Source organism: Cupressus sempervirens, chromosome 5 (assembly GCF_028749045.1).
Source record: "Cupressus sempervirens isolate cs-2001-9-10 chromosome 5, ASM2874904v1, whole genome shotgun sequence".
NCBI lineage: Eukaryota > Viridiplantae > Streptophyta > Pinopsida > Cupressales > Cupressaceae > Cupressus > Cupressus sempervirens.
Genome location: NC_143122.1, coordinates 844,407,885 through 844,479,973, shown reverse-complemented (window position 1 = coordinate 844,479,973; position 72,089 = coordinate 844,407,885). Strand labels below are relative to the sequence as shown.

Genomic DNA, 72,089 nt, shown 5'->3' with positions numbered 1-72,089 from the left:
AAAAATTATCTCCAATATTATCTTAAAACCCCCCTTCATGTTGTAGTGATCACCCAATGTCCTAATCCTTAAAAAAAAGATTCATCTTCCATTTTGATCAAAAGAGAGGGACCTCAGCTCCTTTAAGTGCTTTTGTTTTCTAGGAAATTTCGGATCATAATATTAGAGAAAACAAACTTACGATGTTATACGGAAAATTGGACATTTATGATATCCGCCATTTTGTGGGCCATGCCTATTCGCCTTGAAAAGACTAAACTTGCGAAACGTTGCAACAAGAACCGCCGAGAATTTCAACGTATTCGATGTGTTTCTTTAGTAATGCCCAAAGGCATTCCACAACAAACTCTGTAGCAGATGACATCGAAAATATTTCTCCTGCAAGCTCTTCATGATATGTCAACGTCAACGAAGACCTCGATGTGTTTCGTCGAAGTTTCATCGTGACTAGCAATTTCCCAGGGCTTATCCGTCACAAAATAATAATGAAATTTAACGCAACACGGAGAGGCCTATCTGTTCATTGGTAGACCAAAATGGAATCACCCGACCAACTGCAAGAATTGCTTAACTTCTATGTGTTTTCTAGGAAATGTCGAATCATAAAATCAGTTAGTTATCTAAAGAGAACAAACTAACGAGGCATTTAACATTTTGTAGAAAAACCTCCACTTATATGCTATCCACCGTCTTGTGCACCATGCCCGCCTACCTTCATAAAGACTGAAATGGAATATCAAACGAGAAGGCCATGTATTTCACAATTAGTTTATACTTTGTTAGAATATCCACAAGGATTTCCACCAAGAATTATACGTTGCTTGATATCAAAAAGAGTTTTCTTGGGCTCTGATCCCTACGTCCATGAAGAGCTCGATGAAACCTGCGGGCCATCGAAGGTCCATCCCAACTAACGAATTGGTAGGTCCTAATCCTGTAAGATAATAATGAAGAGAGAAGCCTATGTGTTCATTCCTATCTCGAAATGGAATCGGCTGAACAATTGCAATAGCCTTCTTCCTATGAAAGGCACTACAAAATATAATTGCTAACAAATTACCCTCAGAGACCCTCTAAATCACATATTAGGATGGCTAAATTTACTCAACCTACACGGGCCTTCCTTTTCTTAACTTGTGTTGCTCTTTTCCTATTATCATCGCATGCAGGAAACGTTACTTTTAGCTTCCCTCCTCTAACAGGTATAGAAAGGAAAAATGATGCCACATATCAAGAGAGTAATCAAGGAGCCCTGCAGCTTACACGAAATGAAGCATCAGGGAACCTTAAGAATAGTTCTGGCTGGGCGTATTATAATGACCATATTCTGCTATGGAATAGGTCTACTGGGGCTCTGGCCAATTTTTCAACTTACTTTCAATTCAATATTGATCTCAACAACGAAATATATGATAATCATGGAGATGGACTTGCGCTCTTCATGGCACCATTCGAGCTGGAACCACCAGAGGATGCTTATGGTGGATTTTTTGGCTTGTTTAATGAGGAAAGCTTTAAACAATCATCTTATCAGATGATTGCTATGGAGTTTGATACATACAACAACGATTGCGATCTTGATGACAATCATGTTGAGATGGACATCAATAGCATTTTCTCGAAGTTCATTTTTTCGCTCAATACATCCAATCTATTTAATCGCTCTACACACCAAAATCTCACAAACGCGACAAGTTTAAGTTCCATCTAATTTGTTTCAACATCTATGTGATGAGCATGCAATCTTGAGTGCAAGATGTAAAGCTACCAAAGCCTATCACCATCTATCCACATGCAAGTCTCAAGTCATCATCAATGTTCCTACTCATTCAATCAGTCTGCCTTCCTCCCTTCTTGTATCTCTTATTTGTAAAACCTTAGACTATTATTTTTCCTTATTTTAAAAGGTGCTAGCTCAATGGATGAGCCCCTGCATTACAAGCAAGGGATGGTGGTTCCAATCCATCATGCCTTAACATGAATTAATTAATTACATTGCAATCTATATATATATATATATATATATATATAGAACTTATTATTTTCATACCATCTTTTCTCTAACTATTTTCAAGAAGAAAATAAGCGAGATTAAAGACGTTTCTATAAAGAAAATACTAAAATCATCTCTAAGACACAATAATAGTGTTGTTCCTTACTGTCTTTCTAAGACAATAGTCTAAGACACTCACTTAAAGACAATGCTTAAGACATTACACAACTTTTTTTTTTGTCTCCATTTACAACAATTTACTCAAAAATTATATCCAATATTATCTTAAAACCCCCCTTCATGTTGTAGTGATCACCCAATGTCCTAATCTTTAAAAAAAAGATTCATCTTCTATTTTGATCAAAAGAGAGGGACCTCAGCTCCTTTAAGTGCGCTTGTTTTCTAGGAAATTCTAGATCATAATATTAGAGAAAACAAACTCACGATGTTATACAGAAAATTGGACGTTTATGATATCCGACATTATGTGGGCCATGCCTATTCGCCTTGAAAAGACTAAACTTGCAGAAAATTGCAACAAAAGCTGCCGAGAATTTCAATGTATTCAATGTGTTTCTTTAGTAATGCCCAAAGGCATTCCACAAAAAATTTCATCGCGGATGGCATCAAAAATATTTCTCTTGCACGCTCTTCATGATATGCCAGCGTCAACGAAGACCTCGATGCGTTTCGTCGAAGTTTCATCGTGACTAGCAATTTCCCAGGGCTTATCCATCACAAAACAATAATGAAATTTAACTCAACACGGAGAGGCCTATCTGTTCGTTGGTAGGCCAAAATGGAATCATCCGACCAACTGCAAGAAATGCTTAACTTCTATGTGTTTTCTAGGAAGTGCCGAACCATAAAATTAGTTAGTTATCTAGAGAGAACAAACTAACGAGGCATTTAATGTTTTTGCCAGCCTATGAATATGTTTTTGCTACTATTCTTGATTTCCTCGTCATGCCCTCTCGACTCCACATGTCATATACACGCTTGTTTCTCTTCACAAGAGTGCACATATAATTACAAGTCAAGCATGTTAAATACTCCTATTGTCTGAGACTGTAAAGCTTAACACATAGAAAATAATATATATTTACAATATGTGTAATTATAGTTTCTATGATATTAAAATTTCCATCAGAAGTCCTACTGATTCCATTTGTCCTTCCTCATTAATACAACTAAATTGGTATGCCCCTAAGCTTCCATTAACATTTGCAAGAACCATGCGATCTTGAACAACACTATAGCCATGATTATTGCCAAGTCTTCCCTCATTTTACATGTTATCACAAGTACCTACAAGTAAAATTTCATCCCATTTAAAGTTCAATGTCGTATGCATTATCTTCAATTCCATTCCTAGACTTCTTAAGATGTCCTTATGATGCACCTGCATCATAACTTCATGAATCATTTCTACATTTGATGTTTTCTCCATGCTTAATGTCCAATTTTTTTAATAATTTGAATCATTGTGCTAAGATGGGAGCTCTAATTTTGTAAAAAAGTAGGCTCCATCAAGATCAAAAAAAGCTTTTAAAGTAATAGCATAGAAGAAACTAAAGAAAAGAAAAGAATTCTTGTAAGTAAAAGGATCCTAGCAACCTGTGCAAAGGAGAAGAAAATACATGTCAATTGAATTACAAGAACTTAATCATTGATAATGAGGACAATTTTTCCATAGAAAGTCAAATTATGATATTGCTAAGAGGGTTTTACAATATAATCATTTGTTAATAAAGAAGGCAAATTTTAAATTCTAGAAAAACTGAGAAAGATTTAAGTTAGAGGCCTTTCCTTATAGATGATCATATTATGATTTATGATGAATCCATAAAGGCTAGATTTCTTTTCTTCTCTTAATATATATCGATAGAGAAATCTAGAAACCCCTTGGATCCATGTATTTGGGGTCCCATTATTGGAAAAAATAGGAGATAGAATAGTAGCCCATATGGTTGCTCCATATGCTGGAAAGATCATGCTCTTTCGTAGGAAACTTGTGTCCAAAGGTTTCAAAAAAATTTGTAAAACATTTAATGTTCTTTTACATAAAAAAATGCATTTTATGGTCCTAAAACAACTTAATAGGTCATTTTTGATATGTACTTATGTTCTTTTTGCTTATTTGTATGACAGTTAAACACAGTAGGCTGATTGTATGTTATCATTGGCTGGCCCATCTTGTCCATAGTTAGAGAAGCTTATTTTCTTGTTGTGAATCCACTGCATGTTGTGTAGGGGGAATGATAATGTCAAAATTGTTGATAGGCCAAAATGGAATCATCCGACCAACTGCAAGAAATGCTTAACTTCTATGTGTTTTCTAGGAAATGCCGAATCATAAAATTACTTAGTTATCTAGAGAGAACAAACTAACGAGGCATTTAACAATTTGTAGAAACAACTCGACTTATATGCTATCCACCGTCTTGTGCACCATGCCCGCCTGCCTTCATAAAGACTGAAACGGAATATCAAACGAGAAGCCCATGTATTTTACAATTAGTTTGTACTTCGTTAGAATATCCAAGGTCCATCCCGACTAACCAATCGGCAGGTCCTAATCCTGTAAGATAATAATGAAGACAGAGGCCTATGTGTTCGTTCCTATCTCGAAATGGAATCGGCTGAACAATTGCAATAGCCTTCTTCTTATGAAAGGCACTACAAAATATAATTGCTCACAAATTACCCTCAGAGACCCTCTAAATCACATATTAGGATGGCTAAATTCACTCACCCTACACGGGCCTTCCTTTTCTTAACCTGTGTTGCTCTTTTCCTATTATCATCGCATGCAGGAAACGTTACTTTTAGCTTCCCTCCTCTAACAGGTATAGAAAGGAAAAATGATGCCACATATCAAGAGAGTAATCAAGGAGCCCTGCAGCTTACATGAAATGAAGCATCAGGGAACCTTAAGAACAGTTCCGGCTGGGCATATTATACTGACCGTATTCCGCTATGGAATAGGTCTACTGGGGCTCTGGCCAATTTTTCAACTTACTTTCAATTCAATATTGATCTGAACAAGGAAATATACGATTGGGATGTTGATGACAATCATGTTGGGATCAACGTCAATAGCATTTTTTCGAAGTTGATTTTTCCGCTCAATACATCTAGTCTATTCAATCGGTCTACAGACCAAAATCTCACAAACGCGACATGGGATGCCTGGGTGGATTATGACGGTGTAGAAAAGGTTCTGCACTTCTTTCTCTGGTATAATTCTTCTAAACCCAAAATCCCTCTATTTAACCACACAATAGATCTGAGCAACTGTCTACCAGAGTACATCAAGATTGGCTTCTCGGCTGCCATTGGAGAGTACACAGAGACGCACACCATAAAAGTTTGGAATTTTACTTCTAAATATTTGTGGGAAGTCGGACCTCCTGGTGAATTACTTAGAAATGCCAATGCAAACAGATTTTCTGTGAAAGTTTATTTGATATGCGTGGTCTTCGTTGTTGTGGTCCTATGTGGCTTCATAGTTGTGCGCTCTTGGCAGTATTTCAGAAAAAGGGGGAGAGAAGGTAAGGCTAGGGAAGACAGCGATCCAGAGCTCGACGAATGCTGTTCTCATGGCCCCCGAAGCTTTTCCTACGCCGAGCTCAGTGCCGCGACAAGAAATTTCTACGAGAAAGAAAAGCTTGGACAAGGTGGCTTCGGTAGCGTTTACAAAGGAATCCTGCCCGGCACAGGGGACGCGCTGGCTGTGAAAAGAATAGCTCAAGGATCGAGACAAGGAAGAAAGGAGTATGTCTCCGAAGTTCAAACAATCAGCAGGTTGAGACACCGTAATCTTGTGCGGCTTTTAGGATGGTGCCACGAAAAGGGAGAGTTACTTCTGGTCTACGAGTACTCTCCAAATGGGAATCGGGATAAACACATTTTTGGGGAACAGGAGGATACGCTTGATTGGAGCCGAAGATATAGTATCGCCTGTGACATTGCCTCTGCTCTTGTTTATCTCCAGGAAGAGTGGGACCAGCGTGTCGTTCATCGAGACGTGAAGGCAAGCATGGTAATGTTGGATTTTGATTTCAATGCCAAGTTGGGTGATTTTGGTTTGGCGAGACTGATGGAATGTGACTAGGAGGATTCCCATACGACCATGGTGGCGGGCACGTGGGGGTATGTTGCTCTAGAGTGCTACATAATAGGGAAAACCAGTCCAGAAGCTGACATGTACAACTTTTGGGCGGTTACACTAGAAATTGCCTGCGGAAGGCGGCCGATTGATCACAGCCTTGAAGAAAACAATTGTTTCCCTTTTCTTGTCAACATCTATTGCATACTGGACATTCTCATGTACAGACCACTTTCATTCGTAGATAGCATTCCTGACAAATATAACACATCTGTGGCATTTTCAAGCTATCCAGTTGTTGTCGAAACTTCATTTGAGATCTATAGAAATTATCCTTAAGAAATATAGTTGGGTTTTGTATATTTTCTCTGTTGCCTTATCCTCCTAAATTTATCCTATTTTGGCTTGTAGGATGAGGTGTTTCAGGAACACGCTCTGTTGTTCTTGAATTTTCATTCTGGTGACTCATTTCCACAAATACATGTAATGCTTGATTGTACCTCTCACTTGATTCAAAATCAACTTCATGTCTCCCTTGTGTTTCAAAATGAGATACTTCATCGGATGTTCGTTGACGAGTAATTCTATCCCTATTTTGTAATTCCAATTCTTGTATTAGCAATCCTACCCTTCTTCTAGCATAATTTAGTCGTCGGACTTCATTTTTCCTTCTTCTTTCTTCTTCTCTTTCAGCTTGTGCCATTTGTTCTTGTCGTCATCTACGATAGTCTCTCTGGTATTCTCTCTGGTATGCTCTTTGTTGCTCCATTTGGTATTGTCTTCTTTCTTGATCCGATTGGAAATTCATACTTGATTTATAAATTTGTAACCAAACATTAAAAAAATAGTAGATTTAGTAAATTATTTTTTATAAAATTGGTTTAAAATATCACATTAATTTAGTGGCATTGTACTTTAGATAAGATAGAAATTTATTCATTTCTAATTAATAGTTTAACAATTCACAAATACATATAGGAGGAACTTTTTTGTGTAGATAAGATCTACAAATATACTAAATACCAAATAGTCTTGTATGTATAATACTAAATTTATTTAAGACAAAGGAAAAATAACATACGTTCATCAAAATTGATAAGTCGAACAAACAAATTAATTTAAAAAAAATGATAATGTAAAATAATATGACTCCTAGATTCCATTATAGTGATGCAAAAACATGTGGAATTCATCAGTGAGGAAAAGGTTATTTTCGCCATCCATGTGCTCTTCATCATAGCAGATGTCTTTCATAAATTCAAAGAACCCAAATGATTTCTTCCATGCGTCATGAATTTCCTTTGTATATTGTCCCATGTAAAAGATTTGAGAATCTTGGACACCTCGAACATGAAAGCTCGCATTATGAATTTCATCTGTAATTTTTTTACAAGACTCAGAAATGATTGTTCACAATCTATCCAAATAAGTTTGAACAATTTGGCTTGATTGCACCAAGTCGTTTGGAAGAAGTGAGCTTGTGATAGTGTTCTCAGAATTATTTTGTTGAGCATCCATAGTTAATTTTTTTCTGATATCTATAATGTAAGGATAAAAAATGGTCAGTATCAAAATGACAAGAATTAAGCTATGCATATATAGCAATAAATTGGTATTTGAAAGAGAAGAAGATTTGTTTGATTCTTTCTTATTGACATAATTCTACGCATTTAATTTCTTTTAACAAAAAACTTATATCTTCTTAATATTACATATATAATTTTCTAATCTTTGATTTAAAAATTTAATAGTAAAACCTAACTTCAAATATTAAGGAGAAAATAGATAACATTTCATGAAATTTTGTTTTTTATTTTCTTCATATTTTGATAAACGTTAAAATTGAGATTTATAAGTAGAATAAAATTTATAAAAATTAAAAGACATTCTTAAATATAAAATTTAAATTTCCTGATGTATCATTTCATTTAAATGTGTATTAATCTTTCAGACTTAGTTGATAGATCTAATTGAACTTTTCTAATCTATTTTAATATAAGATTGAAATTTATAAATTTGAGAAAATTTGAACAAAATATTAGAGATTATATCAAGGCCTAAGACCTACTTCTTACATACATCACAAGACAAGGTAGAGACCATGTAGTTTCTTACCTGCATCATGAACTTCATGAATCATTTCTACATTTGATGTTTTCTCCATGCTTAATGTCCAATTTTTGTTATAATTTGAATCATTGTGCTAAGATGGGAGCTCTAATTTTGTAAAAGTGTAGGCTCCATCAAGATCAACAAAAGCTTTTAAAGTAATAGCATAGAAGAAACTAAAGAAAAGAAATGAATTCTTGTAAATAAAAGGATCCTAGCAACCTGTGCAAAGGAGAAGAAAATAGATGTCAATTGAATTACAAGAATGTAATCATTGATAATGAGGACAATTTTTCCATAGAAATTCAAATTATGATATTGCTAAGAGGGTTTTACAATATAATCATTTGTTAATAAAGAAGGTAAATTTTAAATTCTAGAAAAACTAAGAAAGATTTAAGTTAGAGGCCTTTCCTTATAGATGATCATATTATAATTTATGATGAATCCATAAAGGCTAGATTTCTTTTCTTCTCTTAATATATATCGATAGAGAAATCTAGAAACCCCTTGGATCCATGTATTTGGGGTCCCATTAGAGGAAAAAATAGGAGATAGAATACTAGCCCATATGGTTGCTCCATATGCTAGAAAAACCATGCTCTTTCGTAGGAAACTCGTGTCCAAAGGTTTCAAAAGAATGTGTAACAGATTTAATGTTCTTTTACATTAAAAAATGCATTTTATGGCCTAAAACAACTTAATAGGTCATTTTTGATATGTACTTATGTTCTTCTTGCTTATTTGTATGACAGTTAAACATAGTAGGCTAATTGTATGTTATCATTGGCTGGCCCATCTTGTCCATAGTTGGAGAAGCTTATTTTATTGTTGTGAATCCACTGCGTTTTGTGTAGGGGGAATCATAACAAAACCAAGTAGAAAGAAAGATCTACTTTATATTATGCTATTAGTCAAATATCTATTTTAAAAATTGGCATAGATATGCTATTTTATAAGTTTGGACATCTTAAAGTGACACAAAATTTTTTGAAGATGAGGTAGAAAAGACATCAATTGCTAAGAAAGATTTGGAGAATCAGCATAGAATGCTTGGATCAATGTATTGCTCAAAAAAGCATGACACAAGAGATTATATCAAGACCTAGGACCTACTTCTTATATACATCACAAGACAAGGTAGAGACCATGTAGTTTCTATTCTAACAAAGTTTTTAAGAATTGTTTTTTCATAAATTTTGTTCTTTAAAAATACATAGCTAAATGATACCTATAATTTTAAACTTTCTTTTATTATCAAGCAATAAAAAATTATTTTTCCTTATGTCTATTCTCAAAAGATGCATAACAACAATACAATAATATTGATGAATCAATATAACATGAAAAATAGTATAATCTAAAATTTTATATATTAAAAATGATCTATCTATTAAAAAGATTACTACTCATTAATAAAAATTAATGTATCATGCATTATAAATATATAAATTAATTATAATTGTACATGTGTATCTATGTTTATTTATCTAAACATGGATGTGTGATAAACTATATAATGGATTGGTTTCAAATCAATTTTCTATTTCTTAAAAAAACAACTCTTATTTTTATTAAAGAGTTTCCTTAAAGTATAAGATTTAAATTGCTTCATGATGTATAATGAGCTTATCTAAATTATTCTACTACTATTTAATATCATGATATTAGTTGATAAAACCTATAATAGTACAATTAGCTAATCTCAAATCCATCTACTTTTATTTAGTAGTACAATAATAGTTCATAGGACCTATAGCATATAATTAGTTGATTCAAAATTCTTCTACTTTTGTTGAAAAACTTAATAATAGTTTTTAGGAGCTATAATTGATATAAATCTCATCTACTTTTATTTAACATCATGATAATAGTTCACATGACCCATACGATATAATTAGCTGATCTAAAATCTATCTACTACTCTTCAACATGATGATGATAGTTCATAGATTGCAACACTTATATAAAGATTTAAAATCTTACAAGATCAAATCTAAAAACAACGTTGAACCCATCTACTACTACATGTTTTATTCTTGTTAAAATATTTTGAATATTAATTTTACTAAATCATAATTTTATACTAATATATTTCTCGAGAACAAATTATTTATTTAAATAAATTTTAAAAATTGTAAAACATATAATTTTACATAGATCCTTGATTATTGATTTTGCCTTCCAACGGCTTCCATTAATCATTTTGATTAAGATAGTCTTCCATTTGCATCTTCCATAACTGAAAGTTCTACCCTTAAACCTATCAACCCTTAGCTTACCCTTGTCTTCCATCACTCCCACTCAATCGTGAGACTTTCCTACATAGGATAAGTGAAAAACAACCTAACTTTGATACCACTTGTTAGGATTAAACCTTAGATAGAAATAACAATTACATGCAAATATAACCAATAATAGAAAATAATAGATCACATAGAAAAGAACACAAGACAACAAGATTTAAAGTGGTGCACTCAATCCCTAGGCTATGTCCACCAAATAGAAATTTTGATATTATTACAATCTAGTGATTAAAACTTGATTATAATCTGTAATCCCTTACAACTCAATACTACCACAAGAACCAATTTTGCATCACCACAATGAAATAATCCCTAACCCTAGGCCCTTTTATACAATTATTTTTATGCCACTTTAAGGTTACAATATGTCCACCATATGTTAGCCATACATCAACCACAACGTCTGCCACAACCCAATTTGTTTTTTCTAGGTGCTACCCCAAACCCCAAAGAATTTATTAAGTATGTCTAGTACTTCCTTGATCATTCACCACAAACTAACAATATCAACCCTTACAAAGATTACAAAATTTTCCTTTATAGTTCGGGCATAACTAAGATATTTCTAATCAAGTTACTCCACAACTACTATCTTAAATACTCAGAGAATAATCATAGAGTTCTACAAAAAATTTGATCTTGACATAGATTAAAATATAATGAAATCTAATATTTTTCCAAAACAAAGCCTTGAGAAGATAGAACAACACCATTAATTCACTCTAACCAAGTAGATGGATAAAACTAGAGGTGGTGGAGTGTTTTCCTTCATTCACTAGGCATGACATTCATTGGAGAGTGGTTGGAATCGATTATGAAGATTGGATCATGCAAGAAAACATTTCTTCCTCATAGTTGGCTCGATAAACTAGAACAGTCAATAGGTCAACTGAATCTTGCAACCAAGATGGGCCACGTGGGCCAATAGTCTTATTTCTTTTTGCCACCCCACAAATTCTCCACTCATTTGAGCATATCACTTTTATCTAACCGCACCACCCTCAAACTTAACCATGGTATTCAATGAAAAGTTCCAACCCAATTGCCAATGTTAACTGCAATGGTACCTCCTCCAACCCACAAAGACATGTAACCTTCAGGCACTTCCCTGCAATGTCTAAAGTTTTACCAATTCCATGATGAAAGAAAGCACTAATCATTGATCTATGAAAGATCGATGATCGATGAAATTTTTTGTCATTACTACGCCTACACCATTAATACTTTTAGGCCCACAATCTACTCAACATCCACCTTAGGAAAACCTGGCATCCAATTGGCCCCACTTTTAGTGCTAGCAGCCAACAAAGAAGGACAGACCCACCAATCCATATGTCACAATATCACTTGCTTGCATTGTCAAAAAGTCTAACAAAAGATAGAATGTGGGAAAGTGATTGCCAATAGAAACTTAGCCGTATTCCAACTCATATTAGCATATAATCATGGTAAAAAAGGTGACCTACAAGAAATGAGACCTATATAGCACATGGTAGCGAGGTACATTCTTGCTTTATGTAAAGGTCATTCACATTGAAGAAGCAGGAAAGTGCCCGCTATAGATCTGTGCAAGATTTGATGGTGTGCAAAATTGTAGGAGCCCCGAAAGAAAACTAAACAAGATATGAAAATATTAAAAGCCCCCAATTTAATTATTTCATATTTCCATGGTATTCAAATATTTAAAAAGAATGGAAAGTAGTTGTTTATCATTTAAATTCAAATAGGGTGATTTTGGTAGAAAGGAAAATTTGGCCAATAGTTAATTTAGAATTTGGATTCATACTGATAAAAAAGACAAACTAATAATATAGAATTAAAAATTGGAAAGTGTGTGATATCGAGAGCATTGGGGAACACATTTGGCTTGCATAAAAGATTGTTTTAGATAAAGGTAAAAATAGGTTTTGAAGGGGACCTAAAACCCTTAACAAGAAAACAAAAGATAAACCATTAAGTTCCACCAAGTTTTACAAGGACTTGAAACATACCATTTTAAAAGATTCAAATTCAATTTTTACAAGGACCTAAAATCACAAGATAAAATCAAAAAACAAGACCAAGTTTTAAAAGGACCTAGAACCTAGTTTTAAAATAACAAAACTAGATTAAAAACCTAAAAAATTGACTAGAAACTAGAACAACTACCAAGATAGAGACCAAAAACCAGAAACATAGAAAAACTGCTATTATAGTTCTTTGATCATTTGGACCACCTCTTTTCTAGCCTCCATAGTACTTTGGATGGTATTAACTATAGATCCCACGATGCCCTCAGCTACTTTTTTCCTAGAGCTCTATCTGGTTCATTTACAAGGACCACCCAGAGATATGATTTCTTCATTAGTTCTCTTCCCTAAGCTAGCAGCAGCTACAAAAATGCCAGAATTAACCTACTCCATATTATTACAACTTTCTTTGATCGATAACTAGAGCTTGTTTTCATATTCATTTAGTTTGTCTGGTATATTACCAACCTGAATTGCTAACTGGATGGTCTTTATGCATTTAGTTTCTAGGTTCTGCTCCATTGTTGTGACTTTTCTTTTCAAGTTCATTAATTTGTTATACACCTAGGAGTTAGTTTGAAGGGAAGAGTCTACCTTTAAGTTTGTAGTATGTAGGAAAGAAAGCCTTGTATCTCTACTAGCATAATCATCCTTATCATCCCCCATATCTTCCTTACCCATAGACTCATTCTTGTCATTCCTTATGTCTTCCTTCACATTTTCAGCATTCTTATTAAAGAGTTCCTCCTTTCCCTTCTCCATTACTTCTTCTTCATCCCTCACTCCTAGGGATTGTTCACTCTGATTGGTATCCTCTTCACTAGCATTACTCGACACAGTATTTTTATCATTGCTTTCATCTATCTCCTCCTTACCAGATTCACCCTTGCCACCAGGGTAACCTTCCAAATTCAAGCTAAAATCTCCCACATCTCTATTCTCCTCCTCATCCACTAACCCCTTCCTCTCCTTTACTATTCCTAGAGTAGGTTTCACTCATAGAGCCCTTCTTTTTCTCAGAAGGAGGGGAAGACACAATAGCCTTGTTCTTACAATAATTCTCAATCAGTAAAATTAATCCTTCATGAAAAATCAAGTGGGTTTCTTCTTTTCTATGAGCTTGGAGACTATGGAGCAAAGAAAATCTCAAATAAAAAGGAAATGAGATTCTATCTTTGTGCCTAAAATGGTTTAGAAACACAAAATGAAATTTATGAACATGTTTAGCTCTACCATCTAAGATAAAGTACTCACGAATGCATGAAAGCACATCCCGCTAGATAACCTTAATTTGGTCCAGTTTGTAAAAATCACCATTCTTTTCCTCCTCATCCATTTTCAAGAACTTCTTAAACGTTGCATTTGTTTATCCATCTAAGAAGATAGAAATGCAACGTCACATGAAATATTGTATCAAAATGTTACATCTTGTATGGGTTTTGGTGGTATTTTCAAATGGAAAAATATTTGAAATAATTTTTGTTTTAATGTTTGTGCTCTTCACACATTGATGATGACCTCGATGTGACCTAATTTCCATCAAAGGCCCTTCAAAACTAACAAATCCCACAGTCGAAGACACTGTAAAATAGGCCATCAGCCTATACCTACTCTACTTTTATTTTGCTTCATTGTTTCATTTATTTTATTCACACATTCAACAAGTGTTAGCTTTAACTTCCCTCCTATGATAGCTATTGAAAGAGAACACGATGTTGAATACAAAGAGAATAATCAAGGAGGCATGCAACAGCTATTAGAGATATGAAGCTCAACCATTTTTCATTATTCCCTCCAAGAGACTCTATCTCTTCAATTCTTCTACTGACATTCAAGAGTCTCCCTTGGAGCTCTTTTATATATTGTATTCGCTGTAACTTGTGGATGTATTTCTAGATTAGATAATATATTCTCCTGCTTAGTGTGGACATAGGCTTTATTGTTTGAACCATAATAAATTTGTGTACTCTACTTTTGCATTATCGTTTATGCATTTTATTACTTTTCTAACTTTTACAATTGGTATCAGAGCAAGGTATTGCTATTTAGAATTTAGGGTTGAAATTCTAGGATCTTGGAGGAGGTCAAAGTGTAGAAATTTATAGGAAAAAGGTTTAGCCTATGGAAGGTGCAAATGGAGTCACTATTAATTAAGCAAGATCTGGCACTTGCTTTAGAGGGGAAATGGAAGCAACTAGACATGATGTCTAATGAGGATTCGGAAAAAATGGACAAGAAGGCAAGAGCAACAATTCTTCTTTCACTATTTGAAAATGTGCTCCTTAATGTTGCAACAAAAACAACAACAAAGGTAGTTTGGGACAAGCTAAGAACTACTTATGTAATGGTGTTTATTGCAAAGAAGGTTTTCATCATGAAGAAACTCTATAGTCTCAAAATGAAGGATGGTGGTAATATAGAAAATCATCTCAATGGGTTTAATACTCTAATCAGTTAAGAAAATTTGGTGGGCATGCCATGAAGTGATGAGAACAAAGCTATCTTATTGTTATGTTCTCTTCCATCCAGTTGGGATGGAGTTGTAACAGCCATAAGCACATCGCTTCCCAATAAGAAAAAGTTATTTTTTGATGAAGTTGCAGCTACTCTTCTCGGTGAAGACTTGAGAAGAAAGAGTGATGTTCCCTCATCCGATGAAGCCTCAACAACAGTAAGAATTGACAATAGAGGAAGGAGTCATAAAAGATGTAGAAACTCCAACAATAGAGGAAGATTGAAGTTTGCAAAAGGGACAGATTCGAAAGAAAGCAAATGGGATTGTTGGTTTTGTGGCAAACCAGGCCACTCAAAGAAAAATTGTCATGCTTTAAAAAGGGCACAAGATAAGGTGTGGGATAGTCAAGCTAACACTACTTATGAGAAGTATGAACCAAGGATTTTAGTTCTTGCTGCAAGTGATACTATTTCAGAATCATGGGTACTTGATTCCAGGGAATCCTTTCATGCTTTCTTATGCACGAAGTTGTTCACAAATTATAATGAAGGTGAATTTGAGAAAGTTTATTTCGGTGACAATAATGCTTGTGACATTATTGAGAAAAGTGATATTTTATTACCATCACATGGAGGAGGGTAATGGCTTTTAAAAGATTTTCAAAATGTTCCAAAATTGAAGAGAAATCTAATTTCCATTTCTCAACTTCATACTCAAGGCTATCATACATTCTTCAATTCTAATACATGGAAGATAACAAAGGGATCTTTGATAGTTGCAAAAGGAGATAAAGTTGGGAGTTTATATATTCTAGAAAGTAACAGTGAAGTGAGAGCTACTATGACAATGGTGGACATAACTCAGAGCTTTGGCATCAAAGGCTTGGGCACATCAGTCAGAAAGGACTCAATGTAATGTTAAAAAGAAATCAACTGCTAGGGCTGAAATCTATTGATATAGAATTCTATGAACATTGTCTCTATGGCAAACAGAGGTGAGTCAACTTCTTGCAGACTAGTAGTGAGAAGAAGGGCACACCCTTGGAGCTTGTTCACACAGATGTCTTTGGACCCATTGAGGTAACCTCTTTTGGTAGAGCTAATTATTTCATTACTTTTCTAGATGATTGTACAAGGAAATTTTGGATTTATACGCTCTCTAGGAAATTAGAATTTTTCTCTAAATTTCAAGTTTTTAAAGGCCTTGTTGGAAAGTAAAGTAGACACAAGATTAAGTGTCTAAAAAGTAATAATGAAGGAGAATTTTTCTCCTCATAATTTGATTCTTTTTATGCAAATAATGGTATCCATCAAATCAAGGTTGCTCCATTTACTCCACAAGAAAATGGAGCATCGAAAAGGTTAAATAGAACAATTCTTGAGAGAGCTCAATGTATGCTCTCTAATGCCAGCTTGAGTAAGGAATTTTGGGCTAAGGCATGCAACCTAGTGGTGTATCTCATTAATCAGAGTCCCTCATCATGATTGGACTTTGGAATTCCAAAGGAGGAATGGTTAGGCAAAAGAATTTCATATTCTCACATCCGGGTGTGAAGTATTTTTCCATGTGCCAAAAGAAAAAAGAACCAAGTTGGATTTTAAATCATAGCGGGGTATCTTCATGGGCTATGGTGAGGATCAATATGGGTTTCATATTTGGGATCACAAAGAGAAGGAAATCATCAGGAGCAGAGATTTTGTCTTCAATGGGAAGACATTTCTAGGATGGCAGCTATAATCAACATGAGAGGAAGAATTTGTGCCCACAATTATTTTGAAAAACAATGACTCAAAGACATATACTAGTGGAAGTCAATAGTTCATTTCTCCTGCGACTCTATTTTCACCAATCTCTGTTACATCTAATTCAAGTGAAAAATATATTAGAGATGGCACTGAACATCTATTTTTCCTAATAAACATGATGACTACACACCAAATGTGGTGTTTCCAAGCACTTCAAACTCTTCATATGCTGGTCTAACAATAGATACTGCTGTAATAAATAATAACAGAAGTTGAGGGGGTTATGTCCCCCCTTCACGTGTGGACTTTTCTTCCCCATGTGGAGACAAGGTGCCAGTAGTTGTAGTAGTTGCTTTGCCTCCCTCAACTGCTATTCAACCGGCAATTGCAAAGCCATTTGATAGCTCTTAACCCATGTTGATAAACATCTAGAACATGCAGAAAGGAGTTGTAGTTAGCAATTTAGAGGGAAATAACTCTAATTCAAGTGCACTCCATAGGAATGAGGAAAATACTAATCCTCAAAATTCTAAAATTGCTCAAGGACTCAGAAGATCATCTCGATAGAGAAAACTTTCAGCAAAGTTCTCTAATTATGAGTTGTTAGTTGCAAAGGAGGCAGAACTGTGCTTACTAGTGTTTGATCAATTAGAGCCTACAAATTACAAAGCTTCTTATATAACTTCAGATTCACAAAAATGGCTAGATGCCATGAGGGAGGAAATGGATTTGTTGATAACAAATCAGAGTTGGGATTTGGTGCCTTTACCACCTAATAGGCAATCTCTAAAGAACAAATGGGTGTATAAAATAAAGGAAGAAGATGGCGGCAAGGTTTGTTATAAGGCCAGATTAGTGGTCAAAAGATATGGATAACTATAGGGCATCGACTTCAATGAGATCTTCTCCCTGGTATTCAAGATGATTACTATTAGAGCCATTCTAGGCTTGGTTGCTACATGGGATCTTGAGCTAGAGCAGTTGGATGTCAAGATTGCATTCCTACATGGTGATGTAGATGAAGAACTTTATATGATGCAACTAGAAGACTTTGTAAAAAAAGGAAAGGAGCATCTTTATTGCAGATTGAAGAGAAGCTTGTATGGACTAAAGTGGGCCCCAAGGCAATGGTACAAGAAATTTGATAAGTTTATGGTTGAGCACAAGTTCATATGCTTAGAGGCTGATCCATGTGTTTATTATAAACAGTTGCTCATAGGTGAACTTATAATTCTTGTACTATATGTGGATGATATGGTAGTTGCCAAAACTAGTATGAAGATTGTTCATGAATTGAATAACCATTTGGCAAGCAGATTTGTAATGAAAGATTTGGGGGCAGCTAAGAGGATACTTGGGATGACCATTTCATGGGATAGATCCACAAGGAAACTTTGGTTATCTCAAAAGCAATACATTGAGAAGGTATTGGACAAATTTGGCATGCTAAATGCCAAACCAATTTGTGTCCCTCTAGCATCTCATTTTCGTTTGACTACTAAAATGTGTCCCACAACACACGAGGATAAAAAATTCATGAAGGGAATCCCTTATACTTCAGCGGTTGGTAACATTATGTATGCTATGATTTCTACACGTCTAGATATTGCTCATGCAGTGGGAGTCGTTAGCTAGTTTATGAGTAATCTTGGCAAGCCTCATTGGGAGGTAGTTAAATGGATTCTCCGGTATCTTAAAGACACCTCTACTTTCTCTTTATGTTTTGGAACAGATAAGCCAGCATTGCAAGGGTTCGTAGATTCAGATCTTGGTGGTGATTTAGACAAGTGGAGATCTACCTCAGGTTATGCTTTAACATTTGTTGGTGCAGCGATCAATTGGGGCTCTAGATTGCAACATTCAGTCGCTCAATCATCTGCTGAAGCTGAATACATGGTTCTCTCTGAGGGGGCCAAAGAGATGGTATGGTTGCAAATTTTGTAAAAAGAATTGCGTTTGCAACAATAAAATTTTAACCTTTTCTATGACAACAATAGTGCTATATTCATGAGCAAGCATCATACATCTTAGTGATGCTCGAAGCACATTGACTTGTGTTATCATTACATTCAGCATGTGGTTAAAGAAGGAAAACTTCAAGTCATCAAGATTGACACAAAATTAAATCCAGTGGATGCCCTCACAAAGGTTGTAACATGGGAGAAGTTTGAGTTTTTCCAAGCTTCTCTCAGCATTTCTCACGAAGGTTGTAACACGGGAGAAGTTTGAGTTTTGCCAAGCTTCTCTCAGCATTTCTAGCATGTGATAGCAAGGTTTAGAGTAGGGGAATAGCTTGTTACAGCAGTGGTTGGATTGTTGGGGATATGAAGCTCAGCCATTTTTCATTATTCCCTCCAAGAGACTCTGTCTCTTCAATTCTTCTGCTGACATTCAAGAGTCTCCCTTGAAGCTCTTTTATATATTCTATTCGCTGTAACTTGTGGATGTACTTCTGGATTAAATAATATATTCTCCTGCTCAATGTGGATGTAGGAGTTATTGGCCGAACCACGATAAATCTGTGTACTCTGTTTTTGCATTCTTGTTTGTGCATTTTATTGCTTTTCTAACTTTTACAGCAGCTTACCAAAAATGAAGCATCGGGTAGGCTAGGTGGCAGCAATGACTGGGCATTTTATAATAAATCTATTCCCCTATGGGACAGATCCTCAGGCTCTGGCTAATTTTTCTACCCATTTCCAATTCGTTATTAACATGAACAACAATATTTATGACAATCACGGAGACGAGCTTGCATTTTCTTGGCACCTCTCGAGTTGGAACAACCAGAGAACGCTTCAGACAGAGGTTTCGGCTTATTCAATGTGGAAACCTATAATGGATCTCCCCATCACGTGGTTGCCCTGGAGTTTGACACTTACAACAACAAAATGGATCCCAATGATAATCATGTTGGAATTGATATCAATAGTATATTCTCAAAGTTGACTGTTTCTCTCAACAACCCCAGACTATTCAATACCTCTTGCTACCTGTATCTATTAAACGGTAAACCATGGGATGCCTGGGTGGATTATGATGGTGTAGAAAAGAGTTTGCGTGTCTTTCTCTCTTGTAATCCAAACAACACCAATGTTTCTTATAAATCCAAAAGCCCTCTGTTAAATTGTATAATAGGTCTGCGCGACTATCTACCAGAAAACATCAAGGTTGGCTTGTCGGCTTCCACAGGACACTTCACTGAGACACGTGGTGAGAGTTTGGAATTTTTCTTCTAACCATTCGTGGGAAGTCCGAGCTGCTGTGGATGGAACTACAAATCACGATAAAAGAAGCTTGTATGGACTAAAGTGGGCCCCAAGGCAATGGTACAAGAAATTTGATAAGTTTATGGTTGAGCACAAGTTCATATGCTTAGAGGCTGATCCATGTGTTTATTATAAACAGTTGCTCATAGGTGAACTTATAATTCTTGTACTATATGTGGATGATATGGTAGTTGCCAAAACTAGTATGAAGATTGTTCATGAATTGAATAAGCATTTGGCAAGCAGATTTGTAATGAAAGATTTGGGGGCAGCTAAGAGGATACTTGGGATGACCATTTCATGGGATAGATCCACAAGGAAACTTTGGTTATCTCAAAAGCAATACATTGAGAAGGTATTGGACAAATTTGGCATGCTAAATGCCAAACCAATTTGTGTCCCTCTAGCATCTCATTTTCGTTTGACTACTAAAATGTGTCCCACAACACACGAGGATACAAAATTCATGAAGGGAATCCCTTATCCTTCAGCGGTTGGTAGCATTATGTATGCTATGATTTCTACACGTCTAGATATTGCTCATGCAGTGGGAGTAGTTAGCGAGTTTATGAGTAATCTTGGCAAGCCTCATTGGGAGGTAGTTAAATGGATTCTCTGGTATCTTAAAGACACCTCTACTTTCTCTTTATGTTTTAGAATAGATAAGCCAGCATTGTAAGGGTTCGTAGATTCAGATCTTGGTGGTGATTTAGACAAGTGGAGATCTACCTCAGGTTATGCTTTCACATTTTTTGGTGCAGCAATCAATTGGGGCTCTAGATTGCAACATTCAGTCGCTCAATCATCTGCTGAAGCTGAATACATGGCTCTCTCTGAGGGGGCCAAAGAGATGGTATGGTTGCAAATTTTGTAAAAAGAATTGCGTTTGCAACAATAAAATTTTAACCCTTTCTATGACAACAATAGTGCTATATTCATGAGCAAGCATCATACATCTTAGCGATGCTCGAAGCACATTGACTTGTGTTATCATTACATTCAGCATGTGGTTAAAGAAGGAAATCTTCAAGTCGTCAAGATTGACACAAAATTAAATCCAGTTGATGCCCTCACGAAGGTTTTAACACAGGAGAAGTTTGAGTTTTGCTAAGCTTCTCTCAGCATTTCTCACGAAGGTTGTAACACGGGAGAAGTTTGAGTTTTGCCAAGCTTCTCTCAGCATTTCTAGCATGTGATAGCAAGGTTTAGAGTAGGGGAATAGCTTGTTACAGCAGTGGTTGGATTGTTGGAGATATGAAGCTCAGCCATTTTTTATTATTCCCTCCAAGAGACTCTGTCTCTTCAATTCTTCTGCTGACATTCAAGAGTCTCCCTTGAAGCTCTTTTATATATTCTATTCGCTGTAACTTGTGGATGTACTTCTGGATTAAATAATATATTCTCCTACTCAATGTGGATGTAGGATTTATTGGCCGAACCACGATAAATCTGTGTACTCTGTTTTTGCATTCTTGTTTGCGCATTTTATTGCTTTTCTAACTTTTACAGCAGCTTACCAAAAATGAAGCATCGGGTAGGCTAGGTGGCAGCAATGACTGGGCATTTTATAATAAATCTATTCCCCTATGGGACAGATCCTCAGGCTCTGGCTAATTTTTCTACCCATTTCCAATTCGTTATTAACATGAACAACAATATTTATGACAATCACGGAGACGAGCTTGCATTTTCTTGGCACCTCTCGAGTTGGAACAACCAGAGAACGCTTCAGACGGAGGTTTCGGCTTATTCAATGTGGAAACCTATAATGGATCTCCCCATCCCGTGGTTGCCCTGGAGTTTGACACTTACAACAATGAAATGGATCCCGATGATAATCATGTTGGAATTGATATCAATAGTATATTCTCAAAGTTGACTGTTTCTCTCAACAACCCCAGACTATTCAATACCTCTTGCTACCTGTATCTATTAAACGGTAAACCATGGGATGCCTGGGTGGATTATGATGGTGTAGAAAAGAGTTTGCGTGTCTTTCTCTCTTGTAATCCAAACAACACCAATGTTTTCTTATAAATCCAAAAGCCCTCTGTTTAATTGTATAATAGGTCTGCGCGACTATCTACCAGAAAACATCAAGGTTGGCTTGTCGGCTTCCACAGGACACTTCACTGAGACACGTGGTGAGAGTTTGGAAGTTTTCTTCTAACCATTCGTGGGAAGTCCGAGCTGCTGTGGATGGAACTACAAATCACGATAAAAGAAGATTTATTGTCCAAGTTTTTTCGATATGTCTGTTGTTCGTTGTCGTTGTCTTATGTGGCTATATAATAGTTAGGTGGTCGCAGTATTTCTGAAAAAGCAAAAGAGGAGGCGAGGTGAGGGAAGAGAGTGATCCAGAGCTTGACGAATGCTGTCCTCGTGGCCCCCGAAGCTTTTCCTATGTCGATCTTAGTACCGCAACATGAAATTTTTGCGAGAAAGAAAAGCTTGGGCATGGAGGCTTCGGCAGCATTTACAAAGGCATCCTGCCCTGCACCGGAGAGGTGGTGGCTGTCAAACGAATAGCGCAAGGTTTGAGACAAGGAAGAAAGGAGTATGTTTCTGAAATTCAAACGATCAGCAGGCTGAGACACCGTAACCTTGTGTGGCTTTTAGGATGGTGCCATCAAAAGGGAGAATTACTTCTTGTCTATGAATATTTGCGAAATGCGAGTCTGGATAGACACATTTTTTGGAAGGAGAAGGATACTCTGCAGTGGGACCAAAGATACAGTGTCGTCTGTGATATAGCGTCTGCTCTCGTTTATCTACATGAAGAATGGGACCAGCGTGTCGTCCATCGAGACATAAAGGCAAGCAACGTAATGTTCGATTCCGATTTTAATGCCAAGGTGGGAGATTTTGGTTTGGCAAGATTAATTGAGCGTGATCAGGCAGCTTCCCATACGACCGTGGTGGCTGGCACGCGGGGTTATGTAGCTCCAGAGTGCTATATAACGGGGAAGACCAGTCTAGAGGCTGACGTGTACAGCTTTGGGGCGGTTACTCAGGAAATCGCGTGCGGAAGGTGGCAGGTTGATCACAGCCTTGAAGAATAGTACAATTGCAGACTGGTAGAGTGTGTTTGGGATTTAAATGGAAAGGCAAAGGCACTGGATGCAGCAGATGAGAAACTTGGTGGACATTTCAATGCGGGGTAGATGTGGAGTGGCTGATTGTTGTGGGGCTGTTGTGCACCCAAAATGAGAGAGGTGATAATGGTAATTAGAAGTGAAGTTGGACTGCCATACGTTCTTTCAGATTTGCCGCTAGCTGTGTGCAGCCAGTGTACTCCGGTTATAATGAGTTCAGGCTTGTCGAGCTCTGTGGTGCTTCTTTCCGGGGTGTCGTCAAGTTCACCAGTCGTCAGGTCGACGGCTTTTTTTACTCGCGACTACAACTGGTTGTGAAAATCTGTCGTCGAGCCCTCTACATTTCACGACTAGCCTTGTCAATTTAGACTATATCAAATTGAAGTGGGAATCTAGAATGGAAATTTCATGTTATAAATCTGTGTTTGGAAAAAATAAAAAACATAATTAATTTTGTTTTATAATTTATATTGGCTTTCTTTCCTGTCATTTCTTCAGTATATATGCAAAAGTTTTACCTAGTTCAATTATGCAAGAGGCTCCTAAGCAGATTTCGAATATGAGATGCATGTACACCTTTTTTTGACAACACTTGATCTTACAAAATTGTCACACGATCAAATGCTAAAAATTCAGCTATAACAACATATAGTTGTCACAACGATGCTTTCCCAAAAGCTATTGTTGATTTATTAGCATTACAAATAACTAAAAAATTCACATGCTAATATGCTATTATAAAGATTGAAATAAAACTTTTACATTAGAAGATAATCAAGATTAATTTTTTAAAGAGAGGAAAAGAGAGGGAAGTTGAAGAGAGATAGAGAATATTATATGTATATGTCAATGAAAAAGAGGGAGAGCGAAGAAAATAGATAGATAAAAACAAGATAATGAGGCAGAGGGAAAAATAAATTAAGAAGTAATATGTAGAAATAGATAAGTAAAATATATTCATGAAAACTATCAAATATGTAATAAATAGAACTATAATAATATTGTATAGTAAAATAAATAAAAGATAAATTCTAACATTTAAAATTTAAAAAAAAACAAATTACAAAAAAATAATATTTTGATATTAAAATATTCTAGTTATTTGTAATAAGATTTTTTTATTTTAAATAATTATTGATTACTCAATGTATATTTTTGTTATTACTTTATTTTTTTAAATGTGTTACTAAGTTCAATTATAACTAATTTATTTTTTATTAATTAAATTTTACAATTCATAGTAGTTTGTAAAGTATTAAGTTTATTAAATTTTACAAAATTGTGTTACCAATCTCTACAATTCTTGTGACATATTTGTATAATAGAGATTGTGTTTGTGGAGACTTTTGTAGATTATAATCTCATTTTCCTCTAGTGTAAATAATAGAGAAATAGATATGGAAATGGAACAAAAGAAGTTGAGGAATGAAAAATCATGGATCTAATAAGAGTATGCACCATGTGATATCACTTCGTATAATCTGAACTAAATCAAACAATATAATTTTTTATTTCATCTCATTTTTGTTTGGTAAGGAATATATTTCTTAAACTTTTTAAATTTAAAATAATTAGTTTAAAATAATATATTCATATAAATGTAAAGAACAATTATTTATTTTTCTATTAATTTGCTTCATTTAAAAATTTAAAAAAAAAATCTAATACACAATATGCAAAAAAAAAAAAAGTAGTCTCGAGTTAAGAACAACAACTAACAAGTGTCATATAGTGGCTTGTATTTGTCACATTGTTTAATTAACTACAATAGTAAAAGAATTTTTTTTAGAGTAATACAAAAATTTGATTGATACTAACAAAAATAATTGCATTTGATTGGTTGATATAGAAAATATTAATTAAAATCATTTAGGTCCATAGATAGTTTTTTCACTATTTTGGTTATAATATTTTGAAATTTAATTTATAAATTTTAGTTTTAGAATGTGTTGGAAGTATCAAGTAGAAAGTCTAAATTGAGTTATTCTCAAATTTTGAATACGGTAAAATCTTTGTGCAAAAATGAATTCAATTAAAATAATGAGATTTCAAGGTATAGGTTTGAAAACTTCAAACAGAAGTTAATTGTGTAGAGAGAAGTACTCAAGGATTATAGTTTTCTTGATATCTGCTACAATTGTACAAAACTTCTAGTTTTGATATACAAAGGTATAGTAGTTTACTTGGCACAACATGTGCTTTTTTGGTCAAATTGCTATTGTCATTTTAATATTCTTGTTGAAAATAATTAAATATTAAAAGAAAGTAATGAATTTTTAGTTTTCATCCTTACATAGTTTTTTCACTATTTTTATTATAATTTTTTAAATTTTAATTTATAAATTTTAATTGTAGAATGTGTTAGAAGTATCAAGTACAAAGTCTAAATTAAGTTAGTCTGAAATTTTGACTATGCTAAAATCTTTTTGCAAAAATGAATTGGATTAAAATAATGAGATTTCAAGGTATAGGTTTCAAAACTCACATGGAATTAAATTGTGTAGAGAGAAGTTCTCAAGGATTATAGCTTTCTTGATATCTACTATATGTGTACAAAACTTGTACTTTTGATATACAAAGATATAGTAGTTTACTTGCCATAACATGTCCTCTTTTCATCAAATTGTCATTGTCAATTTAATAGTCTTGTTGAAAAAAATTAAATGTTAAAAGAAAGTAACAATTTTTTTTTATAGAATCAACTTTCTTACTTAAAGATTTAACCCACATAAAGATAAATGAACTAAAAATGAAAAGAAGTTATAAATAATATTAATAAAAATAAAATTATTTATCAATTTTTACATTAAAAAATACTTTTAAATATTGAATTGAAACAAACCAATCAAAAAAATTGGAAGATTTGCATTTGTCACTATTACTATCATATGAAAACATAACATTGAAATTTTAACACCTTACAACCTTAAATTCAAAATATCAATTAAAAACCTTGAATTACTAATAATAGTAGCCAACTTGTTATATAGCTCCACTATTCAATCATTATGCTTTAAAAGATTAGAATAAAAGTCTATAGTTGGTAAGTCTTTTATAAACTGTTAAGGTGGATAAACTTAGTAGGTAACCCTCAAAATGAGGAGGAAATAGATTTGAAGTTTCTATTCTTGAAAACTAAGCATGTAGTTATAATAAGTTGAATTCATACAAATTATACATCTCAAGTCCTTTTCAAACCATTAGTTTCTATTACACTTAATTGTATTTTAGTGTATAAATCTTTTAATTAAATTGAGAATTTATTAAACATGTTTTATATGGTTGATATTTTTTCTTTTTCTTTTTTAGACTGCAAGAATCGGTGCAACACGACCCCCCTATAAATTGTAGTGCGCCTAGTAAACTTTTTAACGTGACCAGTAGCGCTGGCGTGACACACCCACCGGTACCACGAGGACAGGGGAGACTAGAACCCGTGACCAACCCCCTACAGTAGGGAAGATTTAGCCAACCAAGCTAGGGCCCCTGCCCTTATATGGTTGATATTTTAATATATATGTGCATCCTAAAATATTTGTGTACGATATGAGTAGTGCTTCCTTCAAATTGGGTCCTATAAGATCCAATATAAATGAACCAAATAAATTAACATAAAATACTTTTAATAATTTTAAAACTTAAAATTTCACATTTAAACATTAGTCAAATGAAAAATGAAAATAAAATAAAAATAATTACATTTGATTTGCTGAAACTAGGACTAACTGATTGAATAGTGTATTGCCTAGATCAAATACAATAATAAAGACCAAACTAAATTAATCTTATTTGTTTATGTTTATATAAATATATATCATGTGATTTAATAATTAATAAACCATGTGAAAATTCATGGGTACGAAATGAAACATTAAAGAACATAAATTTGTGATTGAAGAAACACTTAGCTTACAATTATTAGTTCCTGTCAAAGCTGGGATACTAGTGTTTTTGCTTAATCCAAACTCTTGATACTAGTGTTTTTGCTTAATCCAAACTCTTTTTCAACCGGCCAATGAAATTTAACAATTTTATTGCTTGTTGATAATAAGCTAAAGTTACATTATTAAAATTTATTTAAATAATTCAAATATTAGTATTTATCTGCAGTCCAATTGGAAGCCAAGGGAAAAGGCAATGAGAAAATTGACTGCATTAAATGAAAATTAATACTAAAAGATTTAGCTGGATTTCTCTAGCTCATACATTTAGTGATTATTAAATAAATTTGTTCCAAGTTCATCCTTTATCCATTTTGTATCAGAATTATGAGGCGTTCCAACACCAAATTTTCTGTCATATTCTCCACATTTATGTGTTTCTAGATTGAGGCTGATGCAATCAACGCATCAATATTGTTTCAGATTTTCCCTCTTATTTTGTAGGTTGAAAAATGTTTTCATGGATAGATTTTATTGGTAATTGAGCTAATTTTGTTTCTGGTCTAACTTGAGATTCATTTCTTGCAAGCCATTTTTCCACTAAAGTCGACATTCATCACTGGATGACTTATATCAGTCAAAGTTTTCTCTGCAACAGATCAACAGGAATCAGTTCACTTAATTATTCATCAATATAATTGCTAAATTGAACACAATGTATCTTTTATTCTAGAAATTTCACAAAATTTACTTGTGAATACAAAGTCAAAACTACACTTGAGAGCACTCAGTGAATCTTTTTGAATTGAGTTCTCAAAGGTTTGTTTTATATTTCATGAGAGCATTGCCCAAAGAAAAAAATTGTAGAGCTTTTTGTTCCTAAAGTGAAAAATAACATATATAGTACTCAGCTCTCATAAAAATAATTTCTTTGACCTCACATGGCCATATAGTTTATTCTTGTGTATAAATTTATGCTCTATCATGAATAATATACCTGGTTTATTTTTGGTTCTTTGGATTTCCAAATGATTTTTTTCTAGGGAATATTTCCTTCTTTCTTTGTTTTTTATTCTTTGATGATAACCGCTTTGAAACGAATAAGAGATCAATAATTAGGCACAATCATTGCATATGGTTTGAACAATCAGTTGCTAAAAATCACAATGTTGATGATATCTGAAAATAAAATCAACATTTTCAATCTCTAATACAGAATGAAAGCGATCAATGTAGGTGACTCGAAGGTCCTATTTGGCCACATGAAGAGGGGCTTCGATGCGCTTGTAATGTGTTCATATCAAGTTAGAAACTATAAAAGGTATTAGGTTAATGATGGGTTTAATGTAAAGATTTATGACTTATCATAAAAAGAAAAAACTAATAATATGTTTCAAATGTTTTTACTTTTATTTTTGTTAGGGCTTGAAAACCTAGTACTGTATAAATTGCTCCCTCATAGCTCTATATAAAAAGATAATTTCTTAGATTCATAGAGATAGAAGCAATAAAAAATTTAGAAAATTGTAGGAAAGCACATGAAAAGTTACCTTACATGCCTAATTTTGACACAAAAATTGTTCCAATTTTTTTTCCTGTATTGCTTGGAATATTTCTACTCCTCAGATGAAAAATAACAAGATGTTCCATTCACCACTCAAATGGTACAAAAGACCATTGGCATGAATCCATTTTAGCAATGTAATATTTAAAGATAATGGTTGTAGATCGCCTTTTACAATGGTATATCCAGTGAAATTAAAATAGATATTTCAATAATCTCACATATTCCATTGTAATAGCATTTTTTGAACCCAACAAAGAGATGATGTGGAGACCATCCAGATTCTCAGTGCAAATTTCACAATTCCTTGATGAGTTGAAGACGTTGGTAGCAAAGACAAAACTCTATTGGATTTCTTTGCAACACTTGATAAGTTTCATTTGATTTCCAAATCCTGGTGCACTTGCCTGGATTTCGAGATTCATCCCCTAGAATTGCTTGCCCAATATCTGAATTTGGATGATCATGATCCATTCAGATAATACCCTTAGGTTTGTAATGTATTTTGAGTAGTGACGTTGGATAGGTTAATATGAGAATTGAGATTTAAATCTTCCTCGAAGCTAATCCCAGTCTCTTTATCAAGGAAGAATTCTCTTTCCTTCAAGATCATTAAAAAAGAAAGAAGTAAATGCCTGAAAAGAATAAAATAACAAGCCTAAAATATGTATGTGCACCCATAACCTGTGCATGTGAATCCATGAATACTAATAGAATACTATGCTTAATTATCATCTTTTCAGACTATCATTTTGTGAATTGTCAGAACAACGGTTGATTTTATTTCATTCAACTTGAGAAATTCTGAACATGTTACCTCCATGAACCATGTCTATATAGCAACATCTTACTTTGACTTGATTTCTGTTGAGGGACTCTGTTCACTTACTAAATCCATTTGCTCCAGCTGCAATATCAAATTGCCAAGTGGCTTCCTGCCTTTGCCTAAATGACACTTAGCCATCTTTGCAAAAAAGCACGTAGTTGCATTGAAGATCTCCACATGTTAGTGTGGACTCCACGTAGGGGCTATGTGGCTTCTTGTTGAGTCTAAAAAAATTAGCAACTCATTTAAGGTATAGAATTAAAAAATATAATTAATCTTGTTTATCATATTAGGGGATTGCTTTTGGATGGTTTGGTTTCTTGTGTTTTCTTGAAGGCTTGGCTAGAAATAAATTATGAATTCAAATAATTTTATTGAATGTCATCAATACAAATTTTGTCTAAAGAACTTCACATTGACTGAAAACTAAGCTTTGGTAAACTAGGCATTATCAATTTCAATTGTCGAAAAAATAAAATATAATATCACTATTTTCAACTAAAATCTTAGCATTTATTTAGCTTTAATCATAAATAAATTAATATACATCCTCAAATTAATGTAAAGTTGTTTAATTTTATAATTTAATTTGATTAATTGATTTTATTTCAATGTTATGTATTCATATGGCATACTTTGGTTATGTCATATTACTTTTTATAAAATTGATTACTAACATATATATATATATATATATATATATATATATATATATATATATATATATATATATATATATATATATATATATATATATATATATATATATATATATAACATCAACAACAACATTTTAAAATAATTGAATATCAAATTTTACTTTAAATTGATTTTAATATATGTTAATATTAGCTATGTTTTAAACTTTTCTATACATATCAATTTTAATAACATCAACAACTATTTTTATTTTCATTTAATTATTTATTAATTTAATAAGCTTACATTTTTATTACAAAATTTATAAATTAATATTTAAATATTTAATTAACTTTTTGATATTAATATTTGAACTTTTAATTTTTCATGTAATTTAATTTTAATTTGAAATATTTTTGATTGAAGAAAAAGATAATTTATAATCATTTTTAATTTATTTTTTAATATATTTCAATTATTGATAATCTAGAATAGTTAACTTGGTCTTCACAAATTGAAAACCCTCTCACATTTGACATTTTGTTTCAAGTTCACAATGAAATGTACAACTTGACATTACCCAAACCCCACCACACTAACTTGCTTCCCTCGGTTTATAGGGAATAACGGATCATAATATTACTAGCTTATATATATATATATATATATATATATATATATATATATATATATATATATATATATATATATATATATATATATATATATAAGCTGAGAGTTATCCTTCTCGAGGCGCCTATTGCACTTAGTTAGATTATGAAAATAGGTGGCTTGAGAAGGATAACTCTCAGCTTTTTTATATATATAAAAATATATATAAGCTAGTAGTAGACGCGGCGCACAATTAATAATGTTATTTGTTTAAATATATTATATTTATTTTTCTATTATTATTTTTATTTTTAAAAATATTATTTAAATATATTAAAGTTATTTAATTATTAGAATTAATAACTTTAATTATTAATAAATACTAAAATAAAATTTGGCATAATGCATTTGAATAATTAATTTTGAACGACTTGATAAAATGTTAATTTTAGAGGGTTAGTATCAATTTTATATTTTTATACAGTTTATTATTAGTTTTAATGATTGTGCATAGATAATATGGCATCTAACATATGAATAAGAGCATAAATTTTATACATAATATACATATCAATGTCAGCAATTCCATAAATATTATTATTAGTGTTGATGATTATGCATAGAAAATGTAACATCAAATATCGTAAGTGTACCTTTAAACATCATTTGAAGAGTGGAATTTATTTATTTATTTTGTTGTTCACAAAATTCACATAGATGAAATAGTGAAAGTAGCTTATTCATGTTGTTGTTCATAAAAATTACATAGATGAAATAGGAAATATAAGCCCAAGTAGAAGTATTTAGATGAAGTATAGGAAATATGAGAAGAAACTAAAAAAAGAACATTTCTCCATAATGATGTAGCTGCATCACATATTGCTTAGTGATAAGGATGGTGTTGCTACCTTTATTAGAGCAATGATCATGGTAGACTTCTTTCATCATTTTTGGAAATGCATTTTTTTTTGCAGATGTGTCACGCATAACTTTGGCAACATCTACCATTTCCATTATGTAAGTAGCAGGACTCGTAACAATGATATTTGACTCTCCAATAGAAGAATCCATAGCTCAAATGATATGCTGCAAAATTTTAAACAAATATCAATAAAAAAAAAATATAAAACCATTATAAGATATAATCAAATACAGAACACACAAATTAAATGTAGCAGTTATACTTAAATAAAGACCAAATGAAGTCAATACAAATAAAGTTTAGTTCACTAATTTTAAAATTATGAAACAAAACCAAATTAATATTGAATGATAATTAGAATAAGTAAATTATATTCATTAATTTTTTTCCTTCAAATTATATAATGAATCTTTTATTTAATAGTTTAAATAAAGAAAAGTTATCCATAATATTGTCATTAACTATTAAGAGACATTGAAGCAAAAGTAAATATAATTTGTAAACATAAAGTGATATCAATGAATGAATCAGTACAATAATTACTTAAAACATAAGTAGAATTAGTTAAGATATAATTATTACTTAATACATCATTACAATTAATTAAGATCTATAAAAATAAAATATCATGAAGAAAAGATAGGATTTCTCAAAATAGAATAAATTAAAATGAAGAAAGTTATTTTTATCATTTATCATTGTATAATAGAGACATTTTTAAAACATGGAATATAGTAGGAAGTGTTACAAACAAAATACTAATGTGTTCAAAAAGATTTTTATAGACACAACATTTAAGAATAACATATCACATCAACTATCTTCAAGGCACTTAAAGTCTATTTTCTTCATCCTTGCGCTTGGAAATTTGTCTACCCTTTTTCATTTTCTCATAACGATCATATGTGAAAGGAGACATTATTCTCAAACACTGGAGAGATTTTACACGTGAAACTGCCACAAATGTCAATCCTGCTCTTTCTCTTGGTCATATATCAATTGTTGTTTTAGGAAGAGTCAATCCCTGAGATTTGTGAATAGTCAATGCCCATGCCAACCTCAATGGGAGTTGAAGTGTTCTACCCTTCTGTATTGGTGGTATTGGATTTATCATTGGATTATGATCTTTGAATGGTAACCCTGAATAACCATCAAACTCAACCATCACATATGTTGGAGGCTCAGGTGGAGCACTACCTTGCTTGTAGACAATTTTCCGAATGTATCCAAGAGCCCCATTTACAAGACTAGCCTCTATACATACATTTTAAGTTAGCATGACCCTTGAATCCTTACATATTAACAACTCTAGATCAAGCTCATCATTTGAACAGTCATCTATTGTATTAATAGTACCTGCTTTTGGTGCAACACAACGTGCAACGAGATGCTTCAATGAATGTAGCATTTTTTTATTATGAGCATGAACATTTTCATTTGTTGAGAACAAATGAACATCATTATCAAATTCAAAATTTGTTGCAACATGTATGTTGATAGGGGTCCTTGACATTAGCAACCTCCAATCATCAATTTGTGGGTTTGCATCTCTTAGATTCATCAAAAGTTGTCGAAATCTTTGTTGGTCAATATCTTCCCCATCTTGTCTAAATATCTTATCTAATGTGACAACAATCTTGAATTCTTGCCATAGCAACTTTGTGCCCCCATTTTTGTCATATGTTGCTCTATCATTGACAGGAGGCAACTAGCCTAAATCTCCCACCAATATTATAGATACACCTAAAATACAATTGACGAAAATAATTATTTTAAAAACTATGTATTAATTCATAAATTTGATTCAAATATAGTATATTTCACACATGAGTTAGCTATTCATGATGCAAAAATGGAATCTTTACCTCCAAAGCTTATATGTGCAAATTGTGGAAATTCTTGGTGCAATCGTGAATATATATTTTCCAACATGTTTTGACCAATGAAGCTCATTTCATCAATCAAAATATATTTTATATGTGACATTTCTTCTTGAAAACTTGTGAGTCTTGCTCCTTCCAGTTGAGAAAAATCTCTTATTGGTATCTTCAATTTTGAATGAATTGTAGAAGCTCCTACATTGAATGCTGCAACTCCTATTGGTGCAAGTAATAGAAGTGTAGAATGGGATGGCATTGCCGCATTTTGAAGAGATTGACTAATGGTGCCAATTAGATATGATTTTCCTATTCATGTTATTCCTTGAATTATCAAAAATAATGGTTCTGCATTTTGATTTCTTTGGTAGTGCGTCATGATTATGTTGACTACCTTTTTTTGTTTCTCACCAAGGGTCATGTAGTTTATGCATTGAGGAATTTCATCATAGATAAGGCACCCATGATTCTTCATGTTACTTATGAAATTGATTGCTCTGGAAGTGTACTCTTCTCCTTGATAATCAATAGACCAATTTGTTTGTCTATCAACATCTCTTCTCCCCAACATGTCTATTTCTAAGCAATGTATATTTTAACCCTGGTGCAACCTAGATATAATCTCTCATTCATGTTTTGTAGTATTTCTATGGACATCTTCATTGTCTTCAATTTCATAATCATTTGGGTTTTCAACATTTTCGGTAGACATTATACGTTGAACATGCCAAGGGTTGTAAGTGAATGTCTCCCAACTTTGTATGATAGAGGCATCATCATGACCAATATCCCGTTCAATATCACAGAATGGCTTGTAGAGAAGTAACTCTGATAAAAAAAACTCAATCCATTTATCTGATTCACTTGAAGGGATAGATACAAACCTAGGAAATACTCTAACAATTGCAACTTTTCCCATAGGCTCCCATTTGTTGTCTCTTTTTCTCTTAGGATTATATATCCATGATCTAGCTACATTAATTAATGTAACACCTTCCACACATAATGGCCTTTTTTTATAACCATCAATGAAAGATTTTGTTTGTTCTTTATTATTCTCTTCATCATTTTCATTTTCATTATTTAGAGTTGCAGGTTTGAACATCTCAAGTGAGACATTTAGATTGAAAAATCTTCTACTACACTCCACTAATGGAAGCTCTAGTAACATATGGCAAGTTTTTTGAGTACCAATGTCTCTTTCTACAATTGTCTTTGTTAGAAGCCTCCTATATGCCCATGCTACTAAATCATATAGATTTTTCATATTGGATAGACGCATCAACATTTGCTGGTATGTTTCTGAGCTTTTCTCTACTTTTGTTGCATACTTGGCGATATATTTTATGACAACATGTTTGGAAAGAACAGGTTGCCAATCTATACTTGCTCTCCATAATTGTAGTATGTGGCGATTATGTGAATTGACTCTATCATAATTTCTCATTGGTTCAAATTTCTTTTCCCCTGTTTCCATGTCTTCATATAATTTTGATCCCTCCAGGTTTAATGGCCAAGGAGCATTATACCTACACTCCATGTAAGAAATATTATATTAAACTCTGTCATTTTGTAGTAATTATTTATATATATTTAGTAAGTATTCATTGGGATGAAATAATTACCTGCAAACCATCTTTCCCTTTTTTTCGTAGGCATGCACCCTCCTTACAAATCGTGTGTCGCTCCACACAATTTAATATTTCCTCATAGTCATGGTCCAAATCCACCTCTGCAAGCTGTCTTGTGTTTTTGAGACATGGATGTTGTTGAAAATTGACCAATGCCTATAATTGAAGGTAAGAAAAGATAAGTACACTAATTAATATCACATTACATGAATATATATAAATTGATTAACGTGCCTGTATATTTCATTGATGAGGATCATTTCTAGGGTTCCATGCATGAACAATGGAGTGAAAATATCTTTCAGCACTTCTTCTTTCCTCCTCATTTGAACAGTAAATTTTATCCACATCAGGTGCTCCTTCAATCCATATGAATCCATGTATGTGCGGGGACCCCGTATGTTGCCATTCATATCTACACCAAAAGTCCTTGACATTCATTCCCTTTTCTAGAATCTCTTTTCTAAAAATTGAGTTTATTAATTGCATATAGTGTGCAACTATGTGAGGATAGTCAATAATATTTTGTCTTCTCCAATTCTAAGGTTCTTGTGGATCAATTGGCATTGTTCCTAGCATAAGTGAATGCAAATCAGGCCAATACATATCTGTTGCACTTAATGTGAAAAATATTATAGGAGTACCAATTTGATGAAGCAAATTTGTCAATTCTGCACAAGATTTAGTCCAATATGACCGTGTTCCCCTTAATGATGTGCCAAACCACATCAATTTATTTTCTAGATTGGAGTGGGGTGTGTTTTCCATATGTTTTCGCAACTCATGGATGGTAATGGGCATGTCTTTAAAGTTTCTTTTCACAAACACTGACGATGAGTTTTGTGCACGATGTCTCATTATCATGTTGAATACAAACTATCTAAATCTGGGATGTTTGCCAAAATGATGATCCCTATAACGCATCAGATGTTTCACAAATTTGTGAAGATAAACCTACCACAACCATGTCTCTAACCAATCACAACTTCCATCAGGAAACAATGTTGGAAATGCCATATCAAGTAATCCTAATGTCACATATTCATTAATGGGAGATACACCTATACTTGGCCAATATATCAATGATGTTGGATTCACATCAGGGTTACTGACCCATGCACGAATAAGTTCCATTTCTTTTTGGGCATTAGGTGGTCTCGAAGCCATTGATGTTGTATGATCTATTATATTTCCTTCATCTGACTCCATGACTGGACCAACAAAAATAATCTCATTTACATTTGAATCAAATTCCATATAGACTGTCTTTAATTTGGCAAAGATATTTTCATCTGCATTTCTAGGTAGATCATTGAGAGCATTTTCATTAATTTGGATATCTGAATAAAATTTATCATGCTCTACTTTGTATTTGAGTGCTTTGTAGACACAATCCCTATTCACAGTAAAGTTATAGTTTGTTCCACATTGATCTCTTCGTCTAACAATAATAATTGGAAAATTATCTATTGTATGTGGCAATATATTGGAAACATGTTCTATATTTTGTGGGAAACTTATTTTATGCCCTTTATATTTATATTGACCGCCTGTTGCATGTGCAACTTGAAGTATGGGGCTGACACATGCAATTAGCATTTCCTCAACTTGGGTCAAGTTCGCAAGCTCCTCAGGTTGTGGCCCTAGATCTATATTATTTAAAGCTGAAAATCTATTGTTTCCCTTTTCTTGTCAACATCTATTGCATACTGGACCTTCTAATGTATGGACCACTTTCATTCGTAGATAGCATTCCTGACAAATATAACATATCTGTGGCATTTTCAAGCTATAGAGTTGTTGTCAAAACTGCATTTGGGATCTATAGAAATTATCCTTAAGAAATACAGTTGGGTTTTGTATATTTTCTCTGTTTCCTTGTCTACCTAAATTTATCCTATTTTGGCTTGTGGGATGAGGTGCTTCAGGAACACGCTCTGTTGTTCTTGAATTTTCATTCTGGTGACTCATTTCCACAAATACAGGTAATGCTTGATTGTACCTCTCACTTGATTCAAAATCAACTTCATGTCTCCCTTGTGTTTCAAAATGAGATACTTCATCGAATGTTCGTTGATGAGTAATTCTATCCCTATTTTGTAATTCCAATTCTTGTATTAGCAATCCTGCGCTTCTTCTAGCATAATTTAATCGTCAGACTTTATTTTTCCTTCTTCTTTCTTCTTCTCTTTCAGCTTGTGCCATTTGTTCTTGTCATCGTCTACGATACTCTCTCTGGTATTCTCTCTGGTATGCTCTTTCTTGATCCATTTGGTATTGTCTTCTTTCTTAATCCGATTGGAAATTCATACTTGATTTATTCACTTCTATGAAATAAATTTGTAACCAAACACTAAAAAAATAGTAGATTTAGTAAATTATTTTTTATAAAATTGGTTTAAAATATCACATTAATTTAGTGGCATTGCACTTTAGATAAGATAGATATTTATTCATTTCTAATTAATAGTTTAACAATTCACAAATACATATAGGAGGAACTTTTATATAGTTTTGTATGTATAATACTAAATTTATTTAAGACAAAGGAAAAATAACATACATTCATCAAAATTGATAAGTCGAATAGACAAATTTTAAAAAAAAATTGATAATGTCAAATAATATGACTCCTAGATTTTATTATAGTGATGCAAAAGCATGTGGAATTCATTTTCTTGAAGTTCATTTCCTGATGACAATCATGTTGGAATTGACGTCAATAGCATTTTCTCGAAGTTCATTTTTCCGCTCAAAATATCCAGTCTATTTAATTGCTCTACACACCAAAATCTCACAAACGCGACATGGGATGCCTGGGTGGATTATGACGGTGTAGAAAAGGTTCTTCACTTCTTTCTCTGGTATAATTCTTCTAAACCCAAAATCCCTCTATTTAACCACACAATAGATCTGAGCAACTATCTACCAGAGTACATCAAGATTGGCTTCTCGGTTGCCACTGGAGAGTACACAGAGACGCACACCGTAAAAGTTTGGAATTTTACTTCTAAATATTCGTGGGAAGTCGGACCTCTTGGTGAATTACTTAGAAATGGCAATGCAAACAGATTTTCTATTAAAGTTTATTTGATATGCGTGTTCTTCGTTGTTGTGGTCCTATGTGGCTTCATAGTTGTTCGCTGGTGGCAGTATTTCAGAAAAAGGGGAAGAGAAGGTAAGGCTAGGGAAAAGAGCGATCCAGAGCTTGACGAATGCTATTCTCATGGCCCCCGAAGCTTTTCCTATGCCGAGCTCAGTGCCGCAACAAGAAATTTCTGCGAGAAAGAAAAGCTTGGACAAGGCAGCTTCGACATCGTTTACAAAGGAATCCTACCCGGCACCGGGGAGGTGCTGGCTGTGAAAAGAATAGCTCAAGGATCGAGACAAGGAAGAAAGGAGTATGTCTTTGAAGTTCAAAGAATTAGCAGGTTGAGACACCGTAATCTTTTGCAGCTTTTAGGATGGTGCCACGAAAAGGAAGAGTTACTTCTGGTCTACGAGTACTTGCCAAATCAGAGTCTGGATAAACACATTTTTGGGGAAGAGGAGGATAAGATGGATTGGAGCCGAAGATATAGTATCGCCTATGACATTGCCTCTGCTCTTGTTTATCTCCACGAAGAGTCGGACCAGCGTGTCGTTCATCGAGACATGAAGGCAAGCAACGTAATGTTGGATTCTGATTTCAATGCCAAGTTGGGTGATTTTGGTTTGGTGAGACTGATGGAACGTGACTAGGATTCTTCCCATACGACCATGGTGGAGGGAATGCGGGGGTATGTTGCTCCAGAGTGCTACATAACAGGGAAAACCAGTCTAGAAGCTGACGTGTACAGCTTTGGGGCGGTTACACTAGAAATTGCCTATGGAAGGTGGCCGATTGATCACAGCCTTGAAGAACACAATTGTTTCCCTATTCTTGTCAACACCTATTGCATACTGGACCTTCTGATATACGGACCACTTTCATTCGTAGATAGCATTCCTAACAAATATAAAACATCTATGGCATTTTCAGTTGTTGTCGAAATTGCATTTGGGATCTATAGAAATTATCCTTAGGAAATACAGTTGGGTTTTGTATATTTTCTCTGTTGCCTTGTCCACCTAAATTTATCCTATTTTGGCTTGTAGGATGAGGTGTTTTAGGAACACGCTCTGTTGTTCTTGAATTTTCATTCTGGTGACTCATTTCCACAAATACAGGTAAAGCTTGATTGTACCTCTCACTTGATTCAAAATCAACTTCATGTCTCCTTTGTGTTTCAAAATGAGATATTTCATCGGATGTTCGTTGACGAGTAATTCTATCCCTATTTTGTAATTCCAATTCTTGTATTAGCAATCCTGCCCTTCTTCTAGCATAATTTAGTCGTCAGACTTCATTTTCCCTTCTTCTTTCTTCTTCTCTTTCAGCTTGTGTCATTTGTTCTTGTCGTCGTCTACGATACTCTCTCTGGTATTCTCTTTGGTATGCTCTTTGTTGCTCCATTTGAAATTGTCTTCTTTCTTGATCCGATTGGAAATTCATACTTGATTTATTCATTTCTATGAAATAAATTTGTAACCAAACATTAAAAAAATAGTAGATTTAGTAAATTATTTTTTATAAAATTGGTTTAAAATATCACATTAATTTAGTGGCATTGCACTTTAGATAAGATAGATATTTATTCATTTCTAATTAATAGTTTAACAATTCACAAATATATATAGGAGGAACTTTTTTGTGTAGATAAGATCTACAAATATACTAAATACCAAATAGTCTTGTATGTATAATACTAAATTTATTTAAGACAAAGGAAAAATAACATACATTCATCAAAATTGATAAGTCGAACAAACAAATTAATAAAATAAATTGATAATGTCAAATAATATGACTCCTAGATTTCATTATAATGATGCAAAAACATGTGGAATTCATCAGTGAGGAAAAGGTTATTTTCGCCATCCATGTGCTCTTCATCATAGCAGATGTCTTTCATAAATTCAAAGAACCCAAATGATTTCTTCCATGCGTCATGAATTTCTTTTGTATATTGTCCCATCTGCAAGATTTGAGAATCTTGGACACCTCGAACATGAAAGCTCGCATTATGAATTTCATCTAGAATTTTTTTACAAGACTCAGAAATGATTGTTCCCAATCTATCCAAATAAGTTTGAACAATTTGGCTTGATTGCACCAAGTCATTTGGAAGAAGTGGGCTTGTGATAGTGTTCTCAAAATTATTTTGTTGAGCATCCATAGTTAATTTTTTTCTGATATCTATAATGTAAGGATAAAAAATGGTCAGTATCAAAATGACAAGAATTAAGCTATGCATATATAGCAATAAATTGGTATTTGAAAGAGAAGAAGATTTGTTTGATTCTTTCTTATTGACATAATTCTACACATTTAATTTCTTTTAACAAAAAACTTATATCTTCTTAAAATTATTTATATAATGTTCTAATCTTTGATTTAAAAATTTAATAGTAAAACCTAAATTCAAATATTAAGGAGAAAATACATAACATTTCATGAATTTTTTTATTTTATTTTCTTCATATTTTGATAGACGTTAAAATTGAGATTTATAAGTAGAATAAAATTTATAAAAATTAAAAGACATTCTTAAATATAAAATTTAAATTTCATGATGCATCATTTCATTTAAATGTGTATTAATCTTTCAGACTTAGTTGATAGATCTAATTGAACTTTTCTAATATATTTTAATATAAGGTTGAAATTTATAAATTTGAGAAAATTTGAATAAAATGTTAGAGATTATATCAAGGCCTAGGACCTACTTCTTACATACATCACAAGACAAGGTAGAGACCATGTAGTTTCTATTCTAACAAAGGTTTTAAGAATTATTTTTCATAAATTTTGTTCTTTAAAAATACATAACTAAATGATACCTATCATTTTAAACTTTCTTTTATTATCAAGCAATAAAAAATTATTTCCCATAAGTCTATTCTCAAAAGATGCATAACAACAATACAATAATATTGATCAATCAATATAACATGAAAAATAGTATAATCTAAAAATTTTTATATTAAAAATGATCTATCTATTAAAAAGATTACTACTCGTTAATAAAAATTAATGTATCATGCATTATAAATATATAAATTAATTATAATTGTACATGTGTATCTATGTTTATTTATCTAAACTTGGATGTTTGATAAACTATATAATGGATTGGTTTCAAATCAATTTTCTTTTTCTTAAAAAAACAACTCCTATTTTTATTAAAGAGTTTCCTTAAAGTATTACATTTAAATTGCTTCATGATGTATAATGAGCTTATCTAAATGATTCTACTACTATTTAATATCATGATAGTAGTTGATAAAACCTATAATAGTATAATTAGCTAATCTCAAATCCATCTACTTTTATTTAATAGTACAATAACAGTTCATAGGACCTATAACATATAATTAGTTGCTTAAAAATTATTCTACTTTTGTTGAAAATCTTAATAACAGTTTGTAGGAGCTATAATTGATATAAATCTCATCTACTTTTATTTAACATCATGATAATAGTTCACGTGACCCATACTATATAATTAGTTGATCTAAAATCTATCAACTACTCTTCAACATGATGATGATAGTTGATAGAATGCAACACTTATATAAAGATTTAAAATCTTACAAGATCAAATCTAAAAACAACGTTGAACCCACCTACTACTACATTTTTTATTCTTGTTAAAATATTTTGAATATTAATTTAACTAAATCATAAATTTATACTAATATATTTCTCGAGAACAAATTATTTATTTAAATAAATTTTTAAAATTGTAAAACATATAATTATAAAAAATTGCAAACAATTATTATTATTAATTCACATAGTAAATAAATCTAAACAAATTTAAAAGTTTTTCTAATATCAATAATTTGAGAGTATATTTGAATTTTAACAATATAACATGAAAAATAGTATAATCTAAAATTTTATATATTAAAATTGATCTATCTATTAAAAAGATTACTACTGATTAATAAAAATTATAAATTAAAACATATAATTATAAAAATTGCAAACAATTACCATTCTTAATGTTATTTTAAAATAGCTATGTAATGTTATTTTAATAATAGATAGAGGAATATAATCATTGATTCAAATAATCTAATGAAGAAGTCAAATTAATTAATACTATAATATCTAAATTCTAAAAATCTAATGTTTTGAATGAAGAGAAAGAAATAGAAAGAAATCTGCAATTGAGTAGAATTTCTAGTATAACAAAGTTTCTAAGAAAATTTAAGGAAACTATGCAGATTTCAAAATAGGAAAAAACTACACAATAAAAGTTTCTAAAATGGAAGAAATACAAATCTAGAATGTTTCTAATTGAGAAGAATTTCTATTCTATCAAGGTTTCTAAGAAAAATTAAGGAAATTATAGAGCTTTGAAAATAAGAAAAAACAACACAATAAAAGTTTCAAAAATAGAAGAAATCAAAACACATAAACATACATACTCAGAATAATGATCTTGTTGCGCAATCTAATGTTGAATAGAAATCATAATATTGATCTTGTTACTCAATCCAATGTTGAATAGAAATCAGAATATCAATCCTGTTGTTCAATACAACGTTGAATACAAAAGAAAATAGGCTCTTGCCATATATAATGTTGATGTGTGATGGTTCAACTTCAAAGAATTGAAAACATGTAACACGTAAAAATGGAGCATAAGGCAAGACATTTAGTTTTCTTGTCATAACAGATTATTGGCTTTCTTCTTGCTCGAGTGAATGATGAAGAAATATATTTAGAAATGTCTAAATGTGTCTTCACACTGTTAGCAATAAACTGTTATTTGATGACGACCTGACTAGACCTGATGTTTGCAATTACGGACTCGCAGGACGCATGTTTAGTATTTGGAAATATCGAAGCGTTCAAACCAAAAATACAATGTGGTTAATGAGGGAATGCGAAGCGTCAGTGTTAAGCATTTCTGGTCAAGTCCGAATGGAATTTCAATAAAGGACGTGGTATAACTGTTCAACTACCTGTCAATTTTTTTCAAAATGTTAGATTGTTTACAACAAAATGTGCTCCCATTATAGAAGCCTCTCGACTTAATTAACGCCACTTAGAGAAACCAAACTGACGAGGCATTGAAATACTATACAAAAAAATGGATGTCTGTGATATCTGGCATTTGTGGACCATGCCTATTTGCCTCGAAAAGGATTGAACTCGTGGAACATCACAACAAGAACCCCCGAGAGTTTCAACCTGTTCGATGTTTTCTGTTTGTAATGGCCAAAGGAATTCCACGAAAAATACCATAGCAGATGACATCGAAAATATTTCTCTTGCACGCTCTTCATATCTCAACCAAGGCCTTGATGGAACTTGCGTGTCGTCGAGGTTTCATCATCACCAACAATTTCCTAGGTCTTATCTGTAAAAAAACAATAATGAAACTTCATGCAATGCGGAGAGGCCTATGTGTTCGTTGGTATGTCAAAATGTAATCACCCAACCGACTGCATTAAGAAATGCTCAACTTCTATGTGTGTTTTTAGGGAATGCCAAATCATAAAATCAGTAAGTAAAATAGAGACAACAAACTAACAAGGAATTTAACATTTTATAAAAATGACTCGACTTATATGCTAACCACTATCTTCTGCACCATGCCTGTCTGCCTTCAAAAAGACTAAAATGTAATATCAAACAAGAAGCCCATGAATTTCAATGTCAGTTTTGTACTTTGTTAGAATATCCACGAGGATTTCCACTAAGAATGCCATATCGCTTGATATCGAAAACACTTTCCCATCTAGTGTCCCAAGATTACAGTTTGGCAAGATGAGGGGATTATTATTTGGGAGGGTTTAAAGATATTTAGTCAAATGTTGCGAAGTGATCAATATCGGGTGAAATTTTATATTATATCATATAAGGACGAGGTGCTTAGTATTATATGTGTATCATATGTGTTTTAAATGTTAAAAGAGTAAACAAGATTAGCATTAAAATATCAAGAGCACCATATTGGTCTAGAGTATTTTCTCTTCCATGTGAGATATCCAAATACAAATAACAAAGAGTGATTGTCATTGTATCACACCTTTTAAGCTGTATGATGAATTCTAGATGATGCACTCCACATTGGATGGTTAATGTTCAACGCCATGATGTTCCAACTAGGTAGTGAATCCTCCATCGGTCGTTGCATATACCTATGCACTTAATCAACTCTTCTAATATATTCATCGTTGCTCTATTATTACAAATCTAAAATCTTTCTCTAGCTCAAAAATATGATATAGTGCAATACATTTGAAAAGATGAGAAATTTTTTAATGGAGAAATAACAATATATATAAACTTTCCTGCCACCAAAAAAAAATAACCTATACATCACCGAACCTGTAGACACTGAGACAGACAATAACAAAAAAAAGAGTTTAAATAAATGGAAAACTACAACATCATGTAACAGTTATCCTAATGGTTGAATAATTTTGGAGTGGCATGAAAGAAATAGCCACCACAAATAGAATAACAAAATCTTCATTTTTTAAATTTAAATAACAGAAACCAATGACTTAAGAATTCTAATCATAGAAAAACCAATGCAATCACCTCTCCTTTATCATAAAATCTAAAGACTGCACTACGAAATGGGGGAAATCATACCAGAGTTAAGCTCTACTACCATAGATATCCTTAACAAACCTAATATTTGTACAACTTAACACACAATCTCAATGTGGAAGTGGGAGAAAACCTTGCACAAATTTATCTACAAAATTGTATTTCAATAATCTGTCAAAAACTCACAAATTTGATGACAACAAAAAATTACAGATAACTTTTGATAGTGACCCCAAAAGGAAAAACAAATATCAAATCAATTTTCACTTTTGTTTGCAGGGAATTTAAAAATCATCGTAGACTCTAGAATAGATCCAAAAGGTCTACAACAATTCACGAAAAATTTAGGAACAATCTGGAACTATAAATGGAAAGGCATTCACCCACAACAGTTGTAACTATAGTATTAAATGTCATATTTAAAAAGTATTAAGTAATCTTACATTATTCTTGCATTCAAGTTGTCTATTTTATCGTTCCAGTCCACTCTAGCCTAGGCAATAAAAATAAACATTACAATGTGTTAATAATTTTAAACTACCATTTGTTCATTGGTTGGAATATTTTTCTTTTAAAATTCTTAATAGATAAAATATAAAACCCCTAGCAAAATGCATACGGACTAATGAGAAAATAAGAATAATTAATAAAAATGAAATTAAAAATATGTATGCACTACATAATATAGGATAAATTTTATTGATGTGTGATATTGCTATCAAGATTTAACTGTGTAGTTTTTGAGTCAAACTTATTGACCCATGTTTCATGAGTAGTGATTCAACATGAATCCATCCCTCATTAGAATAAATAGAATTCTTGGTTTCTGAAATTAATAACTCTGCATATTGTAGGAAAAACTATTCTACTATCTTTTTGATTGAGGTTTTTGGTGTTTCACTTTTAATTTCTCTTAGTATCCTATTTGGTAACCATGCCACTTTCTTATAGTTTTTCAAACCCATTGAGCTAAATAAAAAATAAATTAAATCAATGTAAATTCTCTCAACTCATTAGATTTTTGTATTTTTGCATGGCTCTAGTAATGATTTACTCTAGAAAGAAATCCCTATATATCTTACGCCAAAACTTGCAATCCATCAAGTAGTCTCTTGAAGTGTAAATAAATGCTCATATGACGATAATATTTTTGAAAACAATGCAATATATTTTGTCGCTCATTTTAACATTTGACAAAATATATACGTGCTTAGGTCTTTGCATGGATTTCGATTTGGAATTGCTTAAGATTTGTTTTTTAATTTTTTTTTTCCTAGTATACAACATCAAAATATTTACAAACATGGCAAATTTTGAATCTATTACAATTCGATTTTGTGCATTTTGCCAATAAATATTTTCCAACATCAACCGTCTATCAAATTTTTTTGCATGTATGTTGACATTTTCTAAACTGACTCAATGAGTACATTTTTGTTTGCAGATTCATAATTTCTCACATTTTGGGGCCCTATTCTTACAATGGTAAGGGATAAAAGTAGCATTGGGGACCTTAAATTACAAATGGAACAATAAACAAACTAAAAAATAGGTTTCCTCTTGTCTTATATTGCCTCAAAATAAAATAAAAAATAGATTTTCATTTGCCATTAAATGTTTAATTTTTTAAAAATTGTTTATTCGTAAATTATTTCTAATTATTGATAATTTTTGTAATTTGGATAAATAAATGTAGATAATTTTAATAATCCTTAGAGGACTTAGATTAGTCTGGTTTAAATTAAATATTTATGTCCTAAGCTAAATGAGTAAAGATATAATAATTGAGCTTGTATGTTTAACAAAGATATAACTATGTTATTGGCATGGGCTTTTGAGTATTGTAGCTGGTAGACATCAATGGAGTTGTCCTTTTCTCAACTGATACGTTTTATGAAATCATTGCATATAGAGCATGACACCGAAACTATTATACTGCTACATCTTAAGCTAAATGAGTAAAGATATAATAATTTAGTCTAAGACATTCAAAGTAAAGGTGTAGGTGGGAGCTTGTATGTTTGACAAAGATATAACTCTACTATTGGCATGGGCTTCTGAGTGTTGTAGGTGGTAGACATCAATGGAGCTATCCTTTTATTAATTGATATGTTTTATGAAATCATTGCATATAGAGCATGACATTATTGGAACTATTATACTGTAGCCAGCCTATGAATATGTTTTTTCTACTATTCTTGATTTCTTCTTCATGCCCTCTTGACTCCACATGTCATATACAGGATTGTTTCTCTTCACAAGAGTGCACATATACTTACAAGTCAAGCATGTTAAATACTCCTATTGTCTGAGACTGTAAAGCTTAACACATAGAAAATAATATTTATTTACAATATGCGTATATCTAGTTTCTATGATATTATAATTTCCATCAGAGGTCCTACTGATTCCATTTGTCCTTCCTCATTAATACAACTAAATTGGTATGTCGCTAAGCTTCCATTAACATTTGCAAGAACCATGCGATCTTGAACAACACTATAGCCATGATTGTTGTCAAGTCTTCCCTCATTTTACATGTTATCACAAGTACCTACAAGTAAAATTTCATCCAATTTAAAGTTCAATGTTGTATGCGTTATCTTCAATTCCATTCCTAGTCTTCTTAAGATGTCCCTATGATGCCCCTGCATCATGAACTTCATGAATCATTTCTACATTTGATGTTTTTTTCATGCTTAATGTCCAATTTTTGTTATAATTTGAATCATTGTGCTAAGATGGGAGCTCTAATTTTGTAAAAAAGTAGGCTCCATCAAGATCAACAAAAGCTTTTAAAGTAATAGCATAGAAGAAACTAAAGAAAAGAAATGAAGTCTTGTAAGTAAAAGGATCCTAGCAACCTGTGCAAATGAGAAGACAATACATGTCAATTGAATTACAAGAACGTAATCATTGATAATGAGGACAATTTTTCCATAGAAAGTCAAATTATGATATTGCTAAGAGGATTTTACAATATAATCATTTGTTAATAAAGAAGGCAAATTTTAAATTCTAGAAAAACTAAAAAAGATTTAAGTTAGAGGCCTTTCCTTATAGATGATCATATTATGATTTATGATGAATCCATAAAGGCTAGATTTCTTTTCTTCTCTTAATATATATCGATAGAGAAATCTAGAAACCCCTTGGATCCGTGTATTTGGGGTCCCATTATAAGAAAAAATAGGAGATAGAATAGTAACCCATATGGTTGCTAGATATGCTAGAAAAATCATGCTCTTTCGTAGGAAACTCGTGTCCAAAGGTTTCAAAAGAATGTGTAAAACATTTAATGTTCTTTTACAAAAAAAAAATGCATTTTATGGTTCTAAAACAACTTAATAGGTCATTTATGATATGTACTTATGTTCTTCTTGCTTATTTGTATGACAATTAAACACAGTAGGCTGATTGTATGTTATCACTGGCTGGCCCATCTTGTCCATAGTTAGAGAAGCTTATTTTATTATTGTGAATCCACTGCGTGTTGTGTAGGGGGAATGATAGCAAAACCAAGTAGAAAGAAAGATCTACTTTATATTATGCTATTAGTCAAATATCTATTTTAAAAATTGGCATAGATATGCAATTTTATAAGTTTGGACATCTTAAAGTGACACAAAAATTTTTGAAGATGAGGTAGAAAATACATCAATTGCTAAGAAAGATTTGGAGAATGAGCATAGAATGCTTGGATCAATGTATTGCGCAAAAAAGCATGACACAAGAGATTTCAACAGAGAATACCTAGACCAACACATTGTCCACAAAGTTATGACACAAGAAAGTTCAATGGAAGACTTTCTAAAAGAAAATGGAATCAAACACTCATTTCCAAAATAGCAAGCTTGGATTAGGAATTAAATTAAGATGCAACAATTCATATTTTCTAAACTTGGAGTACAAATACATTGAAAAAAAATATAGCATGATAGCCTTGGTATGCTTAGCATAACCTATACAGTCAACTAAGAGAAACTGAAAAAATTGACTTTAACACTCAAACCATCTAACATCAATTCTTATTGTTTTGTAACTATATATAATTATTGATGACTACTTCTTTTGCAAATTTTTGGTTGTATTGAATCAAGCTATAGCAATTACTTCCTTGAATGTCATGCTTTTTTAAGTTTTAGCTACTATGATGGCTTTGTTTATTTGGATATCCAAGTTTAAAGCTTGGTTGCAGACAAATTCTGCAGTAGCATGTTTGCACCATTTGTTGGAAGGTCAACTACGGAATTTTAAAAGCCTTACCTCTACATACTAGATAGACATCTATATGCTAGACAATAGTCTGCCTTGGTTAGTTAAGCATTGTGAGCTTGTATTTTACTGTAGATTGTAGCATTTGATCAACAAAACATTTATGCATTTTACTCATATCCCATTCACATTTTGTGTCATAATCTTTATTGAAAGCATGAATACCATATTGCTCAAGCCAATGGTAAGACAAACTCTTGACACAAAGTTTGGTCATTACTTGACTTGGCTTTAATATGTTGAGGGGAAGCACATGGTACACGTGGTTGCAAGAAAAACCTCTTATAGAATTATCACATGAATGAAGTATGAGACAAATCTCAAACCACATTGTATGGTTCTTTGACCTTTCCTCTTATTTTCATAACTAGTGGTTCGTCAAGAAAAAAAGGGGAAATTTGGTTTAATGTTTAAATACTAATAGTTGCCAACTAGACTTTACAAGGTCTAAGTAAACTTTGTGTAGATCATTTAGGGAGGACCTTGACTTGCCATCATTTCTTATGCAAATAAGTTTAAATTTTCTTTCCACTTAATTTTTTTTTAGAATATAGGAAAAACCAATGAGTCCTTAATCTTCCAACATTTCTTTTAGTGAGTCTATTCTTTTCTCATATATTTCTATTTAAATAGAATAATTCAATTTTCACCATGGAGCTTCTCATTACATGGGAGACCATCATTCCTTTAGGAGAGATGGGAAACCTACAGGCCGTCGAAGGTCCATCCCGACTAACGAATCGGCAGGTCCTAATCATGTAAGATAATAATGAAGAGAGAGGCCTATGTGTTCGTTCCTATCTCGAAATGGAATCGGCCGAACAATTGCAATAGCCTTCTTCCTATGAAAGGCACTACAAAATATAATTGCTAAAAAATTACCCTCCGAGACCCTCTAAATCACATATTAGGATGGCTAAATTCACTTACCCTACACGGGCCTTCCTTTTCTTAACCTGTGTTGCTCTTTTCCTATTATCATGGCATGCAGGAAATGTTACTTTTAGCTTCCCTCCTCTAACAGGTATAGAAAGGAAAAATGATGCCACATATCAAGAGAGTAATCAAGGAGCCCTGCAGCTTACACGAAATGAAGCATCAGGGAACCTTAAGAACAGTTCCGGTTGGGCGTATTATACTGACCGTATTCTGCTATGGAATGGGTCTTGCGCTCTTCATGGCACCATTCGAACAGAACCACCAGAGGATGCTTATGGTGGATTTCTTGGCTTGTTTAATGAGGAAAGCTTTAAACAATCATCTTATCAGATGGTTGCTGTGGAGTTTGATACATACAACAACGATTGGGATCCTGATGACAATCATGTTGGGATCGACGTCAATAGAATTTTCTCGAAGTTCATTTTTCCCCTCAATACATCCAGTCTATTCAATCGCTCTACACACCAAAATCTCACAAACGCGACATGGGATGCCTGGGTGGATTATGACGGTGTAGAAAAGGTTCAGCACTTCTTTCTCTGGTATAATTCTTCTAAACCCAAAATCCCTCTATTTAACCACACAATAGATCTGAGCAACTGTCTACCAGAGTACATCAAGATTGGTTTCTCGGATGCCACTGGAGAGTACACAAAGACGCACACCATAAAAGATTGGAATTTTACTTCTGAATATTCGTGGGAAGTCGGACCTCCTGGTGAATTACTTAGAAATGGCAATGCAAACAGATTTTCTATGAAAGTTTATTTGATATGCGTGTTATTCGTTGTGGTTGTCCTATGTGGCTTCATAGTTGTTCGCTGGTGGCAGTATTTTAGAAAAAGGGGAAGAGAAGGTGAGGCTAGGGAAGAGAGCGATGCAGAGCTGGACGAATGCTGTTCTCATGGCCCTCGAAGCTTTTCCTACGCCGAGCTCAGTGCCGCGACAGGAAATTTCTGCGAGAAAGAAAAGCTTGGACAAGGCGACTTCGGCAGCGTTTACAAAGGAATCCTGCCCGGCACCGGGAACGCACTGGCTGTGAAAAGAATAGCTCAAGGATCGAGACAAGGAAGAAAGGAGTATGTCTCCGAAGTTCAAACAATTAGCAGGTTGAGACACCATAATCTTGTGCGGCTTTTAGGATGGTGCCATAAAAAGGGAGAGTTACTTCTGGTCTATGAGTACTTGCCAAATGGGAGTCTGGATAAACACATTTTTGGAGAAGAGGAGGATACGCTAGATTGGAGCCGAAGATATAGTATCACCTATGACATTGCCTCTGCTCTTGTTTATCTCCACGAAGAGTGGGACCAGCGTGTCGTTCATCGAGACGTGAAGGCAAGCAACGTAATGTTGGATTCTGATTTCAATGCCAAGTTGGGTCATTTTGGTTTGGCGAGACTGATGGAACATGACCAGGAGTCTTCCCATACGACCATGGTGGCGAGCACGCGGGGGTATGTTGCTCCAGAGTGCTACATAACAGGTAAAACCAGTCCAGAAGCTGACTCGTACAGCTTTGGGGTGGTTACACTAGAAATTACCTGCGAAAGGTGGCTGATTGATCACAGCCTTGAAGAACACAATTGTTTCCCTTTTCTTGTCAACATCTTTTGCATATTGGACCTTCTGATGTACGGACCACTTTCATTCATAGATAGCATTCCTGACAAATATAACACATCTGTGGCATTTTCAATCTATCTAGTTGTTGTCGAAACTGCATTTGGGATCTATAGAAATTATCCTTAGGAAATACAGTTGGGTTTTGTATATTTTCTCTGTTGACTTATCCACCTAAATTTATCCTATTTTGGCTTGTAGGATGAGTTGCTTCAGGAAGACGCTCTGTTGTTCTTGACTTTTCATTATGGTGACTCATTTCCACAAATAGAGGTAATGCTTGATTGTACCTCTCACTTGATTCAAAATCAACTTCATGTCTCCCTTGTGTTTCAAAATGAGATACTTCAACGGATGTTTGTTGACGAGTAATTCTATCCCTATTTTGTAATTCCAATTCTTGTATTAGCAATCCTGCCCTTCTTCTAGCATATTTTAGTCGTCGGACTTCATTTTTCTTTCTTCTTTCATCTTCTCTTTCAGCTTGTGTCATGTGTTCTTGTCATTGTCTACAATACTCTCTCTAGTATTCTCTTTGGTATGCTCTTTGTTGCTCCATTTGGTATTGTCTTCTTTCTTGATCCGATTGGAAATTCATACTTGATTTATTCATTTCTATGAAATAAATTTGTAACCAAACATTAAAAAAAGTAGATTTAGTAAATTATTTTTTAAAAAATTGATTTAAAATATCACATTAATTTAGTGGCATTGCACTTTAGATAAGATAGATATTTATTCATTTCTAATTAATAGTTTAACAATTCACAAATATATATAGGAGGAACTTTTTTGTGTAGATAAGATCTACAAATATACTAAATACCAAATAGTCTTGTATGTATAATACTAAATTTATTTAAGACAAAGGAAAAATAACATACATTCATCAAAATTGATAAGTCGAACAGACAAATTAATTAAAAAAATTGATAATGTCAAATAATATCACTCCTAGATTTCATTATAGTGATGCAAAAACATGTGGAATTCATCAGTGAGGAAAAGGTTATTTTCGCCATGCATGTGCTCTTCATCATAGCAGATGTCTTTCATAAATTCAAAGAACCCAAATGATTTCTTCCATGCGTCATGAATTTCCTTAGTATATTGTCCCATCTGCAAGATTTGAGAATCTTGGACACCTCGAACATGAAAGCTCGCATTATGAATTTCATTTGTAATTTTTTTACAAGACTCAGAAATGATTGTTCCCAATATATCCAAATAAGTTTGAACAATTTGGCTCAATTGCACCAAGTCGTTTGGAAGAAGTGGGCTTGTGATAGTGTTCTCAGAATTATTTTGTTGAGCATCCATAGTTAATTTTTTTCTGATATCTATAATGTAAGGATAAAAAATGGTCAGTATCAAAATGACAAGAATTAAGCTATGCATATATAGCAATAAATTGGTATTTGAAAGAGATGAAGATTTGTTTGATTCTTTCTTATTGACAAAATTCTACACATTTAATTTCTTTTAACAAAAAACTTATATCTTCTTAATATTATTTATATAATGTTCTAATCTTTGATTTAAAAATTTAATAGTAAAACCTAACTTCAAATATTAAGGAGAAAATAGATAACATTTCATGAAATAATTTTTTTTTATTTTTTTCATATTTTGATAGACGTTAAAATTGAGATTTATAAGTAGAATAAAATTTATAAAAATTAAAAGACATTCTTAAATATAAAATTTAAATTTCCTGATGCATCATTTCATTTAAATGTGTATTAATCTTTCAGACTTAGTTGATAGATCTAATTGAACTTTTCTAATCTATTTTAATATAAGGTTGAAATTTATAAATTTGAGAATATTTGAACAAAATGTTAGAGATTATATCAAGGCCTAGGACCTACTTCTTACATACATCACAAGACAAGGTAGAGACCATGTAGTTTCTATTCTAACAAAGTTTTTGAGAATTATTTTTTGATAAATTTTGTTCATTAAAAATACATAACTAAATGATACCTATAATTTTAAACTTTCTTTTATTATCAAGCAATAAAAAATTATTTTCCCATAAGTCTATTCTCAAAAGATGCATAACAACAATACAATAATATTGATCAATCAATATAACATGAAAAATAGTATAATCTAAAATTTTATATATTAAAAATGATCTATCTATTAAAAAGATTACTACTCGTTAATAAAAATTAATGTATCATGCATTATAAATGTATAAATTAATTATAATTGTACATGTGTATCTATGTTTATTTATCTAAACTTGGATGTTTGATAAACTATATAATGGATTGGTTTCAAATCAATTTTCTTTTTCTTAAAAAAACAACTCCTATTTTTATTAAAGAGTTTCCTTAAAGTATTAGATTTAAATCGCTTCATGATGTATAATGAGCTTATCTAAATGATTCTACTACTATTTAATATCATGATAGTAGTTGATAAAACCTATAATAGTATAATTAGCTAATCTCAAATCCATCTACTTTTATTTAATAGTACAATAACAGTTCATAGGACCTATAGCATATAATTAGTTAATATAAATTATTCTACTTTTGTTGAAAATCTTTATAATAGTTTGTAGGAGCTATAATTGATATAAATCTCATCTACTTTTATTTAACATCATGATAATAGTTCACATGACCCATACTATATAATTAGTTGATCTAAAATCTATCTACTACTCTTCAACATGATGATGATAGTTCATGGAATGCAACAATTATATAAATATTTAAAATCTTACAAGATCGAATCTAAAAACAACGTTGAACCCATCTTGTTAGAAATGGAAAAAGAAATATGGAAATAACCAAAAATCAGGAAAGAATCTAAGTGAGTTAATGCATGAAAAGATATTACCATAAGATAGGAGAGAGAAAGATTCAAGATCCAACACCATGAGACAAGATATTTGGAAAGGGGAAAGCAAAGAAAACCCCTCGTGACATTATGAATGAGGCATGGAAAGCCTAAGAAGAGAGAGAGAGAGAGAGAGAGAGAGAGAGAGAGAGAGAGAGAGAGAGAGAGAGAGCAATCACTCATGCAATAATTAAGAAGAGGAAGAAACCTCATTAGAAATGAGAGAGGAGGGTCATCTCTTAAATAGAGATCAGAGAGAGGAGTTAGAATGTAACACCCATGTCTATGAATGCCACCATTCATAAGTGTGTGAGGCCAAGTGTGAGATCCCTCTTAAGGAGGAATAATCTAAATTACAAATTACAATAAATATTTTTCCTCACATATTCCACTAGATGACAAAATAAGATGTAGTGGAAAAATGACAAAAAAGAAATATATTAGTATACCTTGGCTTATATCCTAATATATTATAACAATAAAGAAAGGAGGTCTAACCTTGGTTTATAAACACACCAAGGAAAGGTTACAACTTCTAACACCCCCCTTTAATCTTTACTTGGGGTAATTATATCAAGGGGTATTAAACCCATAAAAAATCTGTAACTTAATCTTCAATATGAAGTAATTTGATTGTCTTCAAGCCATATGGTACATTTGCAAATCCAAGAGAAGTACATGAGTCCTTTGAATTTGATCAAGTGGAAGCATAGACACATCTTCTTATGTGAAAAATTGAGAAGGTTCCTTGATGGATCACCTAAAAAAAAGCAAAAGAAAAGACAACTATCCACAAGTAGAATTACATTGAATGGACAAGTTAGTAAAAAAAAATGAAGTTATAATAATTTAATCAAGGAGGAATAAAGAGAGATGAGAATAAATAAATATTTTCACCAACATGCAATGGAGTTAACATGATATCTAAAAATAAGTCGTAAGCTCAAAATGATCATAATAGATGCAATAAATCTCTCGTGAAAGGAACATACTAATGCACAAATGACCACAGACAAGGCCAACTAATGAAACCTGCATCAACATTGCATCAATCACATGGATATAGACAGTCCTTTAATGAGTCATCCCACTACAAGTGAATGGGTCAGGACTCCATCACCTACATGACCCACGATCTAGGCAATAAAGTATGCAGAACATTATGAGATTGTACATTTATCAAAGAGATATAAGAGAGACAATAATAAATAAGTAGAACATGTGCCTCAAGCACCAAATAATTCAAGTTACAGTTTTTCTAAGAATTATTGCCGATGTGGACCAAAGGAAGGGTTTATGAGGAGTAACAACATATTGCCTTCAAATAAGAAATCCATCATGGACAAGTAACATCATTGCCACGAGGAAAAAAATCAGCATGGGTCAAAACAACTTCTCAAATAAAGTCTCCAATGTTGGAGTGCTCCAAGATATGGTAGCCTTGTCACCTATTTTATCGTTCTAGTCCACTCTAGCCTAGGCAATAAAAAAAACATTACAATGTGTTAATAATTTTAAACTGCCATTTGTTCAATGGTTGGAATAGTTTTCTTTTAAAATTATTAATAGATAAAATATAAAACCCCTAGCAAAATGCATATGGACTAATGAGAAAATAAGAATAATTAATCAAAATGAAATTAAAAATATGTATGCACTACATAATATATGATAAATTTTATTGATGTGTGATATTGCTATCAAGATTTAACTGTGTAGTTTTTGAGTCAAACTTATAGACCCATGTTTCATGAGTAGTGATTCAACGTCAATCCATCCCTCACTAGAATAAATAGAATTCTTGGTTTCTGAAATTAATAACTCTGCATATTGTAGGTAAAACTATTATACAATCTTTTTGATGGAGGTTTTTCGTGTTTCACTTTTAATTTTTCATAGTATCCTATTTGGTAACCATGCCACTTTCTTATAGTTTTTCAAACCCATTGAACTAAATAAAAAATAAATTAAATCGATGTAAATTCTCTCAACTCATTAGATTTTTTGTATTTTTGCATGGCTCTAGTAATGATTTACTCTACAAAGAAATCCCTATATATCTTACGCCAAAACTTGCAATCCATCAAGTAGTCTCTTGAAGTGTAAATAAATGCTCATATGATGATAATATTTTTGAAAACAATGCAATATATTTTGTCGCTCATTTTAGCATTTGACAAAATATATACATGCTTAGGTTTGTGCATGGATTTCAATTTGGAATTGCTTAAGATTTGTTTTTTAATTATTTTTTTCCTAGTATACAACATCAAAATATTTACAAACATGGCAAATTTTGACTCTATTATAATTCGATTTTCTGCATTTTGCCAATAAATATTTTCCAACATCAACCCTCTATCAAAAAATTTTGCATGCATGTTGACATTTTCTCAACTCACTCAATGAGTACATTTTTGTTTGCAGATTCATAATTTCTCACATTTTGGGGCCCTATTCTTACAATGGTAAGGGATAAAAGTAGCATTGGGGACCTTAAATTACAAATGGAACAACAAATAAACTTAAAAATAGGTTTCCTCTTGTCTTATATTGCCTCAAAATAAAATAAAAAATAGATTTTCATTTGTCATTAAATGTTTAATTTTTTTAAAATTGTTTATTAGTAAATTATTTCTAATTATTGATAATTTTTGTAATTTGGATAAATAAATGTAGATAATTTTAATAATCCTTATAGGACTTAGATTAGTCTGGTTTAAATTAAATATTTATGTCCTAAGCTGAGTAAAGATATAATAATTGAGCTTGTATGTTTGACAAAGATATAACTTTGTTATTGGCATGGGCTTTTGAGTGTTGTAGTTGGTAGACATCAATGGAGTTGTCCTTTTCTCAATTGATATGTTTTATGAAATCATTTCATATAGAGCATGACACTAGAACTATTATACTGCTACATCCTAAGCTAAATGAGTAAAGATATAATAATTTAGTCTAAGACATTCGAAGTAAAGGTGTAGATGGGAGCTTGTATGTTTGACAAAGATATAACTCTGCTATTGGCATGGGCTTCTGAGTTTTGTAGGTGGTAGACATTAATGGAGCTATCCTTTGATTAATTGATATGTTTTATGAAATCATTGCATATAGAGCATTACATTATTGGAATTATTATGTTGTTGCCAGCCTATGAATATGTTTTTGCTACTATTCTTGATTTGCTCTTCATGCCCTCTTGAATCCACATGTCATATACAGGCTTGTTTCTCTTCACAAGAGTGAACATATACTTACAATTCAAGCATGTTAAATACTCCTATTATCTGAGATTGTAAAGCTTAACATATAGAAAATAATATTTATTTACAATAGGTGTAATTCTAGTTTCTATCATACTACAATTTCCATCAGAAGTCCTACTGATTCAGTTTGTCCTTCCTCATTAATACAACTAAACTGGTATGCCCCTAAGCTTCCATTAACATTTGCAAGAACCATGCGATCTTGAACAACACTATAGCCATGATTGTTGTCAAGTCTTCCCTCATTTTACATGTTATCACAAGTACGTACAAGTAAAATTTCATCCAATTTAAAGTTCAATGCTGTATGCATTATCTTCAATTCCATTCCTAGACTTCTTAAGATGTCCCTATGATGCACCTGCATCATGAACTTCATGAATCATTTCAACATTTGATGTTTTTTCCATGCTTAATGTCCAATTTTTGATATAATTTGAATCATTGTGCTAAGACAGGAGCTCTAATTTTGTTAAAAAGTAGTCTCCAACAAGATCAACAAAAGATTTTAAAGTAATAGCATAAAAGAAACTAAAGAAAAGAAATGAATTATTGTAAGTAAAAGGATCCTAGCAACATGTGCAAAGGAGAAGAAAATACATGTCAATTGAATTACAAGAACGTAATCATTGATAATGAGGACAATTTTTCCATAGAAAGTCAAATTATGATATTGCTAAGAGGTTTTTACAATATAATCATTTGTTAATAAAGAAGGCAAATTTTAAATTCTAGAAAAAATGAGAAAGATTTAAGTTAGAGGCCTTTCCTTATAGATGATCATATTATGATTTATGATGAATCCATAAAGGCTAGATTTCTTTTTTTCTCTTAATATATATCGATAGAGAAATCTAGAAACCCGTTGGATCCATCTATTTGGGGTCCCATTATAGGAAAAAATAGGAGATAGAATAGTAGCCCATATGGTTGCTCCATATGCTAGAAAAACCATGCTCTTTCGTAGGAAACTCGTGTCCAAAGGTTTCAAAAGAATGTGTAAAACATTTAATGTTCTTTTACATTAAAAAATGCATTTTATGGTCCTAAAACAACTTAATAGGTCATTTGTGATATGTACTTATGTTCTTCTTGCTTATTTGTATGACAATTAAACACAGTAGGCTGATTGTATGTTATCATTGGCTGGCCCATCTTGTCCATAGTTAGAGAAGCTTATTTTATTGTTGTGAATCCACTGCGTGTTGTGTAGGGGGAATGATAGCAAAATCAATTAGAAAGAAAGATCTACTTTATATTACACTATTAGTCAAATATCTATTTTAAAAATTGGCATAGATATGCTATTTTATATGTTTGGACATCTTAAAGTGACACAAAAAATTCTGAAGATGAGGTAGAAAAGACATCAATTGCTAAGAAAGATTTGGAGAATGAGCATAGAATGCTTGGATCAATGTATTGCCCAAAAAAGAATGACACAAGAGATTTCAACAGAGAATACCTAGACCAACACATTGTCCACAAAGTTATGACACAAGAAAGTTCAATGCAAGACTTTCTAAAAGAAAATGGAATCAAACACTCATTTCCAAAATAGCAAGCTTGGATTAGGAATTAAATTAAGATCCAACAATTCATATTTTCTAAACTTGGAGTACAAATACATTGAAAAAAAATATAGCATGATAGCCTTGGTATGCTTAGCATAACCTATACAGTCAACTAAGAGAAACTGAAAAAATTGACTTTAACACTGAAACCATCTAAAATCAATTCTTATTGTTTTGTAACTATATATAATTATTGATGACTACTTCTTTTGCAAATTTTTGGTTGTATTGAATCAATCTATGGCAATTACTTCCTTGAATTTCATGCTTTTTTAAGCTTTAGCTACTATGATGGCTTTGTTTATTTGGATATCCAAGTTTAAAGCTTGGTTGCAGAAAAATTCTGCAGTAGCATGTTTGCACCATTTGTTGGAAGGTCAACTACTGAATTTTAAAAGCCTCACCTCTACATACTAGATAGACTACCAATCAAATTAACGATCAAATCCCGACTAACGAATCGGCAGGTCCTAATCTTGTAAGATAATAATGAAGAGAGAGGCCTATGCGTTCGTTCCTATCTCGAAATGGAATCGGCCGAACAATTGCAATAGCCTTGTTCCTATGAAAGGCACTACAAAATATAATTGCTAACAAATTACCCTCAGAGACCCTCTAAATCAAATATTAGGATGGCTAAATTCACTCACCCTACATGGGCCTTCCTTTTCTTAACCTGTGTTGCTTTTTTCCTATTATCATCGCATGCAGGAAATGTTACTTTTAGCTTCCCTCCTCTAACAGGTATAGAAAGGAAAAATGATGCCACATATCTAGAGAGTAATCAAGGAGCCCGGCAGCTTACACGAAATGAAGCATCAGGAAACCTTAAGAACAGTTCCGGTTGGGCGTATTATACTGACCGTATTCCGCTATGGAATAGGTCTACTGGGGCTCTGGCCAATTTTTCAACTTACTTTCAATTCAATATTGATCTGAACAACGAAATATACGATAATCATGGAGATGGACTTGCGCTCTTCATGGCACCATTCGAACTGGAACCACGAGGACGCTTATGATGGATTTCTTGGCTTGTATAATGAGGAAAGATTTAAACAATCATCTTATCAGATGGTTGCTGTGGAGTTTGATACATACAACAACGATTGGGATCCTGATGACAATCATGTTGGGATCGACGTCAATAGCATTTTCTCGAAGTTCATTTTTCCGCTTAATACATCCAGTCTATTTAATCGCTCTACACACCAAAATCTCACAAACGCGACATGGGATGCCTGGGTGGATTATGACGGTGTAGAAAATGTTCTGCACTTCTTTCTCTGGTATAATTCTTCTAAACCCAAAATTCCTCTATTTGACCACACAATATATCTGAGCAACTGTCTACCAGAGTACATCAAGATTGGCTTCTCGGCTGCCACTGGAGAGTACACAGAGACGCACACCGTAAAAGTTTGGAATTTTACTTCTGAATATTCGTGAGAAGTCGGACCTTTCGGTGAATTTCTTAGAAATGGCAATGCAAACAGATTTTCTGTGAATGTTTATTTGATATGCGTGTTCTTCATTGTTGTGGTCCTATGTGGCTTCATAGTTGTTCACTGGTGGCAGTATTTCAGAAAAAGGGGAACAGAAGGTAAGGCTAGGGAAGAGAGCGATCCAGAGCTGGACGAATGCTATTCTCATGGCCCCCGAAGCTTTTCCTACGCCGAGCTCAGTGCCGCGACAGGAAATTTCTGTGAGAAAGAAATGCTTGGACAAGGCCGCTTCGGCAGCGTTTACAAAGGAATCCTGCCCGGCACCGTGGATGCGCTGGCTGTGAAAAGAATAGCTCAAGGATCGAGACAAGGAAGAAAGGAGTACGTCTCTGAAGTTCAAACAATCAGCAGGTTGAGACACATTTTTGGGAGTCTGGATAAACACATTTTTGGGGAAGAGGAGGATACGCTGGATTGGAGCCGAAGATATAGTATCGCCTGTGACATTGCCTCTGCTCTTGTTTATCTCCACGAAGAGTTGGGTAATTTTGGTTTGGCGAGACTGATGGAACGTGACCACGAGGCTTCCCATACGACCATGGCGGCGGGCACGCGGGGGTATGTTGCTCCAGAGTGCTACATAACAGGGAAAACCAGTCCAGAAGCTGACGTGTACATCTTTGGGGCGGTTACACTAGAAATTGCCTGCGGAAGGCGGCTGGTTGTTCATAGCCTTGAAGAACACAGTTGTTTCCCTTTTCTTGTCAACATCTACTGCATACTGGAACTTTTGATGTACGGACAACTTTCATTCGTAGATAGCATTCCTGACAAATATAACACATCTGTGGCATTTTCAAGCTATCTAGTTGTTGTCGAAACTGCATTTGGGATCTATAGAAATTATCCTTAAGAAATACAGTTGGGTTTTGTATATTTTCTCTGTTGCCTTGTCCACCTAAATTTATCCTATTTTGGCTTGTAGGATGAGGTGTTTCAGGAACACACTCTGTTGTTCTTGTATTTTCATTCTGGTGACTCATTTCCACAAATACAGGTAATGCTTGATTGTACCTCTCACTTGATTCAAAATCAACTTCATGTCTCCCTTGTGTTTCAAAATGAGATACTTCATCGGATGTTCATTGACGAGTAATTCAATCCCTATTTTGTAATTCCAATTTTTGTATTAGCAATCCTGCCGTTCTTCTAGCATAATTTAGTCGTCGGACTTCATTTTTCGTTCTTCTTTCTTCTTCTCTTTCAGCTTGTGTCATTTGTTCTTGTCATCGTCTACAATACTCTCTCTGGTATGCTCTTTGTTGCTCCATTTGGTATTGTCTTCTTTCTTGATCCGATTGGAAATTCATACTTGATTTATTCATTTCTATCAAATAAATTTGTAACCAAACATTAAAAAAATAGTAGATTTAGTAAATTATTTTTTAAAAAATTGGTTTAAAATATCACATTAATTTAGTGACATTTCACTTTAGATAAGATAGATATTTATTCATTTCTAATTAATAGTTTAACAATTCACAAATACATATAGGAGGAACTTTTTTGTGTAGATAAGATCTACAAATATACTAAATACCAAATAGTCTTGTATGTATAATACTAAATTTATTTAAGACAAAGGAAAGATAACATACGTTCATCAAAATTGATAAGTCGAACAGACAAATTTATAAAAAAAATTGATAATGTCAAATAATATGACTCCTAGATTTCATTATAGTGATGCAAAAACATGTGGAATTCATTAGTGAAGAAAAGGTTATTTTCGCCATCCATGTGCTCTTCATCATAGCAGATGTCTTTCCTAAATTCAAAGAACCCAAATGATTTCTTCCATGCCTCATGAATTTCCTTTGTATATTGTCCCACCTACAAGATTTGAGAATCTTGGACACCTCGAACATGAAAGCTCGCATTATGAATTTCATCTCTAATTTTTTTACAAGACTTGGAAATGATTGTTCCCAATCTATCCAAATAAGTTTGAACAATTTGTCTTGATTGCACCGAGTCGTTTGGAAGAAGTGGGCTTGTGATAGTGTTCTCAGAATTATTTTGTTGAGCATCCATAGTTAATTTTTTTCTGATATCTATAATGTAAGGATAAAAAATGGTCAGTATCAAAATGACAAGAATTAAGCTATGCATATATAGCAATAAATTGGTATTTGAAAGAGAAGAAGATTTGATTGATTCTTTCCTATTGACATAATTCTATGCATTTAATTTCTTTTAACAAAAAACTTATATGTTCTTAATATTATTTATATAATGTTCTAATCTTTGATTTAAAAATTTAATAGTAAAACCTAACTTCAAACATTAAGGAGAAAATAGATAACATTTCATGAAATATTGTTTTTTATTTTCTTCATATTTTGATAGACGTTAAAATTGAGATTTATAAGTAGAATAAAACTTATAAAAATTAAAAGACATTCTTAAAAATAAAATTTAAATTTCCTGATGCATCATTTCATTTAAATGTGTATTAATCTTTCAGACTTAGTTGATAGATCTAATTGAACTTTTCTAATCTATTTTAATATAAGGTTGAAATTTATAAATTTGAGAAAATTTGAACAAAATGTTAGAGATTATATCAAGGCCTAGGACCTACTTCTTACATACATCACAAGACAAGATAAGTCTATTCTCAAAAGATGCATAACAACAATACAATAATATTGATCAATCAATATAACATGAAAAATAGTATAATCTAAAATTTTATATATTAAAAATGATCCATCTATTAAAAAGATTACTACTCATTAATAAAACTTAATGTGTCATGCATTATAAATATATAAATTAATTATAATTGTACATGTGTATCTATGTTTATTTATCTAAACTTGGATGTTTGATAAACTATATAATGGATTGGTTTCAAATCAATTTTCTATTTCTTAAACAAACAACTCCTATTTTTATTAAAGAGTTTCCTTAAAGTATTAGATTTAAATCGCTTCATGATGTATAATGAGCTTATCTAAATTATTCTACTACTATTTAATATCATGATAGTAGTTGATAAAACCTATAATAGTATAATTAGCTAATCTCAAATCCATCTACTTTTATATAATAGTACAATAATAGTTCATAGGACCTATAGCATATAATTAGTTGATTAAAAATTCTTCTACTTTTGTTGAAAAGCTTAATAATAGTTTGTAGGAGCTATAATTGATATAAATCTCATCTACTTTTATTTAACATCATGATAATAGTTCACATGACCCATACTATATAATTAGTTGATCTAAAATCTATCTACTACTCTTCAACATGATGATGATAGTTCATAGAATGCAACACTTATATAAAGATTTAAAATCTTACAACATCAAATCTAAAAACAACGTTGAACCCATCTACTACTACATTTTTTATTCTTGTTAAAATATTTTGAATATTAATTTAACTAAATCATAATTTTATACTAATATATTTCTCGAGAACAAATTGATCTATCTATTAAAATTGATCTATCTATCTATTAATATATTTTATACTAATATATTAAAATTGATCTATCTATTAAAAAGATCACTACTCATTAATAAAAATAAAAAATTAAAACATATAATTATAAAAATTGCAAAAAATTACCATTATTAATGTTATTTTAAAATAGCTTTGTAATCTTATTTTAATAATAGATAGAGGAATATAATCATTGATTCAAATAATCTAATGAAAAAGTCAGATTAATTAATACTATAATATCTAAGTTCTAAAAATCTAATGTTTTGAATGAAGAGAAAGAAATAGAAAGAAATCTGCAATTGAGTAGAATTTCTAATATAACAAAGTTTCTAAGTAAATTTAAGGAAACTATGCAGATTTCAAAATAGGAAAGAACCAAACAATAAAAGTTTCTAAAATGGAAGAAATACAAATCTACAATGTTTCTAATTGAGAAGAATTTCTATTCTATAAAAGTTTCTAAGAAAAATTAAGGAAATTATAGAGCTTTGAAAATAAGACAAAACAACACAATAAAAATTTCAAAAATAGAAGAAATCAAAACAAATAAACATACATACTCAGAATAATGATCCTGTTGCTCAATCCAATGTTGAATAGAAATCATAATATTGATCCTATTACTCAATCCAATGTTGAATAGAAATCAAAATATCGATCTTGTTGTTTAATACAATGTTGAATAAAAAATAAAATAGGCTCTTTCCATATATAAAGTTGATGTGTGATGGTTCAACTTCAAATAATTGAAAACATGTAACGCGTAAAAATGGAGCATAAGGAAAGACATTTGGTTTTCTTGTCATAACAGATTATTGGCTTTCTTCTTGCTCAAGTGAATGACGAAGAAATATATTTAGAAACATCTAAATGTGTCTTTGCAAGTATTTCTCTGGCATGCTCTTCATATCTTAACCAAGACCTTGATGGAACCTGTGTGTCGTCGAGGTTTCATCATCACTAACAATTTCCTAGGTCTTATCGATAACAAAACAATAATGAAATTTAACGCAACATAGAGAGGCCTATGTGTTTGTTGGTATGTCAAAATGTAATCACCCGATCGACTGCATTAAGAAATGCTCAACTTCAATGTGTTTTCTAGGGAATGCCGAATCATAAAATCAGTAAGTAAAATAAACACAAAAAACTAACAAGGAATTAGACATTTTATAAAATAGAGTCGACTTATATGCTAAGCACCATATTATGCACCATGCCCGTCTGCCTTCAAAAAGACTGAAATGCAATATCAAACAAGAAGCCCATAAACTTCAACGTCAGTTTTGTACTTTGTTAGAATATCCACGAGGAGTTCCACTAAGAATTCCATATCGCTTAATATCGAAAACACTTTCCCATCTGGTGTCCCAAGATTACAGTTTGGCAAGATGAGTGGAATATTAGTTGGGAGGGTTTAAAGATATGTAGTCAAATGTTGCGAAGTGAGCAATATCGGGTGAAATTTTATATTATATCATATATGGACGAGGTGCTCAGTATTATATGTGTTTTAAATGTTAAAAGAGTAAACAAGATTAGCATTAAAATATCAAGAGCACCATATTGGTCTAGAGTATTTTCTCTTCAATGCGAGATATCCAAATACAAATAACAAAGAGTGATTGTCACTGTATCACACCTTTTAAGCTGTATGATGAATTCTAGATGATGCACTCCACATTGGATGGTTGATTTTAAACTCCATGATGTTCCAACTAGGTAGTGAATCCTCCATCAGTCGTTGCATATACCTATGCACTTAATCAACTCTTCTAATACATTCATCCTTACTCTATTATTATAAATCCAAAATCTTTCTCTAGCTCACAAATATGATACAGTGCAATACATTTTAAAAGATGAGAAATTTTTAAATGGAGAAATCACAATATATATAAACTTGCGTGCCACCAAAAAAATAATACCCTATCCATCACCGAACCTATAGATACTGAGACAGACAATAACATAAAAAAGAGTTTAAATAAATGGAAAACTACAACATCGTGTAACAGTTATCCTGATGGTTGTATAACTTTGGAGTGGCATGGAAGAAATAGCCACCACAAATAGAATAACAAAATCTTCATTTTTCAAATTTAAATAACAGAAACCAACGACTTAAGAATTCTAATCATAGAAAAACCAATGCAATCACCTTTCCTTTATCATAAAATCTAACGACTGCACTACAAAATGGGGGAAATCATACCAGAGTTAAGCTCTGCTACAGTAGATATCCCTAACAAACCTAATATTTTCTAGAAGTTAACACACAATTTCAATGTGGAAGTGGGAGAAAATCTTTCACAAATTTATCTACAAAATTGTATTTCAATAATTTGTCAAAAACTCACAAATTTGATGACAACAAAAAATTACAAATAACTTTTGATAGTGACCCCAAAAGGAAAAACAAATATCAAATCAATTTTCACTTTTGTTTGCAGGGAACTTAAAAATCATCATAGACTCTAGAATAAATCCAAAAGGTCTACAATAATTCACAAGAAATTTAGGAACAATCTGGAACTATAAATGGAAAGGCATTCACCCACGACAGTTGTAACTATAGTATTAAATGTCATATTTAAAAAGTATTGAGTAATCTTACATTGTCCTTGCATTTTTGTTGTCTATTTTATCTTTCCAGTCCACTCTAGCCTGGGCAATAACTAAAATATTACAATGTGTTATTAATTTTAAACTGCCATTTGTTCATTGGTTGGAATAGTTTTCTTTTAAAATTCTTAATAGATAAAATATAAAACCCCTAGCTAACTATATACGGACTAATTAGAAAATAAGAATAATTAATAAAAATGAAATTAAAAATATGTATGCACTACATACTATAGGATAAATTTTATTGATGTGTGATATTGCTATCAAGATTTAACTGTGTAGTTTTTGAGTCAAACTTATTGACCCATGTTTCATGAGTAGTGATTCAACATGAATCCATCCCTCATTAGAATAAATAGAATTCTTGGTTTCTGAAATTAATAACTCTGCATATTGTAGGAAAAAATGTTCTACTATCTTTTTGATTGAGGTTTTTGGTGTTTCACTTTTAATTTTTCTTAGCATCCTATTTGGTAACCATGCCACTTTCTTATAGTTTTTCAAACCCATTGAGCTAAATAAAAAATAAATTAAATCAATGTAAATTCTCTCAACTCATTAGACTTTTTGTATTTTTGAATGGCTCTAATAATGATTTACTCTACAAAGAAATTCCTATATATCTTATGCCAAAACTTGCAATCCATCAAGTAGTCTCTTGAAGTGTAAATAAATGCTCATATGATGATAATATTTTTGGAAACAATGCAATATATTTTGTCACTCATTTTAGAATTTAACAAAATATATACATGCTTAGGTCTTTGGATGGATTAAGATTTGGAATTACTTAAGATTTGTTTATTAATTATTATTTTCCTAGTATACAACATCAAAATATTTACAAACATGGCAAATTTTGAGTCTATCCTTTTATTAATTGATATGTTTTATGAAATCATTGCATATAGAGCATGACATTATTGGAACTATTATACTGTTTCCAGCCTATGAATATGTTTTTGCTACTATTCTTGATTTCCTCTTCGTGCCCTCTTGAATCCACATGTCATATAGAGGCTTGTTTCTCTTCGCAAGAGTGCACATAGACTTAGAGGTCAAGCATGTTAAATAATCCTATTGTCTGAGACTGTAAAGCTTAACACATAGAAAATAATATTTATTTACAATATTTGTAATTATAGTTTCTATGATATTACAATTTCCATCAGAGGTCCTACTGATTCCATTTGTCCTTCCTCATTAATAAAACTAAATTGGTATGCCCCTAAGATTCCATTAACATTTGCAAGAACCATGCGATCTTGAACAATACTATAGCCATGATTGTTGTCAAGTCTTCCCTCATTTTACATGTTATCACAAGTATCTACAAGTAAAATTTCATCCAATTTAAAGTTCAATGCTGTATGCATTATCTTCAATTCCATTCCTAGACTTCTTAAGATGTCCCTATGATGCACCTGCATCATGAACTTCATTAATCATTTCTACATTTGATGTTTTTTCCATGCTTAATGTCCATTTTTTGTTATAATTTGAATCATTGTGCTAAGATGGGAGCTCTAAGTTTGTAAAAAAGTAGGCTCCATCAAGATCAACAAAAGCTTTTAAAGTAATAGCATAGAAGAAACTAAAGAAAAGAAATGAAGTCTTGTAAGTAAAAGGATCCTAGCAACCTATGCAAAGGAGAAGAAAATACATGTCAATTGAATTACAAGAACATAATCATTGATAATGAGGACAATTTTTCCATTAAAAGTCAAATTATGATATTGCTAAGAGGGTTTTACAATATAATCATTTGTTAATAAAGAAGGAAAATTTTAAATTCTAGAAAAACTAAGAAAGATTTAAGTTAGAGGCCTTTCCTTATAGATGATCATATTATGATTTATGATGAATCCATAAAGGCTAGATTTCTTTCCTTCTCTTAATATATATCGATAGAGAAATATAGCAACCCCTTGGATCCATGTATTTGGGGTCCCATTATAGGAAAAAATAGGAGATAGAACAGTAACCCATATGGTTGCTAGATATGCTAGAAAAACCATGCTCTTTCGTAGGAAACTCGTGTCCAAAGGTTTCAAAAGAATGTGCAAAACATTTAATGTTCTTTTACATTAAAAAAATGCATTTTATTGTTCTAAAAAAACTTAATAGGTCATTGCTGATATGTACTTATGTTCTTCTTGCTTATTTGTATGACAGTTAAACATAGTAGGCTGATTGTATGTTATCATTGGCTGGCCCATCTTGTCCATAGTTAGAGAAGCTTATTTTTGTTGTGAATCCACTGCGTGTTGTGTAGGGAGAATGATAGCAAAACCAAGTAGAAAGAAAGATCTACTTTATATTATGCTATTAGTCAAATATCTATTTTAAAAATTGGCATAGATATGCTATTTTATAAGTCTGGACATCTTGAAGTGACACAAAAAATTTTGAAGATGAGGTAGAAAAGACATCAATTGCTAAGAAAGATTTAGAGAATGAGCATAGAATGCTTGGATCATTGTATTTTCTAAAAAAGCATGACACAAGAGATTTCAACAAAGAATACCTAGACCAACACATTGTCCACAAAGTTATGACACAAGAAAGTTCAATGGAAGACTTTCAAAAAGAAAATGGAATCAAACACTCATTTCGCAAATAGCAAGCTTGGATTAGGAATTAAATTATGATCCAAAAATTCATATTTTCTAAACTTGGAGTACAAATACATTGAAAAAAAATATAGCATGATAGCCTTGGTATGCTTAGGATAACCTATACAGTCAACTAAGAGAAACTGAAAAAGTTGACTTTAACACTCAAACCATCTAAAATCAATCCTTATTGTTTTGTAACTATATATAATTATTGATGACTATTTCTTTTGTAAATTTTTGGTTTTATTAAATCAAGCAATGGAAATTACTTCATTGAATTTCATGCTTGTTTAAGTTTTAGCTACTATGATGGCTTTGTTTATTTGGATATCCATGTTTAAAGCTTGGTTGCAGACAAATTCTGCAATAGCATGCTTGCACCATTTGTTGGAAGGTCAACTACTGAATTCTAAAAGCCTTACCTCTACATACTAGATAGACATCTGTATGCTAGACAATAGTCTACCTTGGTTAGTTAAGCATGGTGAGCTTGTATTTTATTGTAGATTGTAGCATTTGATCAATAAAACATTTATGCATTTTACTTATATCCCATTCACATTTTGTGTCATAATCATTATTGAAAGCAAGAATACCATATTGTTCAAGCCAATGGTAAGACAAAATCTTGACACAAAGTTTGGTCATTACTTGACTTGGCTTTAATATGTTGAGGGGAAGCACATGGTACAGGTGGTTCCAAGAAGAACCTCTTATAGAATTATCGCAAGAATAAAGTATGAGACAAATCTCAAACCACATTGTGTGGTTCTTTTACCTTTCCTCTTATTTTCATAACTAGTGGTTGGTCTAAGTAAACTTTGTGTAGATCATTTACAAGGTCTTAGTAAATTTTGTGTAGATCATTTAGGGAGGACCTTGACTTGCCATCATTTCTTATGCAAATAAGTTTAAATTTTTTTTCCACTTAATTTTTTTTTAGAATATAGTAAAAACCAATGAGCCCTTAATCTTCCAACATTTCTTTCAATGAGTCTATTCTTTTCTCATATATTTATATTTAAATAGAATAATTCAATTGTCACCATGGAGCTTCTCATTACATGGTAGAACATCATTCCTTAAGGAGAGATGTGATAAATATTCCTCATGTCATTCCCAATCAAAGAGAAATAGCACTGACCCAAGCTTATTCTGATCTATCTAGAAAAAATAGTGTCTAAGTATCACAATCCTTCCATCACACCCCATTAACCCCGTCAACCAACTTTCAAAGTTATGTCAAGCCTTAGTGCCCAAGAATGTCTCCTCTTCTAGCTCAATAATCTATGCCCAATTTTAACTTAAATAGCTCAATGCTCTCTTGGAGCTATTTGGAATTTGGTAGATTCATGGTAGTGAGCTCTCCAATGAATAGACTTCCATATGCTAGGGCCATAAAATATCTTCTCAAGACTACTACTCACCCAAGCACTATATTTGTTTAGGTATAAAGTTTAAACTGTGTGAATGCTTTTAGTCATGAATCACTATCTCTATCTCAAGTCGGTATATACATTATTGAGACTTGCCTTAAATTATGGAAGCCGATGATCCCTACAATGACCATAAATGTCTATAGAGGCTAGGGAATATGGATGCTATTAGAACTACATATAAAATTGATAGGAAAGATCCTAGCTTAGATGTTGTGAGTGAAACAATTGTAGATTCATCCCTAGTGTTCTCTAGCATGAACCCTTCCTATTCCAAGAGGCTCATTTGTGCTTCCATCATGGTAAATTTTTAGTAGCTTCATGAATGCAAGCTATATTATATTCTATTTTTTTTGTTGAGGAGCTCATCAACCTTCCTATTCTAGATTTTTTTATTTCACTGAAAAGCATAGATGATCTTATAGTAACTTGCTTAAGTCTACAATCTCTCCATTCTATTGCTCTTCTTGTGAGTTAGAGGTAAAAGTAAATAAATGTGGTATGTTTTTAGATTATACTACAACAAAAGATTAGTTGAATTGATCTTATTGGGTGATCTCTTAGGATGAAATATTGTGGAGCTGGGTGGATATATAAAGTATTAAAAAGTGTAAACTATTTGATTTACATTCAAGAAAATGGCTAGAGTTTCCGAGCTCAAGAATTAGACAATATACATGGGTGGTTCAATAAACATGTTGGAATCAGAATGATTTTATTAAGGTACACAAACTTGAAGTTGTGGGTGTTAATATATTTCAAGTTTTCATTATGGATTTTTTTTGTTCTATATTATTTAAACAAAAGCTATCTAAGTAGATGCTTTACTTTCAACTTTTTCAACTTTAAGCTCTGGCCAATTTTTCAACTTACTTTCAATTCAATATTGTTCTGAACAACGAAATATACGATAATCATGGAGATGGACTTGCACTCTTCATGGCACCATTCGAACTGGAACCACCAGAGGACGCTTATGGTGGATTTCTTGGCTTGTTTAATGAGGAAAGCTTTAAACAATCATCTTATCAGATGGTTGCAGTGCAGTGCGAAGTTTGATACATACAACAACGATTGGGATCCTAATGACAATCATGTTGGGATCGACGTCAATAGCATTTTCTTGAAGTTCATTTTTCCGCACAATACATCTAGTCTATTCAATTTCTCTACACACCAAAATATCACAAACGCGACATGGGATG

The 72,089-nt window shown here is 32.3% G+C and overlaps 4 protein-coding genes and 1 pseudogene across 4 annotated transcripts; all 5 read left to right on the top strand.

Annotated features, from left to right (window-relative positions):
* The first annotated feature begins 1,090 nt into the window (after positions 1-1,090).
* Positions 1,091-6,110, top strand: LOC149558532 (L-type lectin-domain containing receptor kinase IX.1-like). The gene is made up of 3 exons (XM_089830897.1): positions 1,091-1,623; positions 2,660-2,782; positions 4,937-6,110. Exons 1-3 carry the CDS (start codon positions 1,091-1,093, stop codon positions 6,108-6,110), a joined length of 1,830 nt encoding a protein of 609 aa, XP_089687023.1.
* Positions 6,111-23,218: 17,108 nt separating this feature from the next.
* On the top strand, positions 23,219-38,785 carry LOC149558531 (L-type lectin-domain containing receptor kinase S.4-like). The gene is made up of 2 exons (XM_089830895.1): positions 23,219-23,403; positions 37,729-38,785. Exons 1-2 carry the CDS (start codon positions 23,219-23,221, stop codon positions 38,783-38,785), a joined length of 1,242 nt encoding a protein of 413 aa, XP_089687021.1.
* An 11,104-nt stretch (positions 38,786-49,889) lies between these two features.
* On the top strand, positions 49,890-51,671 carry LOC149558530 (L-type lectin-domain containing receptor kinase IX.1-like). Its single transcript, XM_089830894.1, has one exon. It carries the CDS (start codon positions 49,890-49,892, stop codon positions 51,669-51,671), a length of 1,782 nt encoding a protein of 593 aa, XP_089687020.1.
* An 8,056-nt stretch (positions 51,672-59,727) lies between these two features.
* Positions 59,728-60,260, top strand: LOC149558529 (lectin 10-like). Its single transcript, XM_089830893.1, has 2 exons — positions 59,728-59,809; positions 59,950-60,260. Exons 1-2 carry the CDS (start codon positions 59,728-59,730, stop codon positions 60,258-60,260), a joined length of 393 nt encoding a protein of 130 aa, XP_089687019.1.
* Positions 60,261-60,312: 52 nt separating this feature from the next.
* LOC149558528 (uncharacterized) overlaps positions 60,313-72,089 on the top strand; it is a 30,817-nt pseudogene continuing 19,040 nt past the window's right edge.

What these genes read in the sequence shown, in the direction of transcription:
- LOC149558531 (XM_089830895.1), top strand. Translation starts at nt 23,219, where the DNA reads ATGGTAATTAGAAGTGAAGTTGGACTGCCATACGTTCTTTCAGATTTG. An exon ending in TTTACTCGCGACTACAACTG is followed by an intron (nt 23,404 to 37,728) that starts GTTGTGAAAATC and finishes ATTTTCTTGAAG; the next exon opens with TTCATTTCCTGATGACAATC.
- LOC149558532 (XM_089830897.1), top strand. Translation starts at nt 1,091, where the DNA reads ATGGCTAAATTTACTCAACCTACACGGGCCTTCCTTTTCTTAACTTGT. An exon ending in ATCAATAGCATTTTCTCGAA is followed by an intron (nt 1,624 to 2,659) that starts GTTCATTTTTTC and finishes ATGATATGCCAG; the next exon opens with CGTCAACGAAGACCTCGATG. An exon ending in AGAGGCCTATCTGTTCGTTG is followed by an intron (nt 2,783 to 4,936) that starts GTAGGCCAAAAT and finishes CCTTAAGAACAG; the next exon opens with TTCCGGCTGGGCATATTATA.
- LOC149558529 (XM_089830893.1), top strand. Translation starts at nt 59,728, where the DNA reads ATGAAGAGAGAGGCCTATGCGTTCGTTCCTATCTCGAAATGGAATCGG. An exon ending in TAGCCTTGTTCCTATGAAAG is followed by an intron (nt 59,810 to 59,949) that starts GCACTACAAAAT and finishes CATCGCATGCAG; the next exon opens with GAAATGTTACTTTTAGCTTC.
- LOC149558530 (XM_089830894.1), top strand. Translation starts at nt 49,890, where the DNA reads ATGGCTAAATTCACTTACCCTACACGGGCCTTCCTTTTCTTAACCTGT.